General features: G+C 31.5%; 2 long non-coding RNA genes across 2 annotated transcripts; both read left to right on the forward strand.

Annotated features, from left to right (window-relative positions):
- Positions 1-18,966: 18,966 nt before the first annotated feature.
- Positions 18,967-19,880, forward strand: LOC126667303 (uncharacterized). The gene is made up of 2 exons (XR_007638141.2): positions 18,967-19,200; positions 19,649-19,880. It is a non-coding gene; the product is annotated as an uncharacterized LOC126667303 (long non-coding RNA).
- Positions 19,881-23,510: 3,630 nt separating this feature from the next.
- Positions 23,511-25,751, forward strand: LOC126667304 (uncharacterized). Its single transcript, XR_007638142.2, has 3 exons — positions 23,511-23,640; positions 23,719-23,796; positions 25,359-25,751. It is a non-coding gene; the product is annotated as an uncharacterized LOC126667304 (long non-coding RNA).
- Positions 25,752-72,089: the final 46,338 nt, after the last annotated feature.

Below are 72,089 nucleotides of genomic sequence, written 5' to 3' on the forward strand. Positions count from 1 at the left end.
ATTAACCATAGACGCCTAAACTCGTATCAGTACTGGTGATCATACAGCCTATTAACGCCCAATAGGTAGCTCGTTTCCCACGGATCACTTATTGGGTTTAAATAATAATTCCGCAAAACAAACGGTTATAAATTCGTATAATAAACATATGCATAGCGAAGCTAGTAAAATAACAATTACTTTAATTAACATCTCAAATTATCTATGCCAAAATACATGCTTCAAGGCATAAAAATATAAAGAGCATCAAACTAACTATTATACACTCTTTACAATATTCGATGCTATTTTCACGACGATCTCATGATCTAACCATCGTCAACGATAAATTACATTACCTTTAATAAATCCAAATTATAGTATTAAAAATTTTCAATACATCTCAAACTTATTATATGCGACCTTTAATAAAGTAAAACATATTTAAATCGTTTACAACATAAAATAACTTATTAATAGAAAACATAAGTTTGCTATTTGAAATATTTTTAATAAAGCTCCAACACTATTAATAATAGTTCGACACATAAATATATTAGTTTAAATTATAATATCCTATCAAATACATATAATTATTTTTATATATAAAACAATAAATACACGAAAGTAAACCGCGAACTCACGTCGATCGCTTAATCCCAATTTTCCAAAAGCAAAATATAAAATAGCCCGTTGATTAACTCCAATTCTTCTATTTCTCCAATCTGATAACGCGTAGGATCTATAATATGAACAAATGCTAATTTACCATTTTAATTCATAACCTATTTCACTTTTACAAATTTTCGCTTTTCTATTCAAGCTTTTACGCTTGACTTGACTCTAAATCCATTTACTTTTATTCTTTCCTTATTAATGTCCTATTTAACCAATTCGACTTGCCACGTAATAAATCCCGCAATCAACCATTTGTAGCTAAGTTTAACTTCTAACCCACTATTTTAGCTAACTTATACTATTCGATCAACTCTCCAACAACTTTAATCCCCAACGACTAGTAACGCGTCGGGCCCTTTATTTCCTTTTAGCCATTTAAATCCACTTAAAACCGACTTAAACTTTATATTCAAGCATTTAAACATAAATTTAATCTATGCCATAATTCATTTTTGCTTATGTTTCAAAACTCATTTATTAAACTTTCTAAATCCATTTTCAGCTTTAATTTCACACTTGAACCAATTTATTTAAATTTCCGAAACACCCTATTTAACGAAAACGTTTCCGGTGGCACGCGGGTCCGGAGCGAGCGGCTGGTCTACCCATTGAGCGGTCTGCTCCTTAAGAGCAGCCGGTCTGCTCTTGTTGAGCAGACACAGGTCTGCTCAACAGAGTAGACAGGTCAGGCCACCACGGCCTAACCGGTCTCTTGCCGGCAACCGTTCCTCCGCCAAAATCCGACTTTGATTCACTTCAACTTACAACCTTCTTAAGTTTAAAAAAATTCCAGCTTTTGAAAATAATAGAATTTCAATTGGTACTTGGTTAAAACTCATTCAAACTCAATATTCTAATAGCTTAAACTTAACTCAATTCTTTAATCCCTAATTAATGTTTTAATCATGAATTTACCACTTAGTACCCATAAATTTCCAGCCCTCATTTACCCATTAATTGATCTCATATTTTAAAAATTAATCTTCTAGTATCAATATTAACACATGCAAGTCAAGACCCATTAGAATCACAATAAACCCTAACTTTCTAATTCAAAATTAATCCATGATTTGAGGTTACTAACCTTAAATTAAAGCTCCAATAGGTAGAGGACGATTAATTTGAGCCTAAACTTTAAGAACCCAAGCTTTCTCCATGCCTTGAAGTTGAATGAATTTGATGAGGAAGGTGAGAGTTGGAGGTAGAAGATGGGTTTGTAAAAGAAACTGATTTCTCTGAAAATTTCTTATGGCTAGACTTAAATGGAAGTTAAGTTTTCTGAAATGTTATTTCTTAAGGTAAAGAAATTGATTTGGGCTTTGTAAATAAAAATGTATAATCTAATCCCTTTCTTAACCCAAATCCAAAAATTCCTTCTATTAACTATTCTTTTATTAAATCCTTACTAAAAGAAAAGAAAACCCTTAGCAGTTAAATAAGTCGTTTTTATATCGAGTTTAAATCTACTTTTTTCAAACGACTATAAATTATACGGAGTCCTTTTAACTAACTCAAAATATTAATCAATGCCTTTTTTTCCTTAAAATTTTACTATTTAACCGTATAATTTATATATCGCACTTAAATCCGTATTTAAAAATGATATTCCAAGTATTTATAAATTCTCATAAAATATTCCAACTACAAAATTCACGGTTATTATGTGGATATCCATTTAAATTTATTTACTTTATTTAATGGGAATTTCTCCAATTTTTCCATTAAATCACAATATGCTTATCTCGATGTCCAAATACGAGATAAAATTTAATTTTAATAAATTTAGTCTAATAATATAGTCCAATTTTATTAAAATTCATTCCTCGTCAAAACGCTATTTTCCGCCTCATTTACGAAATTTCTTTTAATTTAGCTCCAAATGTCTAAAATAATATAATTAATCCAATTAAATATTTTTCCAAAAATACGGGGTATTACAGAAACAAATGCTAACGTTTCAACTTTTTAGCGATTTAAGCCAAACGTTTAAAACGTTACGAATGAAATTCAAATGTTTCACTTTTTTAGCAATTTAAGCCAAACGTTTAAAATATTGCGACACAAATCCACACGTTAAAAACGTCATGAAACAAATCCTAACGTTTCCCCTTTTTAGCGATTTAAGCCAAACCTTTAAAATGTTACAAAACAAATCCAAACATTTTACTTTTTTAGCGATTTAAGCAAAACGTTTAAAATGTTACGAAACAAATCCAAACGTTTAGAACGTTACGAAACAAATCCTAACGTCTCACCGTTTTAGCAATTTAAGCCAGACATTTGAAACGTTGCAAAACAACTCCAAACATTTTAGCTTTTTAGTGATTTAAGGAAAACGTCTAAAATGTTACGAAGTAAATCCAAACATTTAGAACGTTACGAAACAAATCCTAACGTTTCACCTTTTTAGCAATTTAAGCCAAACGTTAAAAACGTTAGGAAACAAATCCTATCATTTCACCTTTATAGCGATTTAAGCCAAACGTTTAAAATGTTAGGAAACAAATACCAACGTTTTAAACGTTATGAAATAAATCCAAACATTTAGAATGTTACGAAATAACTACAAACGTTTGACATTTTTAGCGATTTAAGCCAAACATTTAAAACAGTACAAAACAAATCCAAATGTTTTACCTTTTTAGCAATTTAAGAAAAACATTTAAAATGTTACTAAAACAAATGTAAACGTTTGAAACGTTACGAAACAAATGCTAACATTTCAACTTTTTAGCGATTTAAGCCAAACGTTTAAAACGTTATGAATGAAATTCTAACGTTTTATCTTTTTAGCAATTTAACCCAAACGTTTAAAACGTTACGACACAAATCCAAACGTTTAAAATGCTATGAATCAAATCCTAACGTTTCCCCTTATTAGCGATTTAAGCCAAACATTTAAAACGTTAGAAAACAAATGTAAACGTTTTACCTTTTTAGCAATTTAAGCAAAAAGTTTAATATGTTACGAAACGAATCCAAACGTTTAGAATGTTACGAAACAAATCCTAACGTTTCCCCTTTCTAACGATTTAAGCCAAACGTTTAAAACTTTACAAAACAAATCCAAACGTTTCACCTTTTTAGCGATTTAAACCAAACATTTAAAATGTTACGAAACGAATCCAAATGTTTAAAACGAAACAAATCCTAACGTTTCCCCTTTCTAACGATTTAAGCCAAACGTTTAAAACTTTACAAAACAAATCCAAACGTTTCACCTTTTTAGCGATTTAAGCCAAAAGTTAAAAACATTATAAAACAAATCCTAACATTTCATCTCGTCACGACCCAAATTCATGGATCGCAACCGGCGCTAGGGTATGGGTATGGTCGTACCAAAATATGTAGCAAGCCTCGCGGAATACAATCAAACATATAAACCTGCAGAAAACATTGCTCGGGGGCAACCGAGACTCCAACCTATGTCTAGCAATTTATATCACAGTTCTAATATAAACAACTTAAATATCTGAAATGCTCAGCTGAACCAAGTCTCAACAGCATGCCATATATATAACGAGATAAATCCAAAGATTACATGCCAAAGGTAATAATAAAACAATCAAACCAATCCAACAATCCATAGTACGATAAATCAAATAAATACTAGTTCTACTGCGGTCTAAGAGTTTAAAATAATAGACTACTTTTATTGGCATAAAAAGACCTCCTAGGAAACAAAGAATCGGAGATGACCAACGCTCTCAAAATAATAAGACTGGAAAAATTGGAAAAACAACGGGGTCATATATACTGAGATGAGTTCATAGTGCTATTTACATTTATTAAGTTTAAAACCCTTAAAACATATCTTTTTATGCTAACATATATTCGATTATGGAAAACAATATTGAAAATAAAATCCTAAAGTATAAACCCAAAGTATATTCAAAAGTAGATGGCAATAAATCCACATCGATTCCAAAAGTAGGCCAGACATTGGTCAGCCAATCCCAAAGTACTTACCGGTGTACACAGTCTCGATACTCGCCTATCGAGTAGCTCGTTTCAATCAAGATCCACAATTGCTTAAAAACAGTTCATAAACATTTGATATACTAAAATAACTTGCAGTACTTAATAAAGCGGTAAATAACACTACAAACTCACTGCTTGCTTATCCACATGAATCTTGGCAAACAGCTAACCATGCGTAGACTCTGAAGCACGAGCATTCGACGGATCTAAATCATTATATAATTTAAAATATGATCAACCCCTAACTCTAAGAATACTAGACACCACATAGGACTAGCATTTCAAGCATAACCAAGGTACAACCAAATCACAACAAAAGTATCCACACAACCAAATAGCAAGTTAGGCAAGTTAAGCTTAGGTGAGTTCTTATCTTTGAAAACAACGCCATAGTTCTTAAATACATAAATAGTCTTTTCAAAACCAAAGAGTTTCCCGAAGTAGTGTTTTAGCCTTAACTGCAGTATAGCTCAACACAACATGACAGGCGACACAAGTCTAATGCGACTTAACAACCAAGGTGAAAACCAACGTTTTAAACCAATTCTTAAATAGAAACCAAAGTCATTTGACATAAGAACTCATTCCCTAACTTAATAATGTGAAAAACATAATAAGCAATTTAGCCCAAATAGCTCGCCAACATTTGGAAAGTAACACCCAAGGTATATACACTTAAATGCATCACTTAAATGGAATCAATAAACCTTAATTAACCTATGATTTAGCCTTAGCCAATTTATCATAAAACTCCCATTGTATTAGTTGTTAGCTAGCAACCTATTATCATTCTAAAGTGGATTTCAATAAAGCCTAAAACCAAAATTTCAATTCAAAACATTATCCAATGTATTAATCCTCGAATTAACTCAACCAATTCAATCCACCCAAAGTACAAGTGACAGGAACAAGCCAACAACTACACAAATTAACATTTACAGATTTTAAAATCAAGGCAAACAGAAAATATAAGCCAAGCCACCCAAGGTATTGAATGAACACATCATCTAGCAATCTCTAAAAATCATAAGAAGGGATTAGAGCCACTAACCTCTTGAAACGGATTAAGAATGATTCAATAAGAAAAACCCAGAAATTAAAGTGATCCAAATCAGCCTATGAACCAAAGGAAAGAGATACTAATGAATTACAACCCTAGGAATGACAATCCAATGATTTAATTGATGAAAATTAGGATGGAAGACTTACCAATGATCAAAATATGATGAGGAATCAATAGGAGGTGATAATCAGAGCGCAGGTGACGTTTTAGGGCTTTAGAAAAAGTGTAAAATCTGATTACGTCAAGTTTAGGATCTTTAAATAAAAAATCAGCAAACTCAACAGTGCACGCGTCGCGTTAGCTACACATGCATCGCGCCCGCGACATAGGAAGATCGCGCCTGTGATATCCTACTACCTCCGATGAAAATTTCAATTTTTGAAAATGAAACAGAAACCGCTCCAAACTCCGGGCTACTCCCAATACATCTTAGAACACATATAAAAAGGTTTAGAACCTTCAAACCGTGATTCTAAGTAGTCGAACCACTCAAACGAACCCAAAGACACTTTAGGCTTAACGGAACTAGTCGGAAAAATACGGGGTGTTACACACCTTTTTAGCCATTTAAGCCAAACGTTTAAAACGTTTCGGAACAAATCCTAAAGTTTCACCATTTTAGCAATTTAAGCCAAATGTTTAAAACATTACGACACAAATCTAAAAACGTTTAAAACGTTACGAAACAAATCCAAACATTTGACCTTTTTAGTGATTTAAGCCAAACGTTTAAAACGTTAAAAACAAATCGAAATGTTTTAACGTTTTAGCAATTTAAGCAAAACATTTAAAATGTTACGAAACAAATCTAAACGTTTAAAATGTTACGAAACAAATGCAAATGTTTCACCTTTTTAGCGATTTAAGCCAAACGTTTAAAATGTTACGACACAAATCCAAACATTGAAAGCGTTAAGAAACAAATCATAACATTTGACCTTTTTAGCGATTTAAGCCTAACATTTAAAACATTACCAAACAAATACGTATGTTTTGCCTTTTTAGCGATTTAAGAAAAACGCTTAATATGTTACAAAACAAATCTAAACGTTTAAAACGTTACGAAACAAATGATAATGTTTCACCTTTTTAGCAATTTAAGCTAAACGTTTAAAATATTACGACACAAATCCAAACGTTTAAAACGTTGCGAAACAAATCCTAACGTTTCACCTTTTTAGAGACTTAATTCAAACATTTAAGACGTTACAAAACAAATCCAAACATTTTTATTCTTTTAGCGATTTAAACAAACCCCAATATTTAGAACGTTAAGAAACAAATCCTAACGTTTCACCTTTTTAACGATTTAAGACAAACCTTTAAAATGTAACAAAACAAATCCAAACGTTTCCCCTTTTAGCGATTTAAACAAAACGTTTAAAATGGTAAGAAATAATCCAAACGTTTAAAACGAAACAAATCCTAACGTTTCACCTTTTTAGAGATTTAATCAAAACTTTTAAAACGTTATGAAAGAAATCCTACCGTTTCATCTTTTGAGCGATTTAAGCCAAACGTTAAAAATGTAACGAAACAAATCCAAACGTTTAAAATGTTACAAAACAAATCCTAACATTTCACCTTTTCAGCGATTGATCCCAAACGTATACAAACATTACGAAACAAATCCAAACGTTTCCCCTTTTTAGCGATTTAAGCCAAACTTTTACAAACGTTACGAAAGAAATCCAAACGTTTCATCTTTTTAACGATTTAAGCCGAATGTTTACAAACTTAAGAAACAAATCCAAACGTTTCAACTATTTAGCGATTGAAGCCAAACGTTTAAAACGTTTCAAAACAAGTCCAAATATTTCACCTTTTTAGCGATGTAAGCCAAACGTTTACAAACGTTAAGAAACAAATCCAAACATTTCCCCCTTTTAGCTATTTAAGCCAAACGTTTAAAACGCTACGAAACCAATCCAAACGTTTAAAACGTTACAAAACAAATCCTAACGCTTCACCTTTTTAGCGATTTAAGCCAAACGTTTAAAACTTACAAAACAAAGCCAAACATTTCACCTTTTTAGCAATTTAAGCCAAACGTTTAAAACGTTTCGAAACAAATCCTAACGTTTCAGTTTTTTAGCGATTTAAGCCAAACGTTTTAAACGCTGCGAAATAAATCCTAACATTTCATCTTTTTTGCAATTTATCTCGAACGATAAAAACGTTACGACACAAATCCAAACGTTTAAAAAGTTATGAAACAAATCCTAAAGTTTCACCTTTTTAGCGATTTAAGCCAAACATTTAAAATGTTACAAAACAAATCCAAATGTTTTACCTCTTTAGCGATTTAAGCAAAATGTTTAAAATGTTACAAAACAAATCCAAACGTTTAAAACGTTATGAAATAATTGCTAACGTTTCACCTTTTTAGCGATTTAAGCAAAACGTTTAAAACGTTACGAATGAAATCCTAACGTTTCACCATTTTAGCTATTTCAGCCAAACTTTTAAAACGTTACGACACAAATCGAAACGTTTTACATTTTTTAGGGATTTAAGCAAAATGTTTAAAATGTTACAAAACAAATCCAAACATTTTACCTTATTTAGTAATTTAAGCAAAACATTTAAAATGTTACGAAACAAATCTGAACAATTAGAACATTACGAAACAAATCCTAACGTTTCACCTTTTTAGCGTTTTAAGCCAAACGTTTAAAATGTTACGAAACAAATCTAAAAGTTTAAAACAAAACAAACCCTAACGTTTCACCTTTTTAGCGATTTAAGCCAACATTTTAAAACGTTACGAAACAAATCCTAACTTTAAACCTTTTTAGCAATTTGAGCCATACGTTTAAAATGTTACGAAACAAATCCAAATGTTTAACACATTACGAAATAAATCCTAACGTTTCACATTTTTAGCGATTGAAGCCAAACGTATACAAACATTACAAGACACATCCAAATGCTTCCCCTTTTTAGCGATTTAAGCCAAACATTTCCTAACGTTACAAAGCAAATCCAAACGTTTCACCTTTTTATCGATTTAAGCCAAACATTTAAAAGGTTATGAAACTAATCCAAATGTTTAAAACATTATGAAGAAACTAATTCAAATGTTTAAAACATTACGAAACAAATCCTAACGTTTCACCCTTTTAGTCAAACATTTAAAACGTTACGAAACAAATCCTAACGTTTCACCTTTTTAACGATTTGAGCCAAACGTTTATAACATTACGAAAAAAATCATAACGTTCCACCTTTTTAGCGATTTAAGCAAACGTTTAAAATGTTTCGAAACAAATCCAAACGTGTCACCTTTTTAGCAATTTAAGCAAAACGTTTAAAACGTTACATAACAAATCCTAACGTTTCACCATTTAGCGATTTAAGCCCAAGGTTTAAAATGTTACGAAACAAATCCTAACATTTCATCTTTTTGGCAATTTAAGCCAAACAAATAAAACGTTACGACACAAATCCAAACGTTTAATGTGTTACGAAAGAAATCCTAACATTTGACCTTTTTAGCGATTTATGCCAAATGTTTAAAACGTTACAAAACAATCCAAATGTTTTACCATTTTAATGATTTAAGCAAAACATTTAAAATGTTACGAAACAAATGCTAACGTTTCACCTTTTTAGCGATTTAAGCCAAACGTTTAAAACGTTACGAATGAAATCCTAACATTTCACCTTTTTAGTAATTAAAGCCAAACGTATAAAACGTTGAGACACAAATCCAAACGTTTATAACGTTACGAAGCAAATCCTAACGTTTTACCTTTTTAGTGATTTAAGCCAAATGTTTAAAACGTTACAAAACAAATCCAAACGTTTTACATTTTAGCGATTAAAGCAAAACGTTTAAAATGTTGTGAAACAAATCCAAACGTTTAGAACGTTACGAAACAAATTCTAACGTTTAACCTTTTTAGCAATTTAAGCCAAACATTTAAAATGTTACAAAACAAATCCAAACGTTTCACCTTTTTAAACGATTTAAGCCAAATGTTTAAAATGTTTCCAAACAAATCCAGACGTTTAAAACGAAACAAATCCTAACGTTTCACTTTTTTAGCGAATTAAGCCAAACTCTTAAAACGTTATGAAACAAATCCTCACGTTAGACCTTTTTTAGCGATTTTTGCGAAACGTTTAAAATGTTACGAAACAAATCCTAAAGTTTCACCTCTTTAGCGATTTAAGTCAAACGTTTAAAATATTATGTAATATTCCGTGTTTTTGTTTTTATTATTATTAAATTATTTCAAATTTTTGCATTCCGTCAAGGTTAGGAAGATCGCGCCTGTGATATCCTACTACCTCCGATGAAAATTTCAATTTTTGAAAATGAAACAGAAACCGCTCCAAACTCCGGGCTACTCCCAATACATCTTAGAACACATATAAAAAGGTTTAGAACCTTCAAACCGTGATTCTAAGTAGTCGAACCACTCAAACGAACCCAAAGACACTTTAGGCTTAACGGAACTAGTCGGAAAAATACGGGGTGTTACACACCTTTTTAGCCATTTAAGCCAAACGTTTAAAACGTTTCGGAACAAATCCTAAAGTTTCACCATTTTAGCAATTTAAGCCAAATGTTTAAAACATTACGACACAAATCTAAAAACGTTTAAAACGTTACGAAACAAATCCAAACATTTGACCTTTTTAGTGATTTAAGCCAAACGTTTAAAACGTTAAAAACAAATCGAAATGTTTTAACGTTTTAGCAATTTAAGCAAAACATTTAAAATGTTACGAAACAAATCTAAACGTTTAAAATGTTACGAAACAAATGCAAATGTTTCACCTTTTTAGCGATTTAAGCCAAACGTTTAAAATGTTACGACACAAATCCAAACATTGAAAGCGTTAAGAAACAAATCCTAACATTTGACCTTTTTAGCGATTTAAGCCTAACATTTAAAACATTACCAAACAAATACGTATGTTTTGCCTTTTTAGCGATTTAAGAAAAACGCTTAATATGTTACAAAACAAATCTAAACGTTTAAAACGTTACGAAACAAATGATAATGTTTCACCTTTTTAGCAATTTAAGCTAAACGTTTAAAATATTACGACACAAATCCAAACGTTTAAAACGTTGCGAAACAAATCCTAACGTTTCACCTTTTTAGAGACTTAATTCAAACATTTAAGACGTTACAAAACAAATCCAAACATTTTTATTCTTTTAGCGATTTAAACAAACCCCAATGTTTAGAACGTTAAGAAACAAATCCTAACGTTTCACCTTTTTAACGATTTAAGACAAACCTTTAAAACGTAACAAAACAAATCCAAACGTTTTCCCTTTTAGCGATTTAAACAAAACGTTTAAAATGGTAAGAAATAATCCAAACGTTTAAAACGAAACAAATCCTAACGTTTCACCTTTTTAGCGATTTAATCAAAACTTTTAAAACGTTATGAAAGAAATCCTACCGTTTCATCTTTTGAGCGATTTAAGCCAAACGTTAAAAATGTAACGAAACAAATCCAAACGTTTAAAATGTTACAAAACAAATCCTAACATTTCACCTTTTCAGCGATTGATCCCAAACGTATACAAACATTACGAAACAAATCCAAACGTTTCCCCTTTTTAGCGATTTAAGCCAAACTTTTACAAACGTTACGAAAGAAATCCAAACGTTTCATCTTTTTAGCGATTTAAGCCGAATGTTTACAAACTTAAGAAACAAATCCAAACGTTTCAACTATTTAGCGATTGAAGCCAAACGTTTAAAACGTTTCAAAACAAGTCCAAATATTTCACCTTTTTAGCGATGTAAGCCAAACGTTTACAAACGTTAAGAAACAAATCCAAACATTTTTTCCCCTTTTAGCTATTTAAGCCAAACGTTTAAAACGCTATGAAACCAATCCAAACGTTTAAAACGTTACAAAACAAATCCTAACGCTTCACCTTTTTAGCGATTTAAGCCAAACGTTTAAAACTTTACAAAACAAAGCCAAACATTTCCCCTTTTTAGCAATTTAAGCCAAACGTTTAAAACGTTTCGAAACAAATCCTAACGTTTCAGTTTTTTAGCGATTTAAGCCAAACGTTTTAAACGCTGCGAAATAAATCCTAACATTTCATCTTTTTTGCAATTTATCTCGAACGATAAAAACGTTACGACACAAATCCAAACGTTTAAAAAGTTATGAAACAAATCCTAAAGTTTCACCTTTTTAGCGATTTAAGCCAAACATTTAAAATGTTACAAAACAAATCCAAATGTTTTACCTCTTTAGCGATTTAAGCAAAATGTTTAAAATGTTACAAAACAAATCCAAACGTTTAAAACGTTATGAAATAATTGCTAACGTTTCACCTTTTTAGCGATTTAAGCAAAACGTTTAAAACGTTACGAATGAAATCCTAACGTTTCACCATTTTAGCTATTTCAGCCAAACTTTTAAAACGTTACGACACAAATCGAAACGTTTTACATTTTTTAGGGATTTAAGCAAAATGTTTAAAATGTTACAAAACAAATCCAAACATTTTACCTTATTTAGTGATTTAAGCAAAACATTTAAAATGTTACGAAACAAATCTGAACAATTAGAACATTACGAAACAAATCCTAACGTTTCACCTTTTTAGCGTTTTAAGCCAAACGTTTAAAATGTTACGAAACAAATCTAAACGTTTAAAACAAAACAAACCCTAACGTTTCACCTTTTTAGCGATTTAAGCCAACATTTTAAAACGTTACGAAACAAATCCTAACTTTAAACCTTTTTAGCAATTTGAGCCATACGTTTAAAATGTTACGAAACAAATCCAAATGTTTAACACATTACGAAATAAATCCTAACGTTTCACATTTTTAGCGATTGAAGCCAAACGTATACAAACATTACAAGACACATCCAAATGCTTCCCCTTTTTAGCGATTTAAGCCAAACATTTCCTAACGTTACAAAGCAAATCCAAACGTTTCACCTTTTTATCGATTTAAGCCAAACATTTAAAAGGTTATGAAACTAATCCAAATGTTTAAAACATTATGAAGAAACTAATCCAAATGTTTAAAACATTACGAAACCAATCCTAACGTTTCACCCTTTTAGTCAAACATTTAAAACGTTACGAAACAAATCCTAACGTTTCACCTTTTTAACGATTTGAGCCAAACGTTTATAACATTACGAAAAAAATCATAACGTTTCACCTTTTTAGCGATTTATGCAAACGTTTAAAATGTTTCGAAACAAATCCAAACGTGTCACCTTTTTAGCAATTTAAGCAAAACGTTTAAAACGTTACATAACAAATCCTAACGTTTCACCATTTAGCGATTTAAGCCCAAGGTTTAAAATGTTACGAAACAAATCCTAACATTTCATCTTTTTGGCAATTTAAGCCAAACAAATAAAACGTTACGACACAAATCCAAACGTTTAATGTGTTACGAAAGAAATCCTAACATTTGACCTTTTTAGCGATTTATGCCAAATGTTTAAAACGTTACAAAACAATTCAAATGTTTTACCATTTTAACAATTTAAGCAAAACATTTAAAATGTTACGAAACAAATGCTAACGTTTCACCTTTTTAGCGATTTAAGCCAAACGTTTAAAACGTTACGAATGAAATCCTAACATTTCACCTTTTTAGTAATTAAAGCCAAACGTATAAAACGTTGTGACACAAATCCAAACGTTTATAACGTTACGAAGCAAATCCTAACGTTTTACCTTTTTAGTGATTTAAGCCAAATGTTTAAAACGTTACAAAACAAATCCAAACGTTTTACATTTTAGCGATTAAAGCAAAACGTTTAAAATGTTGTGAAACAAATCCAAACGTTTAGAACGTTACGAAACAAATTCTAACGTTTAACCTTTTTAGCAATTTAAGCCAAACATTTAAAATGTTACAAAACAAATCCAAACGTTTCACCTTTTTAAACGATTTAAGCCAAATGTTTAAAATGTTTCCAAACAAATCCAGACGTTTAAAACGAAACAAATCCTAACGTTTCACTTTTTTAGCGAATTAAGCCAAACTCTTAAAATGTTATGAACCAAATCCTCACGTTAGACCTTTTTTAGCGATTTTTGCGAAACGTTTAAAATGTTACGAAACAAATCCTAACGTTTCACCTCTTTAGCGATTTAAGTCAAACGTTTAAAATATTATGTAATATTCCGTGTTTTTGTTTTTATTATTATTAAATTATTTCAAATTTTTGCATTCCGTCAAGGTTAGGAAGATCGCGGGTTTGGTCTCTGGGCCAAGAATTTGGATTTTGCTTTAATTGATTGAAAGTGGTGATTAAATGGCAAGAATGGCCCTTAAATGATTTTGTTTTAAATCTTTTGATTTCTTAAATTAAATATTATATATATATTGATTATTTAATTTTGATTTTAACTTGGGGATTTCATTTAAATTAGAAGTTTGACAATTTGGTAATATTATTTTTAAAATCTAAAAATAATATTTGATTCATTATAATTAAATTAATAACTATTATTATTATTATTATTTAATTATTATTTTGAAATTTTGGCTTAGTGTGCCAATTTGGTTAAATTTATAATTTAGCTATTTAATTATTTATTAAATTATTTTAGCAATGGGATTTGTTAGTAATTATTAATTACTTGGATAATTATGTTTTATTTTAATTATTGACTGGGCGTATCAATTTGACGTTTGAGATTTTGAACGTTTTTTTTAATTTATTTTAATTAATTAAAATGGTTGTAACTTGGGTTACTTGAAGTTAAAGCTATTGGGTTTCATTTTAAATATTGATTTATTATTTTATCAAAGTTGTTTCTACATTATAAATTATGGTTTATAATTGGACATAATTATATTTATTTTATCAAAGCGATTTTTGGGAATTATAAACTTTGGTTTATATATTGATAAAATAATATTTTGGGTCGGGTTAGACTTGGGTCACCCGGCATGTGAGGTAGCTTGGTAGTTATTAGTAACTTGGCTAACCCACTATTTGAGGAATTGATTTAAGTTATTATTTAAATATTATTTAAGTAATATTTTCCTGAACAGATTTTAAAGCGGAAACTCAATAGACTTGATTTATTTAATTATTTGAATATTGTGTTACTCGATATCGAGTAACACAATATTCAAATAATTAAATAAATCAAGTCTATTGCGTTCCCGATGTTGTTCGTATTTTGACTCGGGTCATTATATGATTAATTGTTTATCCTGCTTGTGCTTTACTTGGTATTTTGCTAGTCCTGTGTGGTGTCTAGTACTCTCTAGAGTTAGGGGTTGATTTTAATATTGGTTTCTACTCTGTTCTTAGACTCGTCGACTACTCGTGCTTCGGAGTCGAATCAGGTTTTGTCGCTTGCCAGGTTTTCACGTGGATTAGTAAGCAGTGAGTTTGTAGTGCTATTTACCGCTTTATTAAGTACCACAATTTGTTTTTAGTATTGTAAATGTTTTGAACTGTTTTAAGCGATTATGGATCTGGATGGAAACGAGCTACTCGATAGGCTTGTATCGAGACTGTGTGCACCGGTATATACTCTGGGATAGTCAGACTATGGTTTTGCTTACCTGGTAATTTGACGAGGAATTGTTCCCGTCCACTTTGGGTTTATTTTCGGTATGATATGTCATACTCACGCTGGGATCATTTCAAAACTATATTTCCATAATCATATTATATTAGTATAAAATGTTTTGATTTAAGGGTTTTAAACTTAATAAATATAAATAGTATTGCGAACTCATCTCAGTATATCTGACCCCGTTGTTTTCCCAAATTTTTCAGGTTTATGATTTGAAAGCTGGTCCACTCCAATTCTTTTGATTCCTCGGAGGTTTTATGTTATTTAAACTAGTCATTATTTTCGAACTCTTAGACCGCAGTAGAACTAGTTTATATATTACATTTGTTATTGCACTTTGAAATTATCGATTTAATCGATTATTTATTATTGGCATGTTTACTCTGGATTATTTTAATATTATATTTAAGGCATGCTGTTGAGCATTTTTGGATATTTAAGTTATTTATATTAGAACTGTAATATAAATTGCTAGACTTAGGTTGGAGTCTCGGTTGCCCCCGAGCAGTTTCTGCAGGTTAATGTGGTTGATTGATTTCCGCGAGGTTTGCTACGGGTTTTGGTACGACCATACCCATACCCTAACGCCGGTCACGATTCATGAAATTGGATCGTGACAAAGTTGGTATCAGAGCTTTGGTTTCAAACCAAGGTCATTGCTTGCTATGTGTTTACTCTGTTAAGTTTGTTATTGAGTCATAGGAACTACTGCGGAATTAGATTCGTGTCTTGTCTTTTGAAACGTCATCTTTTGATTTTAAAACTTTCTGCCTACATCGATAGGGTTGCGACGAGTCTGTCATTATTTATGCTTTGATTTGATGCTTTTGATGTTATTTCACTTGGTTGATTTAATTGCTTTTGATTTCTCGGGAAATATTATGTTGGTAATTTTCTTTATATCATACTTGGGCATGATGTTAATTGCCTTATCTTGATGATGTTGCTTTTCACGTGAGTGATATATTTTGGTTGTTATGCTTTAATGATGTTGTCGACGTTAAATTGTTTTGTGAGTACTTCTAACTTTGGCCGTGAGCTTTAATTTATAAAAATTAATATTTATCAGGCTTTGACATTGTTTTGGGCTTAAATGATTTTTGACCGAAAATCTTTTTCACGTTTTATGAATTACGTTGTTGGCCACGTATTGGTTTTAAATTTCCGTAAGAAATTTTTTTTTGGCCTAACCGGTGTTTGACGCAAAAAGTCAAATGGGTAGTTTGGACACGGTAATATTATTTTCAGTATCTTGCTAATAAAAATGAAATTCATATATTTCAAAAAATTTATATTTGACTAAGGATTGAAAAAGGGTTTGTTCTTTGAAATAAAATGAATTTCTCGAATTCTTAAAATTAGAATGTTACGTCTACCTTGGATTTTCAAATGATTGTTTGGAAATAAAAGTTATTTTGAAAGGTGTTACGGTTTTTGAAACTTAGTATTACTTTGATAATTTTACCATATCTTGGTTTGTCAACAATTTGTGTTGTCGGTCTTATGCTCGATTTGCTAGTATTGACCGAAGTATGTGCTACCAAAAAGATTGTTGAAGGTTAAATATTTTCCTCACTTGAGTGATGAGTTGATGTTGTTGTTGGGTGGCGTCGAGTTTCCTATTTTGAAAAGAATTGGAATTTGTTTAAAATGCGTATTTTCCGGATTTTAAAATATTTTGTATACGTTTATAGATGGTTATTAGGGGATTGACTAGGGTCATCCAAATTTGGAGCTGAGCTGGGGAATTGTAATTACTTGACTAAATCGGTGGTTTTAATTTGAGGTGTTTGGAAACAAGTATATCTATTGTTTTATAAAAGAAGTTTTCCGAAAAATGATTTTAACACTATGGGGCTCGACATTAACTTGAAATCTAATTTGAAAATTTTATCCTTCGAAATGGGTTTTGATAGATATTTTTGATCAATATTACATTTCTTTTTTATTCTGGATTTTTTGGAAAATGTTATTACATGATTTAAATCTGTAATACCCCGTAAATTTTTAGCGTTTTTCCGGCAACTTTTCCGATCGTTTTGAAGTAAAATCGGTGACATGGTCTGATTGATCTTGGGTTGGGTTTGAGTTGATTGTTATTGGTTAATTAATTATTTAATTAATTAAAAAAAAGAAATAGGTTGATTCCCGTTCGAGAAACAGGATTCTCGAACGGGAATCCTGTTGCAGGCCTGGTCTCGTTCGAGACCAGGTGGTTCTCGAACGAGAACCATGCCCAAAAGGGCTGTTCTCGTTCGAGAACAAAGATGGGCCATGGAACCCTTTCGCCAAGCCCTTTTCGGACTCAATTACGGCCCGTTTCCACTCGTTTTTTTAAGTCGTTTTCTAAATAGAAAACCTAGATCACGCTGCATACAAACCATAGCCGTCTTCCTTTTACCCTTTCGCTGAGAAATCACTGTTCTTGATCGCTCTGAAGTTTTCAGAAAAATCTTGGGTAAGTTTATTTTGAATTTCAGATTTTGCTTTTGAACGGCTTTCCGTATTTTGATTCGTTCTCCTTCGTTTCTTGGTCGAATCCAGTTCCGTTTCGTCGATAAGATTATAGACACACGCCTCTACAACTCGCATCTTTGTTTTCGCCAAAACGGTACGTAATTCTATGCGATATGGTCGCCGCCGTTTCATCGTATATGTACGTGTATGTTTCTGTTTCTTGTTTGATCAATCTACTGCCGATGGGTTTCCTTCTTTTTAACCTTGATTTTGCTATTTTGAATGATTACAAATCCTTTGGAATGATTAAACGATAATAGTTTAAGTTTCCATCTAGAGTTTTACCTCACCTTTTCTAATCCTTAAATCGATGTCAGTTGTTGCTTGTTATGTTGAATCGTTGGTTACGTTCTTGATTCGATGGTATGATTTTGTTAGTTAAATTGTTAAGAGTCATGAGCTTGGTAATTGGTTGATTTGTTGTTAGATTGAAGTTGTTTTAATTGCTCAGTAATAAAGAATGGGGGATAGGTTTTGGTTTAGGCTTAGGCGGGAATGGCTCTGTTTGTTAAAAGAAGAAGATGGCTAATGGGTCACTTTAATCATTAACTTGTTTTGGTTAAATTAAATTGATCCTTTAGGTTATTTTCCTTTGTTTCGATACTAACCTTGATTTTAATTAGATAAATTGTATGTGTAATTGCTGTAACTAAAATTAATATAATTACTCGGGTAATTATAGGTAATTTTAAATTGAAAAGCCAATTTGGCTAATTTACAATTTAGCCCCTAAAGGTTTCTAAGAGCTTGTTTAAGTTAAGTTTTATCCTTTAGATTTCTAATTGATTTTTAATTAGTAAATTAAGAATGGAAAATTTATTGGATTTTATAATTGACTAAAGTACCATTTAGCCCTTAGTGTTTAAAGTACAGTTTAGTCCCTATTTGGCTAAAGTACAGTTTAGTCCCTAAACTTTTATAACTTATCTAATTAAGCTTTTGGGTTGTAATTTGGGTTACTTGAACTATAAGATATTAAATTCTATTTAATATAGATAATTGTTTTATCAAGCATTTTTAATTTATAAACTCGGGTTTATAAAGTTAATAAGTTTCGTTTGGGTTAGACTATGGTCACTCAACAAGTGGGAAGAAGCTTGGTAGTTTTGATAACTCGGCTGACTCACTTATATGGATTTAACTCGGATTTATTTAAATTAATTTATATACCATTTTAAATATGTTTATATGATTGTATTTTATAACTTGGGTTATATTTGGAATGCATTTAATATACGTGTTTATTAAATGTGACTTGGTTTTGCGTTGTGCTAGTCCTATGTGGTGTCTAGTACTCTTTAGAGTTAGGGTCTGATTTTAATTATGATTTTAATATTTTATTTAGACCCGTCGACTGTTCGTACTTCAGAGGCGAACCAGAGTTAGATTGCTTGTCAGGATCACGTGGATTTAGCAAGCAGTGAGTTTATATATCTATTTACCTCTTTATTAAGGAAATGTATTATTTTGTATATATATATATATGTATAAGCAGCTTTTGAACTGTTTTCGGCATTGTGGATTTGGTTTGGAACGTGCTACTCGATGGGCATCATCGGGACTGCGTGCGCACCGGTAATGATTATGGTAATGAGGTAGGTTTGAGATACGTCTCACCTTAGTGAGGGCACCGGTGGAAGATACGTCTCCTGGGCACACTATTTATTAAGTGATAGTCGGGGATCGGTTATTGAGATACGTCTCACCGACACGACAATGGATTTAGAATTGTGGTTTAGGGTTTCATTGATAATCCATAATGAAAATGTTTTATTAAACGTTTTTAAGGTTTTTAACTTAATAAATGTAAATGGTTATATAAACTCTACTCAGTAAATCTGACCCCGTTGTTTTCCCAAATTTTCCAGGTTTATGATTTGAGCTTTGGTCGATCTCCGTTTCTTCATTCTCGGAGGTTCTTTATTTATTTCAGAAATAAAGTGTCGAACTATTTTAAACTCTTAGACCGCAGTAGTAGTTTCATATTATTCATGTTTTAGTCTTACATTTATATTTTAGACTATTGTTGTTGGATTGGTCCAACTATTACTTATCGCTTGTGGCATGATTCAGTGTTATGGAATTTATATTATATTGCCATGTTGGAGTTTATTTGAGATAAAGCGTACTTTATATATATGCTGTTTATCTGTACTGCTAGATTAGGCTGAAGTCTCGGTTGCCCCCGAGCATGTGGTTTTCTGCAGGTACTTTGTTTTAAATGTAATTAAGTTGTTATCCGCAAGGCTTGCTACGGGTTTTGGTACAACCATACCCATACCCTAGCGCCGGTCACGATTCTTGAAAATGGGTCGTGACAAAATCATTGTTGGGCTATTTAAGTTAGGAATTCGTTGATCATATAGGATGTTCTATGCTCAATCCTTTGCAGATTATATTGGTTATTTATCTTAATGAGTATTGTTTTACTGCAAGATGCTTAAGTGCTTTTTGCATGTGTGAACAATTCGTGACCTATATTACTATGTCGTTATTTTGTCTCTCTTTAAGTTATGCCATGGTAGTTTTGTGCTCGTTTGCCTCATTGTGTGAAGTGTCACGTGAGGACACTTTTCGCTAGTTTTCTTTGGCATAACTTTTGGCATTGGTATCGATGTGCGTTTTAAAACTTTGTTTTGACCCTGCGATTAGTTTAGATATACTAATTGGTTTAGTTGGATCGAAAGTGTGGACTCTGGAAATCGAAGTTATTAATTTTGTCATCAAGAAATTAGAGGTGCGATTCTCAAGAGCTGTTTGCATATTCAAATTCTGAATATGTCCTGGTCAGAGAAAGGCGATCTGAGTTATATTACTCGGCACCGGTATAATAATTCTTCTCATGAGTGTTTGCCTCGTGCGGAGAAATATTGAGCGCTATGCATTTCACGTCGGGCTCGATTGTGATAAATTGTAGTATCAATCTTTCGGCTTTTGGCATTCTGTATGGAAATTGTGTTCGAGGTAGATCAATGTAGTAATGCACTAGTGTTTTCATTAGGTAGATCGTTGAATCACCGAAACTGATGGTGAAGCTGTGAAGGCAGTCGTATTGCTTTGTTTCTCCTTGGAGAATTTTCAATTTATTTGAGATGGAATATGTCGGTAGGTAAAAAAAAATTAGTTTCATTGCTGATGTGGGCTAATTTGTTAAGGACGATTCAGATTTGTGGACTAGAATAATGGAGATGGACAATTTGTCAAGATGGACGAATGCACGTCTTACAGAGTGTAATGTCTAGAAAATGTTTCAAAGAAAAATTGATTTCAAATATGAAGTTATTAAAGAAATTGAAATGTTTTTATCACGTAATTGTGCGCAGGCATGTCATGAACATGCATTTGAAATGCCACGAATAGGAATTTGCATTGAGCATTGAGTATGATCAATAATTAAAAGAGAAATAAATAATTGATACATGCATTTAGAACATTCATCACGGCATTAAATTATTAGGGTTGAATGCAACTCTTTGGGGATGAGAGCTGTCATCACCCTGGCGCATAATTATGTAAAATAAATTTTATCAGTGAAACTTTTCAAGAAAAAATGTTTTGTTATAAACTCGCGAGTTATACTGGGAAAATGGTGTTTAAAAGGTCATTAAATTTCAAACGGTTTTGAAATTGTTATTTGGTTGGAAACTAGACAAATACTCTGTGATGACGGTTGTGATTAGGAGAAGTTGCTTTGTAAGGATTTATTCAATTTTGTTGGAGTATCAATAATTGGTAAATAGAAACTATGATTATAAGGTTGCACTCGAGGTTTAGTTCGGATTTAAGAATTGTGTCAGCTTAGAGTATGCATTCGAGGATTTTTGATTTAAGGAAATTGGTTATGCTCTGCGTGTTTATTTAAACTGAAAGATTTAAAAGGACTTTTGTTTTACAGATTCGATTTCTGTACTTTTTTTATACCGATATGAAATTTTTTCGTAAATAAAGGAATTTTTATTTGTGAGATTTGAACTTTTGAAAAATGATGAAACTTTGCCAGTTTTGATTTAAGAGCGGATTTTAAATTGTTCTAAATGAATGATGTTATATAATCATGAAATTATTTAAAAGTAAATTGAGAGTATTTTATTTTGTTGATACATTTACGAACAAAAGGATTTTTCAACGGGTTAATTATTTTCAGTTGAAAATTTAATTTAATTTGAGGTGCTAGTGATTTCAAATTAAAGGCGGACGGTGTTATTATATATTTGTGTTTACGGAAAGCGTCTTTCTAAAAAAATTTTATTTTAAACATAACCAATAATATGATAAATTGCGATTTGATCTAAATGATCTTCTATAGGATTCGAGGTTATAGTGTTTGATAAAAAAAATTGAGGATGAAAAATTTTGTTATCAGAAGTTTAAGTTAGGATTTCCTTAGAAATATATGTGTTTTCGTACATCTTGATTCGCGAAGTTGATGATATTATTGAACTAATTTTAGTTAGTTGAATAGAGATGATTTTAGTGGTGTTTAATTTTCAGCCGTTAGTTGTGAGAGCTTATATAATCAGGACGACATTTTGGGTTGTTGTATGCTTGTTAACGGGAATTTTAAGTTTCTCATGAGGTATTTAGTGTTGTGATCACAGAATGATATAGTGCATAGGCGTTAAGAGATGTAAGATTATTTTCAGTGAGAGTATCTGTATGTTTCGGTTTGTAGCATTGGAGTTTGGCTTAGTAAGATTATGATTTGAATTTTGGGATTGTTCCTACACGTGTAGTGTTGCTTTGGTGGTCTTTGAGACTTGACCTTGTTATTTTCGAAATTTTTCCTCGTATAGCGTATTGGTTATTCCCGGTTAGAAAATGAATTTTTAATTCGTTCACCCGTGGTGTTTGAGAAGTCGTTGATGTACCAAATTGTTGAACTCAGAATTATTTCGCGTATGTGTGTGGTGACCATTCGAGTTTTTAAATCAGTATTAAACTCGAGATCGAATTTCTCTAAGTTGGGGAGAATGTAATACCCCATATATTTTTCACCGTGTTTTCGGTTGATTTATGTTTCGTTTCGCTTTGACTCTCCTCAGTTTTCATTGTGGTAGGATTACTCTTAATGAGAGTTTGTTTAATCTAGTGAGATTGCGGTTGTGTTTTGCTTAGGTTGAATTAGGCAGTGTTATTTTGTTTCCGTTGAGTTGTCACTGGTCGTAAAGTGATTTTGGGAATCTGAAATTGTTACGATTAGTTGTTTTTTTTCGTTCCGTTGAGGATGCGTTGCTCCGTATTTTTAGAGTTACGTGTGATTTGTTTTGCGTGATAAAATTGATTTTATATTACTTTGGTTTATGGTAAATTCGAGTACGAATTTTTAATAAGTTGGGGAGAATGTAATACTCCGTGTTTTTCTTTTTATTACTATTAAATTATTTCAAATTTTAATTTTAAATTTTTGCATTACGTCAAGTTTAGGTAATTTATTATTAATTTTATTATATATTTTTACTTAATTTTATTTTAGTCGCCCGTTGATTTGGTCGTAGTTCGATTCGTATTTAATTTGTATTATTAAATTTTTAAAAAAAGATAAATGAATACATTTCATGCAAAACAACCTCATGCATTCCTTATTTAAACCCACGTTTTTTTTGCCATTAAAATTGTAACAATGTAACAAGCCCATGCAAATTACTTGCATGAAAAGTCCATGCACATTGTTATTAAGAATTAAATTAATTTTGCAGCAACAATTGCGTGTTTGGTTTTCTTATATATATATATATTCATATATAGGTCTTATTTTAATCCAAATTTTTCCTTTTATTCCTCCTAACCCTAGCTGTCGTCATTAGCTCTTAATCGCTGTTAATCTTTGAACAAATCATCATCAAACTCTTGTGTTCAATCGGTAAGAGTTGTTCTTAGTTTTCTGTTTTAAGTTTATTATCGGCACTTCCGTAATTTGAATCGTTCTCTTTCGTTTTAGCGTAATATTTGGATCCGTTTCGTCCTAGTTGAAGTAGACTCGCGCTTCTACGATTCCCAACCTTGTTTTCGCTAAATGGTACGTAAACAATCCCGTTACAGTCGCCGCCGTCTCGCCGTTTTTATTTGTTATTGACTGTTTCGTTTTGATTTCTTGTTGCCAATTTTCTGGATCATGTTTGTTGGTTTGATTCTTGATGTTTGGTGTGTGTAATCTCCTGTATCATGAGTTTGTGGCTGAATCATGCTTATTGGTTTGATTTTGTTTTTGATGTTTCAGTTATTGGGTTGTTATTTGTTATGGTTTTGCTTCGGTTCTTACTCTCATCACTGCCATTATTATTTAAGGGTTGTTAATGAGATTGATTCTCTAATTGGGTTCCTCGTCCATTGTTTATTGTTCTTGATCCAGTTCGGATTCGATGCTGTGAGCTTATTTGCTCGATTGCCATTGTTGAGATTTGATTCTTGTTTTTGATTTTTGTTATGTTATCTATAATTTGTTAAATCCTTGATGAGTTCTTGTGATGTTGGTCTTGTGAGCAAATTGTTTTGTCCATAATGTTAGATTACTGTGATTTGAAGTTCATAAAGGAATTGTTGGCGGGTTTGGTCTTTGTGCCAAGAATTTGATTTTGCTTTAATTGATTGAAAGTGGTGATTAAATGGCAAGAATGGCCCTCAAATGATTTTGTTTTAAATCTTTTGATTTCTTAAGTTAAATATTATATATATATTGATTATTTGATTTTGATTTTAACTTAGGGATTTCATTTAAATTAGAAGTTTGATAATTTGGTAATATTATTTTTAAAATCTAAAAATAATATTTGATTCATTATAATTAAATTAATAACTATTATTATTATTATTATTATTATTATTTAATTATTATTTTGACATTTTGGCTTAGTGTGCCAATTTGGTTAAATTTATAATTTAGCTATTTAATTATTTATTAAATTATTTTAGCAATGAGATTTGTTGGTAATTATTAATTACTTGGTTAATTATGTTTTACTTTAATTATTTACTGGGCGTGTCAATTTGACGCTTGAGATTTTGAACGTTTTTTTTTAATTTATTTTAATTAATTAAATTTGTTATAACTTGGGTTACTTGAAGTTAAAGCTATTGGGTTCCGTTTTAAATATTGATTTATTATTTTATCAAAGTTGTTTCTACAATTATAAACTATGGTTTATAATTGGACATAATTATATTTATTTTATCAAAGTGATTTTTGGGAATTATAAACTTTGGTTTATATATTGATAAAAAAATATTTTGGGTCGGGTTAGACTTGGGTCACTCGACATGTGAGGTAGCTTGGTAGTTATTAGTAACTTGGCTAACCTACTATTTGAGAAATTGATTTAAGTTATTATTTAAATATTATTTAAGTAATATTTTTCGGAACAGATTTTAAAGCGGGAACTCAATAGACTTGATTTATTTAATTATTTGAATATTGTGTTACTCGATGTTGTTCGTATTTTGACTCGGGTCATTATATGATTAATTGTTTATCCTGCTTGGCTATGCTTGTGCTTGACTTGGTATTGTGCTAGTCCTATGTGGTGTCTAGTGCTCTCTAGAGTTAGGGGTTGATTTTAATATTGGTTTCTACTCTGTTCTTAGACTCGTCGACTACTCGTGCTTCGGAGTCGAATCAGGTTTTGTCGCTTGCCAGGTTTTCACATGGATTAGCAAGCAGTGAGTTTGTAGTGCTATTTACCGCTTTATTAAGTACCAAAATTTATTTTTAGTATTATAAATGTATTGAATTTTTTTAAGCGATTATGGATCTGGATTGAAACGAGCTACTCGATAGGCTTGTATCGAGACTGTGTGCACCGGTATATACTCTGGGATCTGCAGACTATGGTTTTGCTTACGCTGGTAATTTGACAAGGAATTGTTCCCGTCCACTTTGGGTTTATTTTCGGTATGATATGTCATACTCACGCTGGGATCATTTCAAAACTGTATTTCTATAATCATATTATATTAGTATAAAATGTTTTGATTTAAGGGTTTTAAACTTAATAAATGTAAATAGTATTGCGAACTCATCTCAGTATATCTGACCCCGTTGTTTTCCCAAATTTTCCAGGTTTATAATTTGAAAGCCGGTCCACCCCGATTCTTTTGATTCCTCAGAGGTTTTATGTTATTTAAACTAGTCATTGTTTTCGAACTCTTAGACCGCAGTAGAACTAGTTTATATATTATATTTGTTATTGCACTTTGAAATTATCGATTTGATCGATTGTTTATTATTGGCATGTTTACTCTGAATTATTTTAATATTATATTTAGGGCATGCTGTTGAGCATTTTTGGATATTTAAGTTATTTATATTAAGACTGTAATATAAATTGCTAGACTTAGGTTGGAGCCTCGGTTGCCCCCGAGCAGTTTCTGCAGGTTAATGTGTTTGATTGATTTCCGCGAGGCATTCTACGGGCTTTGGTACGACCATACCCATACCCTAGCGCCGGTCACGATTCATGAAATTGAGTCGTGACATGTTAGGAAACAAATCCTAATGTTTCATCTTTTTAGCGATTTAAGCCAAATGTTTAAAACGTTACGAAACAAAGACTAACGTTTCACCTTTTTAGTGATTTAAATCAAACATTTTAAACGTTTCGAAATAAATCCAAATGTTTTACCTTTTTAGCGATTTAAGCCAAACGTTTAAAACATTAAGAAACAATCCAAGCAATTTACCTTTTTATCGATTTATGCAAATGTTTAAAATGTTACGAAACAAATACAAACGTTTAGAAACTTACGAAACAAATACTAAAGTTTACCTTTTTAGCGATTTATGCAAAACGTTTAAAACGTTACAAAACAAATCCAAACGTTTACCTTTTTAGCGATTTAAGCGAAACATTTAAAATGTTACGAAACAAATCCAAACGTTTAAAATGTTACGAAACAAATTCAAACGTTTCACCTTTTTAGAGATTTAAGCCAAATATTTACAAACGTTACGAAACAAATCCTAACGTATTCACCTTTTTAGCGATTTAAGCCAAATGTTTAAAACGTTACGAAAGAAATCCTAACGTTTCACCATTTTAGCGAATTAAACCAAATTATATAAAACGTTGCAAAACCAATCCAAACGTTTCGAAACAAATCCAAACGTTTCACCTTTTTAGCAATATAAGCCAAACATGTAAAATGTTAAGAAACCAATCCAAACGTTTAAAATCTTACAAAACAAATCCTAACCTTTCACCTTTTTAGCTATTTAAGCTAAACATTTAAAACATTACGAAACAAATCATAACATTTCACCTTTTTAACGATTTAAACCAAACGTTTAAAACGTTTCGAAACAAATCCTAACGTCTCATCTTATTAGTAATTTTAGCCAAACGTTTAAAACGTTATAACACAAATCCAAACGTTTAAAATGTTACGAAACAAATCCTCCCGTTTGACCTTTTTAGAGATCTAAGCCAAACGTTTAAAACTTTACAAAGCAAATCCAAATATTTTACCTTTTTAGCGATTTAAGAAACACGTTTAAAGTGTTAAGAAACAAATCCAAACTTTTAAAATGTTACGAAATAAATGCTAAAGTTTCCCCTTTTTAGCGATTTAAGCCAAACCGTTTAAAACGTTTCGAAATAAATCTTAACGATTCACCTTTTTAGCGATTTAAGCCAAACGTTTAGAACGTTTAGAAACAAATTCAAACGTTTCATCTTTTTAGAAATTTAAGCCAAATGTTTAAAACGTTAAGAAACCAATCCAAACGTTTAAAACGTTACAAAACAAATCCTAATGTTTCCCCTTTTTAGGGATTTAAGCCAAACGTTTAAACGTTACGAAACAAATCCTAACATTTCACCTGTTGAATTAAGACAAATGTTTAAAACGTTACTAAACAAATCCTAACGTTTCATCTTTTTAGCAATTTAAGCCAAACATATAAAACATTGCGACACAAATCCAAACATTTAAAACGTTACGAAACGAATCCTAACATTTGACCTTTTTAGCAATTTAAGCCAAACGTTTAAAACGTTACAAAACAAATACAAATGTTTTACCTTTTAACGATTTAAGCAAAACGTTTAAATTGTTATGAAACAAATCTAAACGTTTAAAACGTTATGAAATAAATTCTAACGTTTCACCTTTTAGCGATTTAAGCTAAATGTTTAAAATGTTACGAATGCAGTTCTAATGTTTCACCATTTTAGAAATTTAAGCCAAACGTTTAAAACGTTACGACACAAATTCAAACATTTTAAACGTTAAGAAACAAATCCTAACGTTTCCTATTTTTAGCGATTTAAGCCAAACGTTTAAAACGTCATAAAACCAATCCAAACATTTTATTTTTTTAGCGATTTAAGCAAAACTTTTAAAATTTTACGAAACAAATCCAAAAGTTTAGAACGTTATGAAACAAATCCTAACGTTTCACTTATTTAACAATTTAAGCCAAACGTTTAAAATGATACAAATAAATCCAAACATTTTACCTTTTTAGTGATTTAAGCAAAACGTTTAAAATGTTACGGAAAAAATTCAAGCGTTTAGAACGTTACGAAATAAATCCTAACGTTTCACTTTTTTAGCGACTTAAGCCAAATGTTTAAAACGTTAAGAAACAAATCCTAACATTTCACCTTTTAAGCGATTTAAGCCAAACGTTTAAAGCGTTACGAAACAAATCCAAACATTTAAAACGTTACAAAACAAATCCTAACGTTTGACCTTTTTACGGATTTAAGCCAAACGTTTAAAATATTAAATTTTTTTGAAATGTTTTACCTATTTAGCAATATAAGAAATACGTTTACAATGTTACGAAACAAATGTGAACGTTTAAAACGTTTTAAACGTTACGAAACAAACCCTAACGTTTCACCTTTTTAACGATTTAAGCCAAACGTTTAAAACGTTACGAAACAAATCCTAACAATTCACCTTTTTAGCGATTTAAGCCAAACGTTTAAAACGTTACGAAACAAATCCTAATGTTTCACCTTTTCAGCAATTTAAGTCAAATGCTTAAAACATTACGACACAAATCCAAAAACGTTTAAAACGTTACGAAACAAATCCTAGTGCTTAACCTTTTAAGCAATTTATGCCAAACGTTTAAAACGTTAAAAACAAATCGAAATGTTTTACCGTATTAGCAATTTAAGCAAAACATTTAAAATCTTATGAAACAAATCTAAACATTTAAAACGTTACAAAACAAATGCTAACGTTTCACCTTTTTAGCGATTTAAGCCAAACGTTTAAAACGTTACGACACATATCCAAACATTTAAAGCGTTAAGAAACAAACCCTAACATTTGACCTTTTTAGCGATTTAAGCCAAACATTTAAAACATTACAAAACAAATACATATGTTTTGCCTTTTTAGCGATTTAAGAAAAACGCTTGAAATGTCACAAAACAAATCTAAACGTTTAAAACGTTACGAAACAAATGCTAACGTTTAACCTTTTTAGCAATTTAAGCTAAATGTTTAAAACGTTACGAATGAAATCCTTACTTTTCACCTTTTTAGCAATTTAAGCCAAATGTTTAAAACTTTACGACACAAATCCAAACGTTTAAAATGTTGCTAAACAAATCCTAAAGTTTCACCTTTTTAGAGACTTAATCCAAACATTTAAGACGTTATAAAAGAAATCCAAACATTTTATTCTTTTAGCGATTTAAAAAAATCCCAATTTTTAGAACGTTACGAAACAAATCCTAACGTTTCACCATTTTAACGATTTAAGCCAAACGTTTAAAATGTAACAAAACAAATCCAAACGTTTCCCCTTTTTAGCGATTTAAGACAAACGTTTAAAATGGTAAGAAATAATCCAAACGCTTAAAACGAAACAAATCCTAACGCTTCACCTTTTTAGAGATTTAAGCTAAACTCTTAAAACGTTACGAAAGAAATCCTAACGTTTCACCTTTTGAGCGATTTAAGCCTAACGTTAATAATGTTGCGAAATAAATCCAAACGTTTTAAATGTTACAAAACAAATCCTAACATTTCACCTTTTCAGCGATTGATGCCAAACGTATACAAACATTACGAAATAAATCCAAACGTTTTCCTTTTTTAGCGATTTAAGCCAAACGTCTACAAATATTACGAAACAAATCGAAACGTTCACCTTTTTAGCGATTTAAGTCGAACGTTTACAAACGTTACTAAACAAATCCAAACGTTTAACCTATTTAGCGATTTAAGACAAACGTTTAAAACGTTGCAAAACAAATAAAAATGTTTCACCTTTGTAGCGATTTAAGCCAAACGTTTACAAACGTTAGGTAACAAATCAAAATGTTACCCCTTTTTTAGCTATTTAAGCTAAACGTTTAAAATGTTACGAAACCAATCCAAACGTTTAAAACGTTATGAAACAAATCCTAACGCTTCACTTTTTTAGCGATTTAAGCCAAACGTTTAAAACTTTACAAAACAAAGCCTAACATTTCACCTTCTTTAGCAATTTAAGCCAAACGTTTAAAACGTTTTGAAACAAATCCTAACGTTTCACCTTTTTAGCGATTTAAGACAAACGTTTTAAACGCTGCGAAATAAATCCTAACATTTCATCTTTTTTGCAATTTATCTCGAACGATAAAAACGTTACGACACAAATCCAAACGTTTAAAAACATTATGAAACAATTCCTAACATTTCATCTTTTTAGCAATTTATGCCGAACGTTCAAAACGTTACGACACAAATCCAAACGTTTAAAACGTTATGAAACAAATCATAACGTTTCACCTTTTTAGCGATTCAAGCCAAACGTTTAAAATGTTACAAAACAAATCCAAATGTTTCACCTTTTTAGCGATTTATGTAAAACGTTTAAAATATTACGAAACAAATCCAAACGTTTTAAACGTTATGAAACAAATGCTAATGTTTCACCTTTTTAACGATTTAAGCCAAACATTTAAAACGTTAAGAATGAAATCCTAACTTTCACCTTGATAGCTATTTCAGCAAAACTTATAAAATGTTACGACACAAATTCAAACGTTTTACCTTTTTTAGGGATTTAAGCAAAATGTTTAAAATGTAACAAAATAAATCCAAACGTTTTACCTTATTTAGGGATTTAAGCAAAACGTTTAAAATGTTACGAAACAAATCCAAACATTTAGAATGTTACGAAACAAATCCTAACATTTCACCTTATTAGCGATTTAAGCCAAACTTTAAAAATGTTACACAATAAATCCAAACGTTTCACCTTTTTAGCGATTTAAGCCAAACGTTTAAAATGTTACGAAACAAATCTAAACGTTTATTATAAAACAAACACTAATGTTTCACCTTTTTAGCGATTTAAGCCAAACTTTTAAAACGTTACGAAACAAATTCAAACGTTATACCTTTTTAGCGATTTAAGCCATACGTTGAAAATGTTATGAAAAAAATCTGAATGTTTAACACGTTACGAAACAAATCCTAACGTTTCACCTTTTTAGCGATTGAAGCCAAACGAATACAAACGTTACAAAATAAATTCAAATGTTTCCCCTTTTTAGCGATTTAAACAAAAGTTTACTAACGTTACAAAACAAATCCAAACGTTTCACCTTTTTAGCGATTTAAGCCAAACGTTTAAAACGTTATGAAACTAATCCAAATGCTTAAAACATTACGAAATAAATCTTAACGTTCACCCTTTTAGTCAAACATTTAAAACGTTACGAAATAAATCCTAGCATTTCACCTTTTTAGCGATTTAAGCCAAACTATATAACATTACGAAACAAATCATAACGTTTCACCTTTGTAGCGATTTAAGCAAACGTTTAAAATGATTCAAAATAAATCCAAACATTTCACCTTTTTAGCAATTTAAGCAAAACGTTTAAAACGTTACGAAACAAATCATAACGTTTCACCATTTAGCGATTTAAGCCAAACGTTTAAAATGTTACGAAACAAATCCTAACATTTCAACTTTTTGGCAATTTAAGCCAAACAAATAAAACGTTACGACACAAATCCAAACGTTTAAAACTTTATGACACAAATCCTAACATTTGACCTTTTTTGCAATTTAAGCCAAATGTTTAAGACGTTACAAAACGAATTCAAATGTTTTACCTTTTTAACGATTTAAGTAAAACGTTTAAAATGTTACGAAACAAATTCAAACGTTTAAAACGTTACAAAACAAATGCTAACGTTTCACCTTTTTAGCAATTTAAGCCAAATGTTTAAAATGTTACGAATGAAATCCTAACATTTCACCTTTTTAGTAATTAAAGCCAAACCTATAAAACGTTACGACACAAATCCAAACGTTTATAACGTTACGAAGCAAATCCAAACGTTTTACATTTTTAGCGATTTAAGCCAAATGTTTAAAACGTTACAAAACAAATCCAAATGTTTTACATTTTTAGCGATTTAAGAAAAACGTTTAAAATGTTACGAAACAAATCCAAACATTTAGAACGTTGCGAAACAAATCCTAACGTTTCACCTTGTTAGCTATTTAATCCAAACGTTTAAAACGTTACAAAACAAATCGAAACGTTTTACATTTTTAAACGATTTAAGCCAAATATTTAATACGTTACCAAGCAAATCGAGTTAAAAACAAAACAAATCCTAACGTTTCACCTTTATAGTGAATTAAGCCAAACTTTTAAAACGTTATGAAACAAATCCTAACGTTAGACCTTTTTAACGATTTTTGCGAAACGTTTAAAATGTTATGAAACAAATTGAAACGTTTAAAACGTTACGACACAAATCCTAACGTTTCACCTTTTTAGCAAACCAATCCAAACGTATTCAAACGTTAAGAAAAAAATCCAAATGTTTCCCCTTTTTAGTGATTTAAGCCAAACGTTTACAAACTTTACGAAAAAAATCCAAATATTTCACCTTTTTAACGATTTAAGCCAAACGTTTAAAACGTTACGAAACCAATCCAAACGTTTGAAACGTCACAAAACTAATCCAAACGTTTAAACGTTACAAAACAAATCCAAACGTTTGACCTTTTCAGCGATTTAAGCCAAACGTTTAAAACGTTGCGAAACAAATCCATATGTTTAACCTTTTTAGCGATTTAAGCCAAATATTTACAAACGTTAGGAAACAAATCCAAACGTTTCATCATTTTAGCTATTTAAGCCAAACATTTAAAACGTTACGAAACCAATCCTAACGCTCAAAACATTACAAAACAAATTCTAACGTGTCACCTTTTTAGCGATTTATGCCAAACATTTAAAAAATTACTAAACAAATTCTAATGTTTCCGCCATTTAGAGATTTAAGCCAAACGTTTAAAACATTATGAAACGAATCCTAACATTCCCCTTTCAACAATTAAGCCAAACGTTTAAAATGTTATGACACAAATCCAAACGTTTAAAACATTACGAAATAAATCCTAACTTTTGATATTTTTAGCGATTTAAGCCAGACGTTTAAAACGTTACAAAACAAATCAGAATCTTTTACCTTTTTAGCGATTTAAGCAAAACCATTAAAATGTTACGAAACAAATCCAAACGTTTAAAATGTTACAAAACCAATTCAAACGTTTTAAATGTCACGATACCAACCAAATAATTAAAACATTACAAAACAAATCCTAACGTTTCACCTTATTAGCGATTTAAGCCAAACGTTTAAAATGTCACGACACAAATCTAAACGTTTAAAACGTAACGAAACAAATCCTAACGTTTGACCTTTTGAGCGATTTAAGCCAAACGTTTAAAACGTTACATAACAAATTAGAATGTCCTCCCTTTTTGGTGATTTAAACCAAACGTTTAAAACGTTACGAAACAAATCCAAACGTTTATAACGTTACTAATAAATTCTAATGTTTCATCTTTTTAGCGATTTAAGCCAAACGTTTAAAACGATACAAAAAAATCCAAACGTTTTACCTTTTTAGCGATTTAGTCGAAACGTTCAAAATGTTACAAAACAAATCCAAACGTTTAGAACGTTACGAAACAAAATCCGAACGTTACACATTTTTAGTGATTTAAGCCTAACGTTTAAATTGTTACGAAACAAATCCAAACGTTTAAAACTAGACAATCCCTATTGTTTCATCTTTGCAATGATTTAAGCCAAACGTTTAAAATGTCACGAAACAAATCCAAACGTTTAAGACGAAACAAAACCAAACATTTCACCTTTTAAGCGGTATAATTCAATTGTTTAAAACGTTACGAAAAAATCCTAACGTCTCACCTTTTTAGCGATTTAAGCAAAACATTTAAAATGTTACGAAACAAATCCAAACTTTTAAAACGTTACGAAACAAATCCTAACGTTTTACCTTTTTACCGATTTAAGCCAAACGTTTAAAATGTTAAAAAAATTTGAAATGTTTTACCTATTTAGCAATATAAGCAATACGTTTACAATGTTACGAAACAAATGTGAACGTTTAAAACGTTACGAAACAAACCCTAACGTTTCACCTTTTTAACGATTTAAGCCAAACGTTTAAAACGTTACGAAACAAATCCTAACAATTCACCTTTTTAGCGATTTAAGCCAAACGTTTAAAACGATACGAAACAAATCCTAACGTTTCACCTTTTCAGCAATTTAAGTCAAACGTTTAAAACGTTACGACACAAATCCAAAAACGTTTAAAACGTTACGAAACAAATTCTAGTGTTTAACCTTTTAAGAAATTTATGCCAAACGTTTAAAACGTTAAAAACAAATCGAAATGTTTTACCGTATTAGCAATTTAAGCAAAAGATTTAAAATCTTATGAAACAAATCTAAACATTAAAAACGTTACAAAACAAATGCTAACGTTTCACCTTTTTAGCGATTTAAGCCAAACGTTTAAAATGTTACGACACATATCCAAACATTTAAAGCGTTAAGAAACAAACCCTAACATTTGACCGTTTTAGCGATTTAAGCCAAACATTTAAAACATTACAAAACAAATATATATGTTTTGCCTTTTTAGCGATTTAAGAAAAACGCTTGAAATGTTACAAAACAAATCTAAACGTTTAAAACGTTACGAAACAAATGCTAACGTTTAACCTTTTTAGCAATTTAAGCTAAACGTTTAAAACGTTACGAATGAAATCCTAACTTTTCACCTTTTTAGCAATTTAAGCCAAACGTTTAAAACGTTACGACACAAATCCAAACGTATAAAACGTTGCTAAACAAATCCTAAAGTTTCACCTTTTTAGATACTTAATCCAAACATTTAAGACCTTATAAAAGAAATCCAAACATTTTATTCTTTTAGCGATTTAAAAAAATCCCAATGTTTAGAACGTTACGAAACAAATCCTAACGTTTCACCATTTTAACGATTTAAGCCAAACGTTTAAAACGTAACAAAACAAATCCAAACGTTTCCCCTTTATAGCGATTTAAGACAAACGTTTAAAATGGTAAGAAATAATCCAAACGCTTAAAACGAAACAAATCCTAACGCTTCACCTTTTTAGAGATTTAAGCCAAACTTTTAAAACGTTACGAAAGAAATCCTAGGGTTTCATCTTTTGAGCGATTTAAGCCTAACGTTAATAATGTTGCGAAATAAATCCAAACGTTTTACATGTGACAAAACAAATCCTAACATTTCACCTTTTCAGCGATTGATGCCAAACGTATACAAACATTACGAAATAAATCCAAACGTTTTCCCTTTTTAGCGATTTAAGCCAAACTTCTACAAATATTATGAAACAAATCGAAACGTTTCACCTTTTTAGCGATTTAAGTCGAACGTTTACAAACGTTACGAAACAAATCCAAACGTTTAACCTATTTAGCGATTTAAGACAAACGTTTAAAACGTTGCAAAACAAATAAAAATGTTTCACCTTTGTAGCTATTTAAGCCAAACGTTTACAAACGTTAGGTAACAAATCCAAACGTTTCCCCTTTTTTAGCTATTTAAGCTAAACGTTTAAAACGTTACGAAACCAATCCAAACGTTTAAAACGTTATGAAACAAATCCTAACGCTTCACCTTTTTAGCGATTTAAGCCAAACGTTTAAAACTTTACAAAACAAAGCCTAACATTTCACCTTCTTTAGCAATTTAAGCCAAACGTTTAAAACGTTTTGAAACAAATCCTAACGTTTCACCTTTTTAGCGATTTAAGACAAACGTTTAAACATTGTGACACAATTCCTAACATTTCATCTTTTTAGCAATTTATGCCGAACGTTCAAAACGTTACGACACAAATCCAAACGTTTAAAACGTTATGAAACAAATCATAACGTTTCACCTTTTTAGCGATTCAAGCCAAACGTTTTAAATGTTACAAAACAAATCCAAATGTTTCACCTTTTTAGCGATTTATGTAAAACGTTTAAAATATTACGAAACAAATCCAAAAGTTTAAAACGTTATGAAACAAGTGCTAAAATTTCACCTTTTTAACGATTTAAGCCAAACGTTTAAAACGTTACGAATGAAATCCTAACTTTCACCTTGATAGCTATTTCAGCCAAACTTTTAAAATGTTACGACACAAATTCAAACGTTTTACCTTTTTTAGGGATTTAAGCAAAACGTTTAAAATGTAACAAAACAAATCCAAACGTTTTACCTTATTTAGGGATTTAAGCAAAACGTTTAAAATTTACGAAACAAATCCAAACATTTAGAACGTTACGAAACAAATCCTAACGTTTCACCTTATTAGCGATTTAAGCCAAACTTTAAAAACGTTACACAATAAATCCAAACGTTTCACCTTTTTAGCGATTTAAGCCAAACGTTTAAAATGTTACGAAACAAATCTTAACGTTTAATATAAAAGAAACACTAACGTTTACCTTTTTAGCGATTTAAGCCAAACTTTTAAAACGTTACGAAACAAATTCTAATGTTATACCTTTTTAGCGATTTAGGCCATACGTTTAAAATGTTATGAAACAAATCTGAATGTTTAACACGTTACGAAACAAATCCTAACGTTTCACCTTTTTAGCGATTGAAGCCAAACGAATACAAACGTTACAAAATAAATTCAAATGTTTCCCCTTTTTAGCGATTTAAACGAAAGTTTACTAACGTTACAAAACAAATCCAAACGTTTCACCTTTTTAGCGATTTAAGCCAAACGTTTAAAACGTTATGAAACTAATCCAAATGCTTAAAACATTACGAAATAAATCTTAACGTTCACCCTTTTAGTCAAACATTTAAAACGTTATGAAATAAATCCTAGCATTTCACCTTTTTAGCGATTTAAGCCAAACTATATAACATTACGAAACAAATCATAACGTTTCACCTTTGTAGCGATTTAAGCAAACGTTTAAAATGATTCAAAATAAATCCAAACATTTCACCTTTTTAGCAATTTAAGCAAAACGTTTAAAACGTTACGAAACAAATCATAACGTTTCACCATTTAGCGATTTAAGCCAAACGTTTAAAATGTTACGAAACAAATCCTAACATTTCAACTTTTTGGCAATTTAAGCCAAACAAATAAAACGTTACGACACAAATCCAAACATTTAAAACTTTATGACACAAATCCTAACATTTGACCTTTTTTGCAATTTAAGCCAAATGTTTAAGACGTTAGAAAACGAATTCAAATGTTTTACCTTTTTAACGATTTAAGTAAAACGTTTAAAATGTTACGAAACAAATTCAAACGTTTAAAACGTTACAAAACAAATGCTAACGTTTCACCTTATTAGCAATTTAAGCCAAATGTTTAAAATGTTACGAATGAAATCCTAACATTTCACCTTTTAGTAACTAAAGCCAAACCTATAAAACGTTACGACACAAATCCAAACGTTTATAACGTTACGAAGCAAATCCAAACGTTTTACATTTTTAGCGATTTAAGCCAAATGTTTAAAACGTTACAAAACAAATCCAAATGTTTTACATTTTTAGCGATTTAAGAAAAACGTTTAAAATGTTACGAAACAAATTCAAACGTTTAGAACGTTGCGAAACAAATCCTAATGTTTCACCTTGTTAGCTATTTAATCCAAACGTTTAAAACGTTACAAAACAAATCGAAACGTTTTACATTTTTAAACGATTTAAGCCAAATGTTTAATACGTTACCAAGCAAATCGAGTTAAAAACTAAACAAATCCTAACGTTTCACCTTTTTAGTGAATTAAGCCGAACTTTTAAAACGTTATGAAACAAATCCTAACGTTAGACCTTTTTAACGATTTTTGCGAAACTTTTAAAATGTTACGAAACAAATTGAAACGTTTAAAACGTTACGACACAAATCCTAACGTTTCACCTTTTTAGCAAACCAATCCAAACGTATTCAAATGTTAAGAAAAAAATCCAAATGTTTCCCCTTTTTAGTGATTTAAGCCAAACGTTTACAAACGTTACGAAAAAAATCCAAATAATTCACCTTTTTAGCGATTTAAGCCAAACGTTTAAAACGTTACGAAATCAATCCAAACGTTTGAAACGTCACAAAACTAATCCAAACATTTAAACGTTACAAAACAAATCCAAACGTTTGACCTTTTCAGCGATTTAAGCCAAACGTTTAAAACGTTGCGAAACAAATCCAAATGTTTCACCTTTTTAGCGATTTAAGCCAAATATTTACAAACGTTAGGAAACAAATCCAAACGTTTCATCATTTTAGCCTTTTAAGCCAAACATTTAAAACGTTACGAAACCAATCCTTACGCTCAAAACATTACAAAACAAATCCTAATGTGTCACCTTTTTAGCGATTTATGCCAAACATTTAAAACATTACTAAACAAATTCTAATGTTTCCGCCATTTAGTGATTTAAGCGAAACGTTTAAAACATTATGAAACGAATCCTAACATTCCCCTTTCAACAATTAAGCCAAACGTTTAAAATGTTATGACACAAATCCAAACGTTTAAAACGTTACAAAACAAATCAGAATCTTTTACCTTTTTAGCGATTTAAGCAAAACCATTAAAATGTTACGAAACAAATCCAAACGTTTAAAATGTTACAAAACCAATTCAAACGTTTTAAATGTCACGATACCAACCAAATAATTAATACGTTACAAAACAAATCCTAACGTTTCACCTTATTAGCGATTTAAGCCAAACGTTTAAAATGTTACGACACAAATTTAAACGTTTAAAACGTAACGAAACAAATCCTAACATTTGACCTTTTGAGAGATTTAAGCCAAACGTTTAAAACGTTACATAACAAATTAGAATGTCCTCCCTTCTTGGTGTTTAAACCAAACGTTTAAAACGTTACGAAACAAATCCAAACGTTTATAACGTTACTAATAAATTCTAATGTTTCATCTTTTTAGCGATTTAAGCCAAACGTTTAAAACGATACCAAAAAATCCAAATGTTTTACCTTTTTAGCGATTTAATCGAAACGTTCAAAATGTTACGAAACTAATCCAAACGTTTAGAACGTTACGAAACAAAATCCGAACGTTTCACATTTTTAGTGCTTTAAGCCAAACGTTTAAATTATTATGAAACAAATCCAAACGTTTAAAACTAGACAATTCCTATTGTTTCATCTTTTTAATGATTTAAGCCAAACGTTGAAAATGTCACGAAACAAAAACGAAACAAATCCAAACATTTCACCTTTTAAGCGGTTTAATTCAATTGTTTAAAACGTTACGAAAAAAATCCTAACGTCTCACCTTTTTAGCGATTTAAGCAAAATATTTAAAATGTTACGAAACAAATCCAAACTTTTAAAACGTTACGAAACAAATCCTAACGTTTTACCTTTTTAGCGATTGAAGTCAAACGTATACAAACGTTATGAAACAAATCCAAACGTTTCACCTTTTTAGAGATTTAAGCCAAACGTATAAAACGTTAGGTTTAAAACGTTACAAAATAAATCCTAACGTTTCACCTTTTTAGCGATTTAAGCCAAGCGTTTACAAACGTTATGAAACAAATCCAAACGTTTCACCTTTTTAGCGATTTAAGCCAAATGTTTAAAACGTTTCGAAACAAATCCAAAAGTTTCACCTTTTTAGCTATAATACCCCGTACACTTGACGTTGCCGAAGTGAGCAACGCAATTTAAATTAGTAGTTAGAGCGAAAAAAAGGGAATTAGCGAAGGAATTAAGTAATTAAGGACGAGGATAGGTCGATATTGAAATTTAAATAAGGAATTTCAATATTTGTAACGTCTAAAATAATTAAACGAGACTAAGGAAAAGTTGGAATTAAAAATAAGATTAAGTTCCTGAGAAATTAGAAAATGAAATTTTATTGCTGAAAAATATTAAATAAATAAATTATTGACGGGAATCAGTAATTAAGAAAATAATATTGATAATTTGGATATCAATATTCATAAAAGAAAAATAAGGACGACAAAGTGACGGAAATCGTCGTTTTCGCTCAAATTGGAAAATTGAGCGTTTTAGCCAAAATTTGACCGAATTGATTAGCAGAGTCTAGATAATAAGTGTGCGAAAGAGTATTATTTATTTGGACATAAATAATACAAAAATTTATCGAGATTAAACAATTAAGTGATTTTTGGGCTAAATTGAGCAAAAGAAAAGCTTAGGATTAAAAGTTAAGGAGGTGGCTTCATTAAGGGTTGAAGTGGACTTTTGTCATAAATATATATAGGCTTAATAATGAATATTTCCAGAATTTTTACACATAATTCTCAGCCATCTCCCACCTTCTTCTTCCTCATCCCTAACCCTTTATGCATTCCAACTTCAAACCTCCATATCTCCTTCATTTCTCAACCAAATTTGGTGATCTTGGTGTCTATGAAAAGAGGAGAGGAAGGGCTACACATTGATACCAGAAAAGTTGAGAAAAATCGACATCTTAAGGTGAGGTTTACTGTAGCACGAATTCCGTTTTTGATGAGATTATTGGTTGATGATATATTTGAGTTTAGAATTGATAATTAGACTTGTATTTGATTTGTGAGGGCTGATATGGTGAGGTATGAGAGTTGTGAATATATATATATGTATGGGTTGATGATAGGTGGCTGTAATTTTTGGCCATGGTGGCCGTGCTACTTACCGTGCCGGAGCACGGTGAGCTGCTGCCGCACCAGGGCGTTGGCCGGCCCCTCCCCTGTCAAAACAGGGGAGGGCTGAGTTGAGGGGGAGGGGGCTGATGCCACCCTCCGTTTGTGTTCGAATGCGTAATTGTTTCGATAGTTAATTGAGTTACGAAACTAAGAATCAAACTTGACGTAAAAGCAATTTGTAGGATAAAAGGTTAATGATTTGTAGTTGGAATTGATTAGGTATTATGGCATTATTAGAAGTTGATATATAGGTAATCACATCGAATAATAGGCTGATTTAAATCGGTTAAAACGATAAAAGAATAACCATAAAATTGACGTTTTAGACATAGAACATAAATGACGTAACTTACTTTAAAAAAATGCAATATCAAAATTGATAGGTAAAATGGTTATAGAAAATATAATAGGGCTGTCCTAAATTGAATAAAATGTTAATAACTTAGTATAATAATTATACTAAGTAAGTTTTAAAACATTGTTTCCGTGTCGTGTTTAAACCAAGTAGGAGTCGATAGGCGACGTTTAGTGAAATGAAGTGCATTTCGACTGAGGTTAAGATTGTATGAAAATCAAGGATTTTAAAGGTTATATATGCTGTTTTAAACTCAATTTGTTAAGGGAAAAGATATTAAGGTTAAGCATTTTGAGATTTAAAGCACGAAAAGACAAAATTGACGTAACAACGCGACGAAGCAAATTTAGACGTTTGAGCAAGTTTTATAGGATTGATTGGGCATTATAAATGTGTTGAAGTTAAAAAGATTTAACTTAATATAGTAATTTAATAGTTTTAATTTTATAATGTCAATGAGATATAAATGTATTTTGAACCTCGTTTGTGACAGACAAACCGAGAGGCGACGGGATCGACGGTTTTGGCCTAGGAATATTCGGCCAAGACTAATGAGCATAAACAATTTGGATTGGAAAGCAAGGAGTGAGTATACTTTACTCTCGCGTATTATTACGTTAATAGTATATTATTAAATATTTTATTTATAAGTATAAAAAAAATACATCGCATTATATAATAATTGTTGTGATTTGCAATTGTATAAACTAAATGGTTATTCTACCGTGAGATACACGGAATATGACTTATTATATAGGTATATATACATATATTTATATATAGATATGTATATATATGCACAGATAATTTATGCTTGACAATTAAATTGTGTATTAGTTTATTATATATTTGAGAATGAATTACATATTTGGTGTTGGATCGAATTGTGTAGTGTTTTGTTGTTGTTTGTTCTATGTTTGAAATTTTGTATATCGTTTTGTTGCTATTTGTTCTATGCTTGAAAATGATGTATGATCCGAAGAAACGAGCTACCTATTGGGCGTCAATAGGCCGTGTGATCACCGGTGTTTGTAAGAGTCTTGATGTCTGTACTTAGAATTGTTTGACATGAGCTCAATATACGCTAATTATGTTTGGGTATCGGAAAGGAGGATTATAATTTTGGTAGATACGAGGTAACTCGGTCAAACTATCTCGGGACCCGTATCTAGTGAGTAACTCGGTTGAGCTATCTCGGGACTCACACCTTGGGAGTAAGTAGTGGCATAAGTAACTCGGTTGAACTATCTCGGGACTATGCCACGTGGTAACGAGTAACTCGGTTGAACTATCTCGGGAACGTACCACTTGGATCAAAATGATTTGATATGAATACGATACTTGTTAGGAAAGGTTAGGAGTTTAAGATTAAGGTTTCTATCGGATCAAATCTTCGTTTGTAATACAATGATGTTATATTTGTTTAAATAAATGAATTTCATTTGCGATGTTAATTTTGTGATAATATCGTTAGTAAGGTATATCTCACTCAGCTTAAGCTGACCCCGTGGTTTTTAAACATTTCAGGTACCTAGACATGGAGTGACTAGAAGTCCATTGTTTTGCCGAGAGTCTGTCTTGCCATGTATAGTCCGACTTCCGTGACCGCTGCAGTAGTACATTGTGTGACCAGTCATGACCTAGGATAATACTATAGTGTTGGCAAATGTTTATAACTATTGTTGTATATAATATGAATATTATAACGATGTTAGATTTACTTATTTAGTGGTTATAAAATAACTATTAATTTTTTCATAATTAAATGCTTTCGTGTTATAACATAGTTGCGAAAAATTTATAGTAAATTTTAGGCTTGCTACGGGTTTCAGAACTACAATTCCCATTCCCTAGCGGCGGTCGCGGCCCTCGATTTTGGGTCGTGACAAAGTTGGTATCAGAGCATTTGGTCCAGTTACCACTGCCAGTTTATGAAAAGTGTCTATTTGACCTTAAGTACTTAGGAACTACTGCAGCGTATAGAGTCAAGCCTTATTGACTATATGTGTTTGATTGAAATGTTTGTGTCGTTTTGCTTTAATATCCGATTGATTTGATTCACGTGTTCACGTGAATAGTATAAGTTGTGTATGCATATTTCATATGGTTAATTGCTTTGTTTTGCTATATGATTGATCGTAATTGTGTTTAATCGATATGGTGTGCATATAATAAATAGTATATCGTGTAGGCATTGCCTATAGAAATAGAATATGATAAACTATGTTTATTAGGAATTATCCTATGCATAATTTATAGTATAACAATTGAAAGAAAAATATATAAAACACATAAAATACATATATTGTCAAACGTAATTCCTAATATTACGTTTTATTTATCGAGAAGGATGGTAAGTGATTAGAGAACAAAGATCATTGTGAAGAATCGATATGTATGCCTAAGGGCTACGAGATACAAGTATGTGATCGAAAAGATGAATCGTAAAGATAAATGGATATTAGAAAATATAGAGTGGGATGTTTGATTTGAAGTGTTGGAGAGGAATAGTTTTGGCTGCGAAACACTTAGGCAAGTGTTCGCAGACGACAAAACTTTCAATATCAAAATAATAATAAACTCCAATAAAAAAATAAAAGCCAATAATGTCGCAGAGTGTGTAATCTGGAGGGACTTACGGTTTTGCAAAAGATGTGAAAATCTTATGTTTTTAACGGTGCAATTGTGCTCAGACATTGCATATGGCCAATCATAATCACGTTAGCAATGCATACAATTATTGTACAAAAAAAAATAGTTTTTCAAAATATAGGTCATGCATCATATTTGTACAACGATGAAAGAAAACGTGATTTTATCGAGCAACTCTTTAGTGATGAGAGCTGTCATCACTCTGAGCCACAATTGTACTAGAGTTTTCAAAGCGATTTGAAATCAAATGAAAAGTTTGAAATGGCCGGCCAAACCAATCAAAGATGATTGGAAATTTTGTTTTGTTTTGTAAGAGAACTCCGATGTAAAGCCCTGCGACAATAATAAAAAATATGAACGTATGTGATAAAATGCACCCCAATAAAAGAATTGAGCCTAAATAATAATAAAACATTATCAAATCGATCGAGATGAATATTAAGAGGTGTCGATGAGACACCTATGATTGTACATACACAAGGGTAAGACGGAGTGAAAGTAAGAAGCATACAACGAAAAGAATAAAACGTAAAGAACCGAAAAGGATACGAGATGTGAGTGGTATTGAGAAGAATTGGATAATACGCGTTTAATGCTTAATACTCGATTAGAGTAAACGAAGAAAGGGAGTAAAATGTGGGACGATAGGCTATCAGAAAGATGCATTACATGAGGATTAAAGTGAAAATATAAGAGGAAATTGGATTTGGTAAAGCTGTCGACGAAAAGAATTAGATGGATGGATTTGACATAAGTACAAAGTTAACCTTGCTGATAAGTCGAGTATCAGTAAGAGTTTGATATAAGGATGTACACTTAACCGAGAGCATTTTGCATCAGCAAAATTTGAAGGATAATTTGTTGACCTTAGATAAAGAGATAGGATCGAGAAATACATTAAAAGAAGGGAACAAATTCTATTAAACGATGATGAAGATGTCACCAGTCTAATATAAGTAATTGACATTCAATGGTCGGAAGATGAAGAAGGACACGACATTAAGTAAGTAAAGCCTAGCGTGCGTTCGACTTTATAAAAATTCAACACCAGGAGGCCATGAAGAGAGCGATTGGTATAAAAGAAAAGGTATTTCTATATACCATAAGACGTCGATAAGAATGTCATGTAGAAGTATGTACACAATTGGATACAAGTAAGATGGAAACCAACAAGAAAGATGACGTTAGACTTTGGAAAAAAAAACTTCAAAGTTATGCGTTGTGAAAAGGAAAGAGAGATTATCAAAAAAAGTATACATGAATAGACAATTAGGAGGTAGGTAACGATGTTACCAAAAGACGATTTTTACGTACAAAAGTTTTTAAGGATGCGAAACCTCGTTGGAGGAAGGTAAAAAGGAGAATGAACTTCGAGGCAAGGTGAAAAATCAATCTTATATTCTACAAGAAGAGTATAAGTGAATATTAAATATAAACGTTAGAAGAATCGTTGGGAGAAGATAAATCGAAGTTGACAACAACCAAAATAATTAAAGGATGCAGTTTCTAATTTGCCCACGAGACCACGTTTTGAGCTGTATTTGGACCTCAAAACTCGATTATTTCTAATCGAAATTAATGGATGTAAGTAGATAGTATTGTATAAATTGAATTTGGATAATTCAATCAAGGCATGGTTAAATTAAATTTGTTGTCTTTAAACCTCAAGAGTGAGTGAAAAACACGGAATTAAAGGAAGGATAAAAGTGTTGAGATGGTGTCAACTTTGAGGACGTTTTTGGAAGTCAAGGAAATCTCGGAAGTAAGTCGAGACTCAATGAAAGTTGTAGACGAAATAATAAAATATGGGAAAGTTGTAGACGAAATAATTATATTCAGCTCGAGAAATTTTTAAACGTTTGATTGATCGACTTAATTAGCGGCCTAAAGGACTTGCAAGTGCAATTCCGAAGCTATCTCATGGAAGCAATTTCAGCGCAAGTTTTCGACATCGTCGAAGATTATTTTGAACTCGATTTACAAATGAAAGTTGAAGATGGCATTGAGGACTATAAGACTGCCAACTTTGTTTAACAAACGAGCTACCAGACAAAAGCAATTTTAAGGGTCAAAGTTGACCAGAAGAGCAATTTTGTATAAGTTAAAAATAACTTAAGACATTAAGTTATTCAATAAAATTGTTCTAAATTAATCAAATTAAGATTCTGATTAATAAATAAAGGACAATATAAGGACGTTTAAAAGTTGTATCAAGTACGATACAAAAGAAATATGACGACTGAAGTACCGCAGAGGAGCGACAAGTCTACGCGTGACAGAAATCACGAAGAAAAACGTATAAGAAGATAGTAGGAAGTTTACCTAAGAAGGTACTTAAAGTATTGGAAAATTCGAGGATGAATTTTTATAAGGGGGGAAGAATGTAATACCCCGTACGTTTGACGTTGCCGAAGTGAGCAACGCAATTTAAATTAGTAGTTAGAGCGAAAAAAAAGGGAATTAGCGAAGGAATTAAGTAATTAAGGACGAGGATAGGTCGATATTGAAATTTAAATAAGGAATTTCAATATTTGTAACGTCTAAAATAATTAAATGGGACTAAGGAAAAGTTGGAATTAAAAATAAGATTAAGTTCCTGAGAAATTAGAAAATAGAATTTTATTGCCGAAAAATATTAAATAAATAAATTATTGACGGGAATCAGTAATTAAGAAAATAATATTGATAATTTGGATATCAATATTCATAAAAAAAAAATAAGGACGACAAATCGTTTTCGCTCAAATTGGAAAATTGAGCGTTTTAGCCAAAATTTGACCGAATTGATTAGCGGAGTCTAAATAATAAGTGTGCGGAAGAGTATTATTTATTTGGACATAAATAACACGAAAATTTATCGAGATTAAACAATTAAGTGATTTTTGGGCTAAATTGAGCAAAAGAAAAGCTTACGATTAAAAGTGTCACGACCCAATCTCATGGGCCGAGACCGGCGCTAGGGAATGGGAGTGGTTGCTCCGAAACCCGTAGCAAGCCTAAAAACGTAAAATAATTTTTCGCAAACATAAACGTCATGCATGACATACATAAACAGGTGTCATACAGAAGCACACATGCCAGGCATACATATCCTCTGGCAGTCACAAATATCAAAACGCAGCTAGCGTAAAACATTTAAAACTTTAAAATATTAAAGTTGTATTTACAGAAAACCATACGTTACAAGCTGACTTGCAAAATACTTATCTACTGCAGCTCTAAGAGTAAAGTATTGTGTCTTTACATACTAAAAAATACAGACTTCTGGAAGTAGGATAGAAGTCCGTTGCTTCAAAGCGTCTTTAATCTGGAAGAAAATCTGTGAGGGGTCAGTATATTGGGATATACTGAGCGAGTTCATACATTTACTAATAAGTATTCAAATAAAACATAAAATCGCAATCAATCATATGCAGCCAAGTACATGATCTGATTGAAACCCTAATCCTCGAACATGCTAAACGTATATACTCAGAGGAAAACTTATCCAATAGTCCGACCCGGGAGTATTCACACTCTACCACGTCAGTCGCGACAATTCTCTTAATCCCAGTGGTGGGTCCAACCCACTAGATACGGGGCTCAGGTTACACTGTAACCGAGTTCACTCTCGTATCACAGTCATACATCTGACTTCAAAATTCTTGTTCTTAATTGTATTCACAGCTGTATCAAATCGAAACTGGTGATCACACAGTCCTATTGCCGCTCAATAGGTAGCACGTTCCATCAGATCAATACTGGTTTCAAATCAAGCATATGTGCAATTCATATAAAGATTTAATATATAAATCATGCAATTCAAACAGAAAGCAATATAAAATAATTGCTTGAATAAATACTTTAAAAGCAAATCGTATAAACTCACTGAAAACGCTTATCCAAAAATACGTCTGGGCTTTGGAACGTCAAGCTTCCCGAACTACAGGTCCAGCTGCCTCTTGCCTCGCCGGATCTAAAACAATTTTAAAACATTTGACTCATATAAAAATCCTATTCTAAGATTTACTCTAGACTCGAGACATGACACGCTAATCTTATTAACAGTTGTGCTCCTCACGCAATATTCCGATAAATGTTTTCTAACTCGTTTATGAATCGTATCTCTTTCCGAATCCATTCTCATGTATTGTGTCCAAATTTCACTTTTTCAAAGTCCATAGGTCAAAACCAAGCTGAAATACATCGCGTCGGATCTCGGAATGCATTCCCCATCTCAAAATGGGTTTGGCATGTCGTGCCAGGCCCTCCTCACGTCGTGAGGGCCTTCCTCACGTCGTGAGGCATGCCCTCATGTCGTGAGGGACTGCCCTCACGTTGTGAGGCACAAGCCTCACGTCGTGAGGGAGCTCCTCACGTCGTGAGGAGCATCCTCACGTCGTGAGGACGTGATTTCGACTCCGAAACTTGATTCCGACGTGTTTTAGCTCAAAAACGACCAATTTTACATTCCCAATGATGCTACAATACTTAGAAACTTCCACAACATACAATCCAAGCTTAAAACGTCAAAAATCGAATTCAAAATCGTTAAAATAACAAACCGCTCGAAACCTTAAACTTTAAATCGATTTTCCATCAAATTCACTCAACCAAACACTAAAGCGACGAGCTTACCTTGATTACCGGTTGAAATACGATCGATTCGAGTTATAGAACGTCGAAAATGGACGAGAAACGAGATCGTGCGAAGAAAACGAAGGAAATCGTCGAAGGAAAGAAAATAAGGTCTGATGAGTTCTGGATGATTCTTTCCTAATTGCATTTCTTATATATAATTGGTTAAATTGCACTTTGGTCCTTGAAACTTTTCAAAAGTTACAATTTAATCCAAAACCTATCCGCGTCCAAATTTTAAACGATCTCCGATTGACTCGAGACTTTTATCTTAAATACTATAAATTATTTCACGGACTTTGGCGAAATAATTATCGTCACGGGGTTTATATTTTATTTTATATTAATTTTCGAAGTTATATCTTTAAATCACGTAAATCCACTTAATAAAAATTATTCTAAATTCCCGATATAATTAAATTAAATTCTCCTTAATTTAATTTATCGGAAATCACGACACGTGGCACGACTTAATTACCTCAAAATATTTTGGGGTATTACAAAAGGTTAAGGAGGTGGCTTCATTAAGAGTTGAAGTGGACTTTTTATCATAAATATATAGGCTTAATAATGAATATTTCCAGAATTTTTACACATAATTCTCAGCCATCTTCCACCTTCTTCTTCCTCATCCCTAACCCTTTATGCATTCCAACTTCAAACCTCCATATCTCCTTCATTTCTCAACCAAATTTGGTGATCTTGGTGTCTATGGAAAGAGGAGAGGAAGGGCTACACATTGATACCAGAAAATTTGAGAAAAATCGACAAGTTAAGGTGAGGTTTACTGTAGCACGAATTCTGTTTTTGATGAGATTATTAGTTGATGATATATTTGAGTTTAGAATTGATAATTAGACTTGTATTTGATTTGTTTGAACTGAATATTTAATTTGTGAGGGCTGATATGGTGAGGTATGAGAGTTGTGAATATATATATGTATGGGTTGATGATAGGTGGCTGTAATTTTTGGCCATGGTGGCCACGCTACTCACCGTGCCGAAGCACGGTGAGCTGCTGCCGTGAGCAGCAGCCCTGGTGCGACGCACCAGGGCGTTGGCCGGCCCCTCTCCTGTCAATACAGGGGAGGGCTAAGTTGAGGGGGAGGGGGCTGATGCCACCCTCTGTTTGTGTTCGAATGCGTAATTGTTTCAATAGTTAATTGAGTTACGAAACTAGGAATCAAACTTGACATAAAAGCAATTTTTAGGATAAAATGTTAATGATTTGTAGTTGGAATTGGTTAGGTATTATGGCATTATTAGAAGTTGATATATAGGTAATCACATCGAATAATAGGCTGATTTAAATCGGTTAAAATGATAAAAGAATAACCATAAAATTGACGTTTTAAAGAACATAAATGTCGTAACCTACGTTAAAAAAAATGCAATATCAAAATTGATAGGTAAAATGGTTATAGAAAATATAATAGGGCTGTTCTAAATTGAATAAAATGTTAATAACTTAGTATAATAATTATGCTAAGTATGTTTTAAAACATTGTTTCCGTGTCGTGTTTAAACCAAGTAGGAGTCGATAGGCGACGTTTAGTGAAATGAAGTGCATTTCGACTAAGGTTAAGATCGTATGAAAATCAAGGATTTTAAAGGTTATATATGTTGTTTTAAACTCAATTTGCTAAGGTAAAAGATATTAAGGTTAACCATTTTGAGATTTAAAGCACGAAAAGACAAAATTGATGTAACAACGCGACGAAGCAAATTTAGACGTTTGAGCAAGTTTTATAGGATTGATTTGGCATTATAAATGTGTTGAAGTTAAAAAGACTTAACTTAATATAGTAATTTAATAGTTTTTATTTTATAATGTCAATGAGATATAAATGTATTTTGAACCTCGTTTGTGATAGACAAACCGAGAGGCGACGGGATCGACGGTTTTGGCCTAGGAATATTCGGCCAAGACTAATGAGCATAAACAATTTGGATTGGAAAGCAAGGAGTGAGTATACTTTTTTCTCGCGTATTATTACGCTAATAGTATATTATTAAATATTTTATTTATAAGTACAAAAAAAATACATCGCATTATATAATAATTGTTGTGATTTTCAATTGTATAAACTAAATGGTTATTCTACCGTGAGATACACAGAATATGACTTATTATATAGGTATATATACATATATTTATATATAGATATGTATATATATGCACTGATAATTTATGCTTGACAATTAAATTGTGTATTGGTTTATTATATATTTGAGAATGAATTACATATTTGGTGTTGGATCGAATTGTATAGTGTTTTGTTGTTGTTTGTTCTATGTTTGAAATTTTGTATATCGTTTTGTTGCTATTTGTTCTATACATGATAATGATGTATGATCCGAAGAAACGAGCTACCTATTGGGCGTCAATAGGCCGTGTGATCACCGGTGTTTGTAAGAGTCTTGATGTCTGTACTTAGAATTGTTTGACATGAGCTCAATATACGCTAATTATGTTTGGGTATCGGAAAGGAGGATTATAATTTTGGTAGATACGAGGTAACTCGGTCGAACTATCTCGGGCCCCGTATCTAGTGAGTAACTCGGTTGAGCTATCTCGGGACTCACACCTTGGGAGTAAGTAGTGGCATAAGTAACTCGATTGAACTATCTCGGGACTATGCCACGTGGTAACGAGTAACTCGGTTGAACTATCTCAGGAACGTACCACTTGGATCAAATGATTTGATATGAATACGATACATGTTAGGAAAGGTTAGGAGTTTAAGATTAAGGTTTCTATCGGATCAAATCTTCGTTTGTAATACAATGATGTTATATTTGTTTAAGTAAATGAATTTCATTTGCGATGTTATTTTTGTGATAATATCGTTAGTAAGGTATATCTCACCCAGAAGTCCATTATTTTGTCGGGAGTCTGTCTTGCCATGTATAGTCTGACTTACGTGAACGCTGCAGTAGTACATTGTGTGGCCATTCATGACCTAGGATAATACTATAGTGTTGGCAAATGTTTATAACTATTGTTGTATATAATATGAATATTATAACGATGTTAGATTTACGTATTTAGTGGTTACAAAATAACTATTAATGTTTTCATAATTAAATGCTTTCGTGTTATAACATAGTTGTGAAAAATTTATAATGAATTTCAGGCTTGCTACGGGTTTCGGGACTACAATTCCCATTCCCTAGCGCCGGTCGCGGCCCTCGATTTTGGGTCGTGACATTAGCGATTTAAGCAAAATGTTTACAAACATTACGAAACAAAATCCAAACGTTTTACCTTTTTAGCGATTTAAGCCAAACGTTACGAAACCAATCCAAATGTTTAAAACGTTACGAAACAAATCCTAACGTTTCACCTCTTTAGTAATATAAGCCAAACGTTTAAAACGTTACGAAATAAATCCTAACGTTTCACCATTTTAACAGTTTAAGCCAAATGTTTAAAATGTTATCAAACAAATCCAAACGTTTAAAACATTTCGAAACCAATCCAAACTATTAAAATGTTACAAAACAAATCCTAGCGTAACCTTTTTGGCGATTTAAGCCAAACGTTTAAAACATTATAAAACTAATCCAAGCGTTTAAAACGTTACGTAACATATCCAAATGTTTAACCTTTTTAGCAATTTTAGCCAAACGGCTAAAACATTGCGAAACAAATCCTAACATTTCACCTTTTTAGCGATTTAAGCCAAACGTTTAAAACGTTACGAAACAAATGCTAATGTTTCCCCTTTTTAGCAATGTAAGCCAAACGTTTATAATGTTACGAGACAAATCCAAACGTTTAAAACGTTATAAAACAAATCCTAATGTTTGACCTTTTTAGTGATTTAAGCCACACGTTTAAAACGTTACAAAACAAATAAGAATGTTTTCCCTATTTAGCGATTTCAGCAAAACCTTTAAGTGTTACAAAACAAATCAAAACGTTTAAAACATTACGAAACCAATCCAAACGTTTAAAACGTTACGAAACCAATCTAAACAATTAAAATGTTACAAAACAAATCCTAACGTTTCACCTTTTTAGCGATTTAAGGCAAACGTTTAAAACGTTACGAAACAAATACAAACATTTAAAACGTTACGATACATATACTAACGTTTGATCTTTTTCGCGATTTAAGCCAAACGCTTAAAACGTTACAAAACAAATCAGAATGTTTTACCTTTTTAGCTATTTAAGCCAAACGTTTAAAACGTTACGAAACAAATCCAAACGTGTAAAACGTTACAAAACCAATCCAAATGTTTAAAACATTACGAAAACAATCCAAACAATTAGAACGTTACCAAACAAATCCTAACGTTTCACCTTTTTAGCGATTTAGGCCAAACGTTAAAAACGTTACGAAAAAAGTCTTGACGTTTCACCTTTTTTGTTATTTTAGCCAAACGTTTAAAACATTTCGAAACAAATCCAAGCATTTCACCTCTTTAGCGATTTAAGCCAAACATTTAAAACGTTATGAAAAAAATCCTAACGTTACACCTTTTTAGCGAGTTAAGCCAAACGTCTAAAACGTTACAAAACCAATCCAAATGTATAAAACGTTACGAAACAAATCCTAATGTTCCACCTTTTTAGCGATTTAAGCCAAACGTTTAATATGTTACAAAACAAACCTTAACGTTTGACCTTAAAGCAATTTAAGCCAAACGTTCAAAACATTACGAAACAAATCCTAACGTTTCATATTTTTTGCGATTTAAGCCAAACTTTTAAAATGATACAAAACAAATTCAAATGTTTCACCTTTTTAGCGGCTTAAGAAAAACGTTCACAATATTATGAAATAAATCCAAACGTTTAGAACGTTACGAAACAAAATCCTAACGCTTCACATTTTTAGTGATTTAAGCCCAAACGATTAAATTGTTACGAAACAAATCAAAACGTTTAAAACTAGACAAATCCTAACGTTTTACCTTTTCAACGATTTAAGCCAAACGTTTAAAATGTTACGAAACAAATCCAAACGTTTAAAACTAAATAAATTGAAACGTTTATAATACCCCGTATTTTTAGTATAAGTATTTATTGGATTAATTATGTTATTTCAGCCAATTGGAGTTAAAGATAAGGGAATTTCCGTAAATAAGACGGAAAATAGAATTTTGACGAGGGATGAATTTTAATAAAGTTTGATTATGCTATTGATTAAATTAATTTGAATTAAAATTTATCTCATATTTTTATATCGAGATAAGCATGTTGGGATTTAATGAGAAATTTGGAGAAATCTCCATTAAATAAAAAAAATGATTTTAAGATGGATATTTAAATGATATCCGTAAATGTTATTATTTGGATTATTTTAAGAGAATCCATAAATATTTGGAATATTATTTTTAAATATGGATTTAAGCCCGATAAATAAATTATACGGCTAAATCATAAATTTCTATGGAAAAAGGCAATAATTAATATTTTGGATTAAGAGAAGGACTCCGTATAATTTAAATTTGTTTAACAAAAATTGGATTTTAGCCCGACATAATAACAATGTGGTTAATCGATGAGATTAATTATTATGGATTTTTAATTTATAATAATTAAAAGAAGAGGATTAAATTAAAGTTAGCCCATTTAAATTATAAAGCCCAAACTTCTATTTCTTTAATTGAGATAAAAACATACCAGAGATTTCTTTTTCTCATCTTCCTATTTAAAACATCACGTTTAAGAGAATGGAGAAGGCTAGGGTAAAGGACCCGTACGCCGCCGTGATTTTTTTTTTATTAGGACGTTTTGAAAAAAAAAATTAAAATTAAAATTAAAATTGATTTTTGAAATAAAATGGAAATCAGAAAATAGAATTGATAAAGTTAGATGAATAAATTTTTGAAGTTGATTTTAAAATGAATTATAGTTTAAGCTAAGTTCAAATACAAATGTTAAAGTATAATGGAGATCGAGCTTAAAAGCTAAACTTAGGATTAACTACGGACTTAATATACAATTTATGAGAATTAGTTTATTTTAATGAAAGTTGTAATTATAGTGAATCAACAATTACCTAAGTGTTAGAAAATTTGAAAATTAAAAAGTAGTAAATAAACGACTTGGTTAAATGTTATCCTAATTGACTAGTAAGACATTAAGAATGCAAGAATTAAAGTGAGGACCTATAATTTGATTCAAACTTTAACGTTTGAATATAAAAGTGGAATAAATCTATAAGTTAGAGCGTCAATGTGATATTTATTCGTATTATAGATATTAAGAAATATTGGCTTGGAGAAGTAGATGATTTGGAGGATTAAACAAGGGGCTATTGTATTTGCTTTTGAAATTGGAATAAGCGATCGAGGTGAGTTCGCGATTTACTTTCGAATATTATTATTTTTATATATAGATAGATACATGTATTTGATTGAATGTTTTAGTTTTAAACTTATGTACTTATTTATAGAATTGATATTAATATTACTAGAACTTCATTAAGTTATTTTAAATAATAAGTTTGTGATTTTTATTAATACTCTATTTTATGCTATGAATAGTTAAAGTATACTACACTTTATTAAAGCTCGCATAAATTGAGTTTGAAATATATTTGATACTAAATTTTGATTTTATTACGGATAATGTGATTTGTAGTCGGCGATGGTTAGATCGTGAGATCGCCAATGAAATAGCATCAATTATTTTATAAGAGCATGTATTATTTAGTTAATACTCTTTATTCTTTTAATGCCTTTAGGCATGTATATATAGAGAATTTGAGAATTTAATTATAGTACTTGTTATTTTAATAGCTTCGCTACATGTATGTTTATTATACGAACTTATACATTGTTTGTTATGTGGAATTATTATTTAAACCCAATATGTGATCCAGGGGAAACGAGCTACCTATTAGGCGTCGATAGGTTGTGTGATCACCAGTGTCAACTTGAGTCTAGGCGCCTGTGTCGCGTTTCCCCTTTTTATCGATTTAAGCCAAACGTTTAATATGTTACGAAACAAATCCAAACTATTAAAATATTACGAAAAAAATCCTAACGTTTCACCTTTTTAGTGATTGAAGCCAAACGTATACAAACGTTAAGAAATAAATCCAAACGTTTCACCTTTTTAGCGATTTAAGCCAAACGTTTAAAATATTACGAAACAAATCCAAACGTTTAAAACGTTACTAAACAAATCCTAATGTTTCACCTTTTTAGCGATTTAAGCCAAGCGTTTACAAACATTATGAAACATATTCAAACGTTTCACCTTTTTAGCGATTTAAGCCAAACGTTTAAAACGTTTCGAAGCAAATCCAAACGTTTAACCTTTTTAGCGATATAAGAAAAACGTTTACAAATATTATGAAACAAATACAAACATTTTACCTTTTTACCGATTTAAGCCAAACGTTATGAAACCAATCCAAATGTTTAAAACGTTACGAGACAAATCCTAACGTTGCACCTTTTTAGTTATTTAAGCCAAACGTTTAAAACGTTAAGAAACAAATCCTAACATTTCACCTTTTTAGCGATTTAAGCCAAACGTTTAAAACGCTACGAAAAAAATCCTAACGTTTCACCTTTTTAGCGATTTAAACCAAACGTTTAAAACGTTTCGAAACAAATTCAAACATTTCACCTTTTTAGCGATATAAGCCAAACTTTTAAAATGTTTCGAAACAAATCTAAAAATTTAAAACGTTACGAAACAAATCATAGCTTTTCACCTTTTAGCGATTTAAACCAAACGTTTAAAATGTTACGAAACAAATCCAAACATTTCACCTTTTTAGCGATATAAGCCAAACATTTAAAACGTTACAAAACAAATCCTTATGTTTCACTTTTTTAGCAATTGAAGCTAAACGTTTAAAACAAATACTAATGTTTCACCTTTTTACCGATTTAAGACTAACGTTTAAAATGTTACAAAAAAATCAAAACGTTTCACCTTTTTAGTGATTTAAGCAAAATGTTTAAAATGATACGAAACAAATCCAAACTATTAAAACTAAACAAATCGTAACGTTTCACCTTTTTAGCGAATTAAGCTAAACGTTTAAAATGTTACAAAACAAATCCAAATGTTTAAAACGAAACAAATCGTAACATTTCACCTTTTTATCAATATAAGCCAAACGTTTAAAACGTTACGGAACAAATCCAAACGTTTCACCTTTTTAGTGATTTAAGCCAAACGTGTAAAATGTTACGAAACGAATCCAAACGTTTAAAACGTTACGAAAAAAATCCTAACATTTTGCCTTTCTAGCGATTGAAGTCAAGCGTATACAAATGGTACGAAACAAATTTAGATGTTTCACCTTTTTAACTATTTAAGCCAAACATTTACAAACATAACGGAAAAAATCCAAACGTTTCACCATTTTAGCGATTTTAGCCAAACGTTTAAAACGTTATAAAACAACCCAAACTGTTTGAAACGTTAGGAAACAAATCCTATAGTTTCACCTTTATATCTATTTAAGCTGAACGCTTAAAATGTTACGAAACAAATCCAAACATTTAAAACGAAACAAATCCTAACCTTCCACCTTTTAACCGATTTAATCCATACATTTAAAACGTTATGAAACAAATCCTAACGTTTCACGTTTTAGCGATTTAAGCCAAACATTTTAAATGTTACGAACTAAATCAAAACATTTAAAACGTTACGAAATAAATCCAAACATTTCACCTTTTTAGCGATTGAATCCAAACGGATACAAACGTTACGAAACAAATCCAAACGTTTCACCTTTTAGTGAATTAAGACAAACATGTAAAACGTCACGAAACCAATTCAAACGTATAAAACGTTACGAAATAAATCCAAATGTTTCACCTTTTTAGCGATTTAAGCCAAACATTTACAAACGTTACGAAACAAATCCAAACGTTTCACCTTTTTATCAATATAAGCAAAACGTTTAAAATGTTACCAAACCAATCCAAACGTTTATAACGTTATGAAACAAATCCAAATATTTCACCTTTATAGCAACTTAACCCAAACGTTTAAAAATGTGACAAAACAAATCCAAACGTTTCCCTTTTTAGCGATTTAAGCCAAACTTTTGAAACGTTACGGAACCAATCCAAACATTTAAAGCGTTCCGAAAAAAATCGAAAAGTTTTACCTTTTTAGCGATTTAAACCAAAAGTTTAAAACGTTACGAAACCAATCAAATGTTTAAAATGTTAAGAATTCAATTCAAATGTTTCACCTTTTTAGCGATTTAGCCAAACATTTACAAACGTTTCGAAACAAAACCAAACATTTCACCTTTTTATTGATTTAAGGAAAAAGTTTAAAACGTTACGAAACCAATCAATACGTTTAAAATGTTTCACCTTTTTAGCGATTTAAGAAAAACGATTACAAACTTTACGAAACAAATCCAAACGCTTCACTTTTTAAGGGATTTAAGCCAAACCTTTAAAATGTTATGAAACCAATGCAAACGTTTAAAACATAACGAAACAAATCCAAACGTTTCACCTTTTTAGCAATTTAAGGCAAACGTTTAAAACGTTACGAAACCAATTCAAACGTTAAAAACGTTAAGCAACAAATCCAAAAGTGTCACCTTTTTAGCGATTTAAGTCAAACTTTAAACGTTACCAAACCAATTCAAACGTTTAAAACGTTACGAAACAAATCTAAATGATTCACCTTTTTAGCAATACAAGGCAACTGTTTAAAACGTTACAAATCCAATCCAAACGTTAAAAACGTTACAAAACATATCTAAACGTTTCCCCTTTTTAGCTATTTAAGCCAAACATTTACAAGCGTTACGAAACAAATCTAAACGTTTCACCTATTTTGCGATTTATGCCAAACGTTTACAAATGTTACGAAACAAATCCAAACGATTCATCTTTTTAGCGATTTAAGCAAAACTTTTAACACGTTACCAAACCAGTCCAAAAGTTTAAAACATAATGAAACAAATCCAAATGTTTCATCTTTTTATCGATTTTAGCCAAACATTTAAAAACGCTTCGACACAAATCCAAAAGTTTCACCTTTTTAGTGATTTAAGCCAAACATTTACAAACATTACAAAACAAATCCAAAAGTTTCACGTTTTTAGCGATTTAAATCAAACGTTTACAAACGTTACAAAAACAAGTCAAACGTTTAAAACGTTAAGAGATCAATCCAAACCTTTAAAACGTTACGAAACTAATCCTTACATTTCACCTTTTTAGCGATTTAATCCAAACGTTTAAAACATTACGAAACAAATCCTAACGGTTCACCTTTTTAGCGATTTAAGCCAAACGTTTAAAACGTTACAAAACAAATCCTAACGTTTCACCTTTTTAGCGAACTAAGCCAAATGTTTAAAAAAAATCCAAACGTTTCACCTTTTTAGAAATTTAAACCAAATGTTTAAAACATTACGAAACCAATCAAAACATTTAAAACGTTATGAAACAAATCCTAACGTTTCACCTTTTTAGCGATTTAAGCCAAATGTTTAAAATGTTACGAAACAAATTCAAACTTTTAAAACGAAACAAATCCTAACGTTTTATCTTTTTAGCGATTTAAGCCAAACGTTTAAAACGTTACCAAACAAATCCTAACGTTTCCTCTTTTTAGCAATTTATACCAAACCATTACAAACATTACGAAATAAATCTAAATGTTTCACCTTTTTAGAGATTTAAGCCAAACGTTTAAAATGTTACGAAACCAATCCAAACGTTTAAAATGTTATGAAACCAATTCAAATGTTTAAAACGTTATGAAATAAAGCCAAATGTTTAACCTTTTTAGCGATTTAAGCCAAACATTTACAAACGTTACGAAACAAATCCTAATATTTCACCTTTTTAGCGATTTAAGCAAAACATTTAAAATGTTACGAAACAAATCCTAATGCTTCACCTTTTTAGCAATTTAAGCCAAACATTTAAAACGTTAGGACATTAATCCAAACATTTAAAACGTTTCTAACAAATCCTAACGTTTGACGTTTTTATCGATTTAAGTCAAACGTTTAAAACGTTACTAAACAAATCCAAATCTTTTACCTTTTCAGCTATTTGAGCAAAACTTTTAAATTTGTTACGAAACAAATCCAAACGTTTAAAACGTTACGAAACAAATGCTAACGTGTCACCTTTTTAGTGATTTAAGCCAAACGTTTAAAACGTTACGAATTAAATCCTAACATTTCAACTTTTAAGCAATTTGAGACTAACGTTAAAAACGTTAAGACACAAATCCAAACGTTTAAAACGTTACGAAACAAATCCTAATTTTTCCCCTTTTAATAAATTTAAACCAAACATTTAAAACGTTACAAAACAATTCCAAACGTTTCATATTTTTAGCGATTTAAGGAAAACGTTTAAAATGTTACGATACAAATCCAAACGTTTAAAACTAAACAAATCCTAACGTTTCACACTTTAAGTGATTTAAGCCAAACCTATAAAATGTTACGGAATATATCCAGACGTTTAAAACGAAACAAATCCTAACGTTCACCTTTTTAGCGATTTAAGCCAAACATTTAAAACGTTATGAAAAAATCCTAGCATTTCACCTTTTTAGCGATTTAAGCCAAACGTTTAAAACGTTATAAAACAAATCCTAACGTTTCACCTTTTTAGCGGTTTAAGCCAAACGTTTAAAATGTTACAAAACAAGTCCAAACGTTTAAAACATTACGAAACAAATCCTAACGTTTCACCTTTTTAGTGATTTAAGCCAAACGTTTACAAACTCTACAAAAGAAATGCAAACGTTTCACCTTTTTAGTGATTTAAAACAAACGTTGAAAATGTTTCGAAACAAATCTGAACGTTTTACCTTTTTAGCGATTTAAACCAAACTTGAACAAACGTTGCGAAACAAATCCAAAAGTTTCACCTTATTAGCGATTTAAGCCAAACGTTCAAAACACTACGAAACCAATCCAAACGTTTAATACGTTATAAAACCAATCATTTCACCTTTTTAGCAATTTTAGCCATACGTTTAAAATGTTACGAAACAAATCCTAATGTTTCATCTTTTTAGCGATTAAACCAAACGTTTAGAATGTTACGAAACAAATCCTAACGTTTCCCCTTTTTAGCGATTCAAGCCAAACGTTTAAAACGTTTCGAAACAAATCCAAACGCTTCCCCTTTTTAGCGATTTAAGCCAAACTATTAAAACGTTACGAAACCAATCCAAACATTTAACATGTTACTAAACAAATCCTAACTTTTCACCTTTTTAGCGATTTAAGCCAAACGTTTATAACGTTACGAAACAAATCCTAACATTTCACCTTTTTAGCGATTTAAGCCAAACATTTAAAAAGTTCGAAACTAATCCTAATGTTTCACCTTTTTAGCAATTTAAGCCAAACATTTAAAACGTTAGGACACAAATCCAAACGTTTAAGATGTTACGAAACAAATCTTGATGTTGTAACGTTTTAGCGATTTAAGCTAAACGTGTAAAACGTTACAAAATAAATCCAAATCTTTTACCTTTTTAGCGATTTAAGCAAAACTTTAAATGTGTTACGAAACAAATCCAAATGTTACGAAACAAATGCTAACGTTTCCCCTATTTAGCGATTTAAGCCAAACGTTTAAAACGTTCGAATGAAATCCTAACATTTTACCTTTTAAGCAATTTAAGCCAAACGTTTAAAACGTTACTACACAAATCCAAACGTTTAAAACGTTTACGAAACAAATTCTAACGTTTCATCTTTTTAGCTATTTAAGCCAAACGTTTAAAACGTTACAAAACAAATCCAAACGTTTTACCTTTTTAGCGATTTAAGCAAAACGTTTAAAATATTATGAAACAAATCAAAACGGTTAGAACGTTACGAAATGAATCCTAACGTTTCACATTTTCAGCGATTTAAGCCAAACGTTTAAAACGTTATAAAACACATCCAAACGTTTCATGTTTTTAGCAATTTAAGCCACACGTTTAAAATGTTACGAAATAAATTCAAACGTTTAAAACTAAACAAATCCTAAAAGTTTTCCCTTTTTAGCGATTTAAGCCAAATGTTTAAAATATTACGAAACAAATCCTGTCGTAATTTGCGGGACGACAGGTCTATAAATTTTGTTAAAACCCTAGCCGACTCCAAAAACTCTCAGAACACATTCAAACCTTCATTCCTTATTCCATTCGATTCGGATTCGGTAAGTAATCGGTTCATTTATTTATTTGATTTTGATATCGTCAAATACGGTTCGATTCCTATCTCGTTTTTTTAGCTTTAATCTGATTTTTCTTCGACGATTCATATCGACTCAGCGATCTCTTCGAACCTTACGTGGTTGAATCAATAACGATATGTTCAAATCCTTTCCTTCCTTGCGGTTTCGTTTCGCCGTATTCTTGTTATATTACTACCGTTCTTGTTTGTCATGCTGCTGCTGTGTTGGTCATGCTTAATGCCTAGGATCATGCTTAAAGGCTTGCATTAGATTCTAGGTTGAATCTATGATTAAGTTTTATATTCAGTAACTTAAAAATTGTTGGCTTGATGAATCTGTTCATGGCTTTGGCGGGGATGGGGTTTTGAATTGAAAGAGATGGTTTAATGGCCATTATGATCACCAAATTGTTTTGTTTGAATCAATTAAATCCCTCAAGTTAAGTATTATCTATTCATTTTGTTTTGAGATTAGCTTGTGGATTTTGTTTGATTTATAAATTAGTAAATTTTGAACGAGTAATTATATTTGATTTCGAATATCAAATTGGCTAAATTATAGTTTATCCCCTCAATGTTTTTGAAACTTATTTGATTACGTTTTTGGTTTGTAACTCAGGTCACTTGAAATTGAAGTTATTGAGTTCTGTTTTTAATGGTTTATTATTTTATCAAATTATTTTATAAATGTAAACTTGGGTTTATATTTGATAAACGTATTGAGTCAGGTGAGACTTGGGTCACCCAACATGTGAAGTTAGCTTGGTAGTTATTGGTAACTCGGCTAGCCCACTATTTAGAAATTGATTATTATTTAAAGAATATTTAAATAATATTTATGAAATGGATTTTTTAAGCTAGAACTCAATGGACTTTTTTTATTGGTATTACCTATGGGGTATTTTGTGTTGTTCTGGATTGTTTTACTCCGACGTGTTGTTTGTGGTAGTCCTATGTGGTGTCTAGTACTATCTAGAGTTAGGGTCTGTTTTTAATAATTATTTATATTATCTAGACTCGTTGACTGTATGTGCTGCGGAGGCAAACAAGGATTAGTTGCTTGCCAGATTATCATATATCAAAATAACAATTTACTTAATAAAGCGGTAAATAGTAAGTCCAAACTCACAGCTTGCTAATCCGGCACAGCAAGAGGAGGCATAGTTCTAGGAGTGCTCCTTACAGTTCTAGCAGTAGTGGGAGTAATTGTTGTTCAGGACGCGGGTATAGTGGAGGATCCAACGTTCCGTTCTGCCAGAATTGCAGACGTAGGCATTATGGTGAGTGCCAGTTGGCTCTTGGTGGTTGTTTCACTTGTGGCTAGCCGGGTCATTTCTCCACAGAGTGTCCAACATCTGGACAGCAGGTGTCCAATGCTAGTGTAGCGCAACCGTATCACCAGCATTAGAGACCTACATTTACTCCGTCAGTAGGGTATTCTCAACCTGCCGCATCTTTTGGTGGCCAGCGGGGCCGTGGTTCTGGAGGTAGAGGTTTTGGTGGTCAAGGTGGCGTAGGCCGCGGTGCTAGTAACATTAGCACGGGTCAATCGTCGCAGCCGCAATAGCAGGGACAAGCCAGAGTGTTCGCACTTACTCCTCAGGATGCGCGTGTCTCAAATGCCGTGGTGCAAGGTACCATTCCGATTTCTTTCATAGATTCTTTGGTATTATTTGATGAGGGTGCAACTCATTCGTTTGTGTCTACTTGTTTTGTTGATAAGTTGGGTGTTGCACCGTCTTCTTTGAGTGAACCTCTAGCTGTGCCTACACCTATGTCTGAAGGTGTAGTAGTGGATGTCGTATATCCTTCTTGTCCTGTTATTATACATGATAGAGTGTTAGGTGGTGATTTGATTTCGCTAGACGTGCTTTCTTTTGACGTGATTTTGGGGATGGATTGGCTTTCGCGCCATTATGCTTCGATTGACTGTCGTGGGAAGTCAGTTGATTTTTCGGATTCCAGGTGATCTACCTTTTTCCTTTCAAGGGGAAAAGGCGGAGACACCTAAGAATCTTATTTCCGCCATCAAGGCAAAGCAGATGTTAGGCAAGGGTGCCAAGGATTTTTAGCTGTGGTTCGAGATGTGGAAGCGGAAGTTGGTGATGTGCATAGTGTACCGATTGTGAGTGAGTTTACAAATGTGTTTCCAGAGGAATTTCCTTGATTACCACCTGATCGAGATATCGAGTTTTCCATTGACGTTGTTCTTGAAACAGCTCTGATTTTGATACAAGCATATCGGATGGCTCCTGCAGAGCTGAAGGAGTTGAAGGATCAGTTACAAGAGTTGTTGGATAGTGGGTTCATCAGACCGAATACTTCTCCATGGGGTGCTCCTGTACTGTTTTTGAAGAAGAAGGGCGGTTCCTTTCTACTGTGTATTGACTACATACAGTTGAACAAGGTTACTGTTAAGAACAGATATCCTCTTCCTCGCATCGATGACTTGTTTGATCAGTTGCAAGGTGCAAATTGCTTCTCTAAGATTGACTTAAGGTCTGGGTATCATCAACTTCGGATCAGTGATGTCGATGTGCCTAAGACTGCTTTCCGGACGCGTTATGGACATTTTGAGTTTCTGGTTATGTCCTTTGTTCTAACTAACGCACCAGCAGCGTTCATGGACATGATGAACCGAGTGTATAAGCCATTTTTTGATTATTTTGTTATTGTTTTCATTGAGGACATTTTGATCTATTCTCGGAATGAGGATGAGCATGCTTACCATTTGAGGAATTACTACAGACGTTGCGTGAGCATCAATTGTATGCTAAGTTCTCAAAATGTGAGTTTTGGCTGGATCAAGTTACCTTTCTAGGAAACGTGGTGTCGAAAGATGGGATCAAGGTTGATCCGAAGAAGATTGAAGCGGTTATGGATTTGCAGAGGCCGAGGTCAGTTACCGAGATCAGGAGTTTTCTTGGTTTGGCTGGTTACTATCGTCGGTTCGTGCAAGATTTTTCTCGAATATTTGCACCGTTGAATAAACAAAAACAAAAGGGTGTTAAGTTTGAGTGGACTGACAAGTGCGAGGCACGATTTGAGAAGCTCAAGGAGATTTTTACTCTAGCTCCTGTTTTGGCATTGCCTTCTGGCATCTCGATACAAGCCTATCGAGTAGCTCGTTCCAATCCAAATCCATATTCGCTTAAAACAGTTCGAAAACAGTTTTTACACTAAATTAATAAATGCGGTACTTAATAAAGAGGTAAATAACACTACAAACTCACTTCTTGCTTATCCACGTGAAATCTTGGCAAACAGATAACCCTGCGTAGACTCCGAAACACGAGCAGTCGACGGGTATAAAACAAGGTATAAGTTAAAATTCATTCAGCCCCTAACTCTAAGAATAATAGACACAACATAGGACTAGCATCTCAACACAACTAAAGAACAACATCTGAAACACAAGTAATTCCAAAGCCAAAGTACATACATATCCAACCAACACGATAATTAGTTTAGCTTAGATGAATTCTCGTTTAAAACAATATAGAGTAATATTTAATTTAAATAAACCTTTTCTAACTCCAAAGAATTCCCAGAGTAGTCTATTTGCCATATATCCATTATATGCTCAACACAACATGTCGGACGACCCATGTCTAACCCGACCCAACCAGAGTAAAATCCAAAGTTAAATCGTTTAAACAAAACAAATGTTTTGAAAATAAAGAACTCACTATAAGCATAACTGTCACGACCCAATTTCATGAATCGTGACCGGCGCTAGGGTATGGGTATGGTCGTACCAAAACCCGTAGAAAGCCTTGCGGAAAACAATTAAACATTTAAACCTGCAGAAAACTGCTCGGGACAACCGAGACTCCAACCTAAATCTAGCAATTTATATTACCGTTCTAATATAAATAACTTAAATATCTGAAATGTTGAACAGCATGCCTTACATATAATAATAAATAATCCAGAGTAAACATGCCAATAATATTAATCGATCAAATCGATAATCCCAAAGTGTAATATCAAATGTAATATATAATAACTAGTTCTAATGCGGTCTAAGAGTTCGAAAACAGTAACTAGATTAAATAACATAAAAACTTCCGATGAATCAAAAGAATCGGAGTGGACCAGCTTTCAAATCATAAACCTGGAAAATTTGGGAAAACAACGGGGTCAGATATACTGAGATGAGTTCGCAATACTATTTACATTTATTAAGTTTAAAACCCTTAAATCAAAACAATTTATACTAATATAGTATGATTATGGAAAACAGTATTGAAAAGATCCCAGCGTAAGTATGACATAGCATACAAAAAAATAAACCCAGAGTGGACAGGAACAAATCCTCGTCAAACTACCAGCGTAAGCAAGACCATAGTCTGCCGATCCCAGAGTATATATACTGGTGCACACAGTCTCGATACAAGCCTATCGAGTAGCTCGTTTCAATCCAGATCCATAATCGCTAAAACATTAAAAGCATTTATAATACTAAAATATGACGCGGTACTTAATAAAGCGGTAAATAGAACTAGAGCAGTCGACGGGTCTAAAATAATAAATAGGTTAATATCACACTACAAACTCACTTCTTGCTTATCCACGTGATCTTGGCAAACAGCTAACCCTGCATAGACTCCGAAGCACGAGCAGTCGACGGGTCTAAAATAATAAATAGGTTAATATCCGAACGACCCCTAACTCTAAGATACTAGACTCCACGTAGGACTAGCACAATTAATAACAAGATAAATCACAGAGAAACACAATTCTCAAATAAATTATAATGCCGTAATTAATTCAAGACTATTGAGTTCGCACTTAAATCCAATCCGAAAATATTATTAAAATATTATTTAAATGATAAATAAAATCAATTCCTCAAATAGTGGGTTAGCCGAGTTTTTCAAAACTACCAAGGTAAACCCACATGTCGGTGACCCAAGTCCAAACCGACCCAACTGATATTCCAGAATTATAAACCACAGTTTATAATTATAATATCAAATAAAATATTAATTAATATCAAAATAGAACTCAATAGCTTGAAATCCAAGTAATTAAATATTACCGGCAAATATCTCAAATAATTAAATAATAAAATAAAGCTAAAATATAACTTTAATCCCAAAGACATTCTAAATCAAAAATCTTAAATTATCGATTAAATAATAATTAATAATAATTATTAATTTAATTTTTAAATATTCAAATATTATTTTTATGCCTTAAAAATAATATAATTAATTTGACAAACTTTCAAATTAAATAAAATCCCCAATACTTATTTGATATAGTCAATATATAAAATCACATATAAACTATAATAAAATTAATATTTAATTTAGACTTAAAATATTAATGCCCAAAGTAATTTCAATTTATAAATAGTAATATTATTTAAATTTTTAATTAATAAGTCGAAATCAATTTTGTAATTTAATACTTAAAATCAATATAGAATAGTTATTAAACTAAGTTTAGGAATCAATATATTTAAGACACAAGAATTCAGTGACTAAAGTCACCATTTAGCCAAAACAAATTCAAATCAACCAATCACAATTTGACACAAGCTTATCTTCTTCAATTATCACATACACATGACCATTTTCATATGTTGCAGAAACAACAAAAACGATTTCAAGCTTTCAAGTTATCAAAACCATGTCAATCTATCTCAACTTTCTCTTACTAACCATTATCCTAATCTTAAGCATTCAATCAATTAATCAAATTGAAAAAAAACACGGAAATATTGTATTCGATTTCAATATCAAAAATACGTAAAACGTTTGATGATATCATAACTTAGAATTCAAGAATCAACAATCAATCTTAAAGAACCCACAACTTGAGACTAGACAAAATACTATGAATCAATAGACAATTATTAATTGAGTAGCAAAATCACAGTTAAATAGGAATTAGAATTTGGCAGAAACAAGTTATTCAATCACAGTTTAAGACAAAACAAAACGGCAAGACGGCGGCGATTGATACGGGTTCGTTTACGTACCGTTTGACGAATGAAAAGTGTAGAAACGTAGAGGCGTGAGTATACTTTCAAGGGGAATGAACGAAACTGATTTTGATCTCCAAACGGCTGCGAAACGGGTTGAAATTCAGAGAGGTCGATTTAGAACCAAAACAGAATATATCCAGAAAACGGTAAAACGGCGGCAGCTAATACGAGAAATATAACGTACCGTTTTACGAAACGAAAATTGGGATTTGTAGATGCGTGAGTCTTCTATCGCTGGAAGGAAACGAAATTGAATTTGGATTTGAAATGATTACGTACGGATCAAAATACGGAGAGGTCGATTTTAAACGAAAACTGAAATATATGTTCAAAATCTTAACGATGAACTCCCAAGTTTGATTGATGATTGCAGGAAGGATTCTCAGCGAAATTGAGTAGGGAAAGAGGCTAGGGTTTGTATGAAGTGTGGTAATGAATTAGGGTTTAAAAAACGATTTAAATAGGTACGGAAATAAAGTGTAATCGCTGCTAGAAAATAGGGGAACGGCATGGTTAATGTTGGTCTCGAACGAAAATCTTCAAAAATCTGAAGGTCTCGTTCGAGACTTGAAGTTTCGAACGAGACTCTTCAAAAATTTGAAGATTCTCGTTCGTAACTTGTTGGTCTCAAACGAGACCAACATCAAACTTCAAAAACGAGACCCGAAACAGTGGTTCAACCAAATTTTGGTTGAACCACGACTCCATACCAAATTTTAGTTTTTATTATTTTATTTTTAAAACCGAACGCCCAACAATTACAAATACGTAAACGATTCAAAATATTTCTGAAACTCGCAATTTAAATTTAATTTTTTTTTTGCGGGTAATTACATTCTCCTCAACTTATTAAAAATTCGTCCTCGAATTTAACACAAAACCGAAATAATATAAAATCAATTATAATACGCATGAAAAAACATATAACTCAAAATATGAGGTAACGCATCCTTGACCGAACGAACGAAAACAATTACGCAAAACAATTTCTGATTTCTAAAGTACTCACGACCGAGTGACAACTCAACGGAAATCAAAAATTGAGCTGCAATCTCAAAAGATTTATACCAAAACTCTCACCAAGAGATAATTCTACCACGAAGAAGACTGAGGAGAGTCAAAGTGGAACGAAACATAGTTTAATCGAAAACACGCTAAAAATTTTAAAGACATACTCACCAACTTATAGAAATACGATTTCGAATTTAATACTAAGTAGAAAATTCCATAGATCACCACACGCCACGCCAAAAATTCTTAGTTCAACAATTTGGTGCCTCAAACGACTTCTTAGACACCACGTGTGAACGAATTAGATTTGTTTTCCAACCGGGAAATAATGAACACGCTAAACGAGTAAAATCTAAAAAAATAACAGGCTCAAGTCCGAAAGACTACCAAAATAACAGTACAAGTGTAAGGACAAACCCAAGATTCAAATCGTAAACTGACTAAGCCAAACTCCAATGTTACAACCCGAGACATGCATACGCTCTCACTGGAATTAATTTTACATATCTTAACGCCCACGCTCTATATCACTTATAGTGGTCGAAACACCAATTACCTCAAATGAGAAGACTTAACAGTAAATCAAAATGTCATCCCGATAAACTATTCTCTCACCAAAATAATTGCTGAAAACCAACACCATTAGAATCGTCTCGTTTAACTAACTAAGATCAGCTCGGCAATACCATCTACCTTTCGAACCAAGACGTAAGAAAACACATAATTTCTAAGGAATATATAACTTAAACTTCTGACAATAATATTTTCCATCCTCGACATTTATTTTTAATCACCACAACCCCGAATCCTATTGAAGACCATTAACAGAAAATCGCACTCAAATTGATTATTGGTTATGCTCAAAACAAAACTTCTCCAGGAAAACAATTTACGTAAACACAAATCTATAATAGCGCAATCCACCTTTAATTTGAAAGCACTGGCACCTCAAATTAAATTTTCACTTTCATCGAAATAAATAAGCCGTTGAAAATCCTTTTCTTTGTAAACGCATCAACATGATAAAATACTCTCAATTTGAAATCATAATTGAACCTTACTTTCACAATAATTTTATGATTTTATAAAATCCATTTAAAACAATTTAAAATCCGCTTTTAAATCTAAACTGGCAAAGTTGCATCGCTTCTCAAAAGTTAAAATCTCACAAATAAGAATTCCTTTATTTACAGCAAATTTTCATATCGGTATCAAAACTTTTTGAACAGAAATCGAATCTGTAAAAACAAAATTCCATTTAAGTCTTTCAGTGTAAATAAACACACAGAGCATAACCAATTTTCTTAAATCAAAAATACTCAAATTATATACTATGAGCTGACAAAATTGCTTAATCCGAACTCAATATTTTCCCGCACTTAACACAACTAAACCTCGAGTACAACCTTATAACCATAGTTCCTATTACCAAACACTGATACTCCAAAAATATAAAACAATTCCTTACCATACAATATCTCCTAAATTATAACCGTCGTCACAGAGTATTTGTCTAGTTTCCAACCAAAATTTCAAAATTGTTTGAAATTTATCTACCTTTTAAACACCATTTTCACAATATAACTCGCGAGTTTATAAAAATATTTTTCTTGAAAAGTTTCACTGGTAAAATTTATTTTACATAATTGTGCGCCAGGGTGATGACAGCTCTCATCACCAAAGAGTTGTATTCAACCCTAATATTTTAATGTCGTGATGAATGTTCTAAATGCATGTATCAATTATTTATTTCTCTTTTAATTAATGATCATACTCAATGTTCAATGCAGTTTCCTATTCGTGGCATTTCAAATGCATGTTCATGACATGTCTGGGCACAATTACGTGATAAAAAAAACATTCAATTTCTTTAAGAAGTTAACATTTGAAATTAATAATTATTTTTTTCTTCGAAATATTTTCTAGACATTACACTCTGTGAGACGTGCACTCGTCCATCTTTATATATTTGTCCACCTCCATTATCTAAGTCCACCAATCAGAATCGTCATTAATGAATTCTCTCACACATCAACAATGGAACTAAAATTTTACCTAGCAACGAATTCCACCTCGAACAAATTGAAGATTTTCCAAAGACAACAAAGCAACACGACCGCCTTCACAGCTCCACTATCAGTTTTGGTATATCACCGATCTACTTAAAGATAACACCAGTATATTACTACATCGATCAATCTCTAACACAGTTTCCACATTCTTTTTCAGAATGTCAAAAGCCGAAAGATTTCGATACTACAATTTATCACAAACGAGCCCGACGTAAAAACGCATAATGCTCGAAATTTTCACGCACGAGGCAAACACTCACGAGAAGAATTATTCCACCGATGCTGAGTAATATAACTCATACCGCCTTCCTCAGACCAGGACACACTACTAAAAAACAGCCATTTAGCGACGGATTTTTCCGTCGCTAAATGGCTAAATTCCGTCGCTAAACGAGTTTAGCGACGGATTAGCGACGGACAACGTCCGTCGCTAAATATCTGGTCGCCAATTTTGCAGCGACCGAATACTTTTTTTTTGCGACAGATTTAAAAAAATTTGCGACGGATTTTGCGACGGATTTAAATCCGTCGCAAATTTTTAAAAATAAAAAAAAATTATTTTTTAATTAAAATCGTAAAATGAAATATTATTTAAACGGTCAACCACTGTCACACACCCACTGGCTATACAACACACACCCGCACTGACCCGCAAATATCGCAAATTTTCCAACTTCCCAGTAGGTCACCCATCTTTCACATTACTCCCATCCACTCCTCTTTAACTTTGTAGTTCCCCCGCGCGTGACTCCAACTTATCCAGCTCAGATTCTTGTTTTATATCTATGTATATTATATTTAAATATAACAAAAAGATACTCCCGCAATTTACTCCCATATTATATAAAATAATTATTTTTTCATACTAATTATTTTTAAATAAAATAAATTATTTTTTAATAATTATTTTAAATAAAAACAACAAGTTATTAATATTACACTTTACTCCCACATTCTAATATAATAATTTTGTTATAAATAATTATAATAAATAATTAATTATTTTTAAATAAATAATTTTAATAAATAATTATTTTATTAATAAATAATTACAATAAATAATTTTTTAATAAAAAATTTTTATAATTAATATTGTTTTTATTAATAAATATTTGTTTTAATAAATATATTTTTTAATTATAATTTTATTAATAGATATATTTTTTAATAAATATATTTTTTAATTATAATTTTTTTAATAAAAATAATACTTTTAGCGACAGATTTAGTAATCCGTCGCTAAAAGTTAGCATTTAGCGACGGATATGGTATTCCGTCGCTAAATGTATTACTTTTAGCAACGGATTACAAAATCCGTCGCTAAAAGTGAAAAACAAATTGGCGGGATTCATCCCGCCAATTTTCTTTAAGATTTAGCGACGGATTTTGAATCCGTCGCTAAATCCGTCGCAAATTTTGATTTTAGCGACGGATTTAATCCGTCGCTAAAAT

This window comes from Mercurialis annua, linkage group LG2 (assembly GCF_937616625.2).
Source record: "Mercurialis annua linkage group LG2, ddMerAnnu1.2, whole genome shotgun sequence".
Classification (NCBI taxonomy): Eukaryota; Viridiplantae; Streptophyta; class Magnoliopsida; order Malpighiales; family Euphorbiaceae; genus Mercurialis; species Mercurialis annua.